Source organism: Nilaparvata lugens, chromosome 5 (genome assembly GCF_014356525.2).
Source record: "Nilaparvata lugens isolate BPH chromosome 5, ASM1435652v1, whole genome shotgun sequence".
Lineage (NCBI taxonomy): Eukaryota > Metazoa > Arthropoda > Insecta > Hemiptera > Delphacidae > Nilaparvata > Nilaparvata lugens.
The window spans coordinates 27,001,301-27,062,248 of record NC_052508.1 but is presented as its reverse complement, the minus strand read 5'-3'; the positions used below and the strand labels follow the sequence as shown (position 1 = coordinate 27,062,248).

The 60,948-nt window shown below is 34.6% G+C and overlaps 1 protein-coding gene across 1 annotated transcript; it reads left to right on the top strand.

Annotated features, from left to right (window-relative positions):
* Positions 1-287: 287 nt before the first annotated feature.
* LOC111057495 (engulfment and cell motility protein 1) lies at positions 288-41,249 on the top strand. Its single transcript, XM_039428059.1, has 8 exons — positions 288-1,247; positions 2,165-2,257; positions 8,855-9,094; positions 14,582-14,827; positions 17,979-18,257; positions 21,193-21,368; positions 33,787-33,917; positions 35,648-41,249. Exons 1-8 carry the CDS (start codon positions 390-392, stop codon positions 35,809-35,811), a joined length of 2,187 nt encoding a protein of 728 aa, XP_039283993.1. The 5' UTR covers positions 288-389; the 3' UTR covers positions 35,812-41,249.
* The last annotated feature ends 19,699 nt before the right edge of the window (positions 41,250-60,948 follow it).

Below are 60,948 nucleotides of genomic sequence, written 5' to 3'. Positions count from 1 at the left end.
GGCGCGACTGAAAATCGGGCAAAATCTAAGTATGCCCAAATATCTACATGTTGTGTCTACAAACTTAATTTATATACAATATTTTTTCCTACAGTTATCTTGAAAAGTGACTATTGATTACAGAGGCACTGATTACAGAGTCAAGACCTTGATTTTGTCTGTTTTTCAGCCGCGCCATGTGACTATTGATGGAACTATCATTAAATACAGAGCGCATGCGTCAATGTGGGTGATTGTGTTTGAATAGTGTTAAGTATGTGGCTAATCCGCTGTCAATTTTCAGTTTCAGTTTAGTTTTTGTTTTGATTTTGTGTAAAATGACCAAGCCCGTTGTGTGAGTGTGGTTAGGATTTTGTGTTGAATATTTAAATTAATTCTTTTTAAATCAGATGACCACAAAAGTGACAAAGATGCCTGCTCTTAAGGACACTAATGTAGTAAAAATAGCGGTGGAAATGGAAGATCAGGTAGCTCAGCTAGTAGAATTTAAGCAACAACAGCCTTTAGCAGCAACTATTCAAGAACTCTGCAATGGATGGGGTTTATCAGACCCTGATCAGTATGCTTTGCAATTTTCTGAAAGTAACAATAGAAATTATATCACAGAAAAGAATAGAAATGAAATTAAAAATGGTTATGTTTTAAGACTAACATACAGTCCTTCAAAAACTGCACATGACATTCTGCAAAAATTGAACTCAAGCAGCAATGATGAAAAAACTGCTGCTGTACAGAAATTATCAAGTTTAAGTATGGATATGACTTTTGCTTTAGAATTTATAAACAAACAAGGGCTGGCTCTCATTATAAATTTGATAGAAAAAGGAAAATGTAAAGGCGAGTTATTGGCACACACCCTTTTATCATTTGTTGAATTAATGGATCATGGAATTGTTTCATGGGACATTCTTGAACTTCCATTCATCAATACTGTTGCAAGCTACGTGAACAATCAATCTTCCCCTCAAGATAGCAAGGTAGTACAAGCATCTCTTTCTATTCTTGAAAGCATAGTGTTAAATAGCACTGGAAAGTACACACAAGTTGAAAAAGAAATTGGATTTCAAAATTTGATTATGCATCTTCAAACTCAGAATCCAGTCATACAGCAGAATGGAATAGCATTGATAAATGCCTTGTTTCAAAAAGCTGATCAGCCTAAACGAAAATCAATTGCTTCAGCTCTCTGTTCAAAACAAGTCCGGAATATCATCACAAGCAACTTGATACAATCACGTTCAGGACAGGTGAGTTTTCAAGATCTTGATAACTAATTATTCCACTAGGTACTGTACTGGAATTTTTCTTTCATAGGCATATCTAGGTATTTCTTAAAAGTACAAAACATATTTAATAGAATCTTGCTAATCGGGCATCATTGGTTACCGTTATCAGTGTATGCTGTCAGACTATAAGGTTATGTTTTGAAACTAACAGGCTTACTCATAGCCTAATGTAACTAATCTAGCCTAAATTTCTGTAATCAGACATTTCTAGTATTCTGTCCATTTTGGTTCTTATCAATAAACTATTATTATTGTTTTATTGATTAAATGATACCTAAGGTACGGTATCTTTATACCTATTGGCCCCAAAGGTATAAAGCTGCCCCTTAAACCTTCGGTGATCGAGTTTTGCTCCGTCACAGAAAGTACTGGATTGCAATGGCCGTGTGTTGCTGGTTACCACGGTGAAGGTGAAAACCGCTAACCAGGGGGAACCTATGGGTGTGCGGTGAGATGAATGCTCCAGACTATGGAAGTTGATCTGGACTCTCCGCCCCGGGGAGTAGCTAGGCACAGGAGTACAGTAAAGCCTCCGACGGAGTTCCGGGGTCTCCCAGTAGGGGTCTAGACTATGGGAATCAAGGGTTCGCTTCCGTCTCTGGACATGGCGTCAAAGTTGACAGTTTTTTCATTGTTCTTGACTTGTTCACTTGTGGCCATACCTATGACCACGCTATGAATAGAGAAGCATTATTATTAGTATTTGTCTCTCTTTCCGAAATGCTCGCGTTACTTTTTGGGTGCCGGCTCGGTGAACGTGCAAGCGACTCCCGTGGAAACTTATACAATTGGGAACTATGAGTATTTTTGTTACAAAGGAACCAAATGATAACATCTTGAGCATATTAATCTTAAATATCATATTTAATTCTTTCCAGGTTGGAACGGAAATGGCTCATCAGCTATATGTTTTACAAACGCTAATTTTTGGCCTTCTGGAACAAAGGATGAATACTAAAATGGATTCGCAGGTAGGCCTGAACACGATAATGAATGGTTCCATTCTATGAGCGAATAGAAAAAAGTTTGTTTTCAATACTTTGAAAGAAATTGATAGCCCAGTCAGTAAAGTTCAACTTCACACTTTTTATTTGAGAAAAATCAATGGAAGAATTAAATTTCACTTCATAGAACACGCCAAAAAAACAAAGTAAAAACCCAGAATTCTTAAAAAAACCTAATTACTGTTGCTTTAAATTTAAAGATTTGAGGTACCTAGTCACCAAAATGGAATAGCCTATGTCGTAAACAGTCATTGTAATGAGTTCATTCAAAAGAGAAATTAATAATTTTTATAATAGAATAAAATTAAAGCTGCCATTTATCAAAGTCTTGGCTGAGGAGAAAACCTTCTAATGTGTCGATATTATTTTTCACAAGTATCCATGTTAGATTATTCTTCAATCCATGGATTATTGAACCATTAGTATTTTGATCATACAAAACTCACTAAAATCTTGTCCATTTCTCCTATAATGACCTTCCATTAGAAGAGCAATAATTTGTGAACAAAGTAAAAAGCAACGGTAATCGGTAGTAGGCCCACTAGTTGGAAACAAATTATACCAAAACCTATCCCCCTTATAACCTCCCCCCTAAACCCCCCCCCCCCTATAACACCGATAGGTTAGTTGAAAGCTGGTCGTTTCAAAGAACGGTAATAATAATTATTGGATAACCTGACAGTGCTTTCAGATGCACCAACATAGCAAAAAAAAAACATCTATAAACTAGTAGACTATTGACACCGTTTGATAATATTTATATTAGAAATTATGATAATTTGAATAATAATTTTAACTTCTTCTGCTTAACATTCGTAATAGAAAAATAGCTCTCTCTACTGTTTTAAAGTGATATAACAATAGCCTAATTATAAATCCCATTTGATTTACATTCATGCCCTTCTTCTCTCATATAGCCATTAAATATGTGTACTGTACGCTATTTGTAGGTGCGTTGTTGGCTAGCGTATAAAGCGTTCGATATTATTCCCCATTATACAACTCTCTCAGCTCTTTCTACGCCTCTATTCTGTTGATGCTCATAAATTAAACCAATTCATCACCCTTCCATTTGTGACCTTTTGAATTAAAACGTAACTAGGTTGGATATTGAGGATTTATTCTTTTCACTGGGCACTGGACTATGTTTTATAATCATAATCGACGACTATCAATTCAGCCAAAACTGATCTAACATTGTACTGACCAGTTATTTATTATAGTCCAGAAGAATAAGAATGATTTTTATTCCTTTAGTGCATACAAACAATGCTATCGGAAACGCCAAATTATACATTGTAAAAACATTCTAATAGAATAAAAGTTTTATTCCTTCAGGGCACAAAAAAAAGCTATTGGAAACCTCTGTTTGAGGTTTCCTCCATATATGTCAATAATATATAACAATAATATCAAGAGTACAATAATACATCATTTACAACACAGTGAATGAGTCCATTCAAGTCCATTCCCAAGTCCTATGGACAGTCCTAAGTCCATTCAATATCGAAATAAAAAGGGGGGTGTGCTTGCAATTTATATTGTAATCTAATTTTTCAATACATTATTTGGATACATGAGAGAAGTCCAAAACCAATTTCTTCATGCAAAATTTCCTTGTGCTAGAGCCAGAGTGGCCAAAAACCAGACAGAAAAATTAGCTCCCGCCTTTTTTTAGATTATTAAATTATGAATAAAATTATATCATTCAGAACTCTCTATCTTCAATGAGTACGAGTTATGAGTTTTCAAAAATGAGTGAAATTCAAAGAAAAAAATAAATTTTGATGAATTTTAATTTTTGATCAACAATATCTTCCGAGTGTTACCATTTAGATGTATAATGCGAAATCCCTCTTGGCGTATTTTTGTGATCTATGGAAGAAAATGAAAAAATGAAAGAACTAAAATAAAGTTATATGTGTAAATTGTGAATAAGTGTAAGTGAAATTTTGATCCTTGAGGTGTCCTTATGCGCGCCTCTCCACTAGGAAATACTGAAATGAAGTGCATCTAACGGGTGATTCTCATAGAACATAATCTCATGAACCTATATCATAGTGCGAAATATCAATGTGAGGACAAAGTAGTTTGTGATGATGGTAGAAGCTGAAAATTAGGTGTTTTTCACAATACAAGGAGCATTGTTGTCAGGTGTAGCTGGAAATTTATAAGAGATAGAGTGCTCTACCTGATCTCAGATTGCAGAGCACAAAAATACACCCAGAGGGATTTCGAATTATACAACTAAATGATAACTATCGGAAGATATTGTTGATCAAAAACTAAAATTCATCAAAATTGTTTTGTTCTTCGAATTTTACTCATTTTTGAAAACTCATAACTCAGTACTCATTGAAGATAGAGAGTTCTGAATGATATTATTTTATTCATAATTTAATAATTTAAAAAAAGGCGGGAGCTAATTTTTCTGTATGATTACTGGTTTTGGCAGAAATAGCTGATAACTGGAAAATGAACCGAAAATACGAGGTTTTTTGGCCACTCTGGCTCTAGCACAAGGAAATTTCGCATGAAGAAATTGGTTCTGGACTTTTCTCGTGTTTCCAAATAATATATTGATAAATCAGAACTATAGTGAGGTCCACGTTATAATGGCAGTGAAGAAAGATAGGAGAAAAACGTTGCCAAGTCTCTCAATTTTGCCACTGAGTATACACAGCTGTTACTCAATTCATCCCATTAAATTTGATCTAATAGTTATTATCATTTCCTTGATTAAATAATCAATTTAATGTCAAATTAATCAAGAAAAATTTTTTCCCACAATTTGATTCGAAAATTTGCTCTCATAACTGAGATTAGATTTTTATTTTATACAAATCTGAAATGGCGGCTAATTTAAAAAGCTGTGATAACAATCTCAATTTCAAAACAACAGAAATTGAGTTATGTGGTAGGTATTCTATTCCAATTTCTTTTAAAAATAATAGAAATCCTATTTAAAATAAGTAATTTCAATGGAAATAGTTCTGAAATAACTTTTCAATATTATTTATACCGGTACGTGTAGGTCTAACCTATACGTGTAGGCTAACTGAAGCATGGATAAAGTCTAGGATGGTTTAGTTATCAACTTTTAAAATGCCATTTCAGGTATTTTAATTTGTGTTTCTCATACGATAATGTCTAAAAATTATTTCATTGTTTCATAAATGAATTTTAAATCAATTATAGGCCTACGACTTGTGCACTCAAGTATTTTGATAGAATGAAGAAAAAAATGGCGACTTATAATCAATTGTTTACTTTTGTACAGTCGCTGTCAAAAGTAAATATAAAATATTCTGGCAAACTGACAATATTGCAAAGCTAGAGAGAGATAGCGCTATCTGTTTTGTTGTATGATAGAAAAGGACAGCAACAGTATTGTCAATCGTACACTGTCATTATAACATGGACCTCACTATACAATATTTTTTTTTTTTTAGATTACGTCCTAAAGACTCCAGTCATGGAGTATAAGACAAGTCATGTTATTACATGACTTAGTGTTAATAATTCTAACACTAAGTAGTTCAACCTAGTTTAGGTTTGAAAGGAATTCTTGTACACTATAAAAAGCTCTATCAACTAAATATTTTTTTCATTTGTTTTTTTGAAAATCTTCAAATCATCATTACTTTTCAAGATTTGAGGTAGCTTGTTATAAAATTTCCTACCAATATAATCTGGTTTTTGTTCAAATAACCTACTATTGTGACCCATTATATGATAATCTGCTCTGTTTCGCGTATTATACTCATGAACATCTGAATTCAGGATCACACTACTCGTTTTCACATGCATTACAACTTCATATACATACAAAGATGGCACAGTTAATAGACCAAGCTTTTTAAATAAAGGCCTACAAGAGTCTAACCTATTCACTTTCTCTATACATCTGAGTGCCTTCTTTTGAATCTTAAACACTCTGTCCATATTTTGTTGAGATGAATTACCCCATACTAAAATAGCATACCTAATATGAGATAGTATAAGTCCATGGTAAGCAGTTAACAGTAGTTTTTTATCATTCAGCCTAGCAAGTTGCCGCAGGACAAATACCCCAGATGATATCTTATTACATATCCTCTCAATGTAAGGATGCCATGTTAATTTCCTGTCCAATAAATTCCCAAGAATGCTACTTTCTCTTCTTGGTCTAATTCATTTTCCTCTACAAACACATTTATTTCTCTATCCTCTACTGAATTATATTTACTTTTGAATTGTAGGAATTGACATTTCTTACTATTTATTGTTAATTGCCTTTGCTTCAAGAATTGGACAATTGACTGTACTCCAGTAAAAGCATTTATTTCTAGACTATCTAATAAATAATTGTTAAAGATAAGCGATGTGTCATCAGCAAACAATAGAGCTCTGTGATCTTTTAACTCTTTTGGTAATTGGTTCACATACAACAGAAACAGTAAGGGACCCAGAATTGAGCCTTGAGGTACTCCAGCCTGGACCTCCAGTTTTTGAGATTTAATTTTTACTATTTCATTCCCTTCCACCTTGGTAAGCTCAACACACTGGTTTCTACCTATAAGATATGATTCAAACCATTTTAGTTCTATACCATTCACATCTACAGTTTTTAGTATTTCCAATAATATTCTATGGTTCACACAATCAAAAGCTTTGGATAAATCAAGAAATATTGCGGCTGCCTTCTCACCTGAATCTATTATATCTATTAGTCTTTCAACAAGGGATACTATTGCAGTCTTAGTAGATTTCCCTTTCTGGAACCCATGCTGTTCATCACATATGAAATTAATCTCTTCCAGGTGCATCAATAACCTATTTAAAACTACTCTTTCAAAAATTTTACTTATTACATTTAGAATACTAATGGGTCTATAATTTTCAACTCTTTCAGAATCACCGCTCTTGAAAATCGGCAAAATTTTTCCTTGTTTCAGATCATCAGGGAAAATACCCTGCTCTAGTGAAGTATTAAGGATAAAATTTTGCTTGAGACCCCATCCAATCCTACTGTTTTTTTGTTATTCAAATTTTTTATTATTCTTGACAACTCATCTCTTGATAATGGATGAAATTTAAATACCTTTTCAATTGGCTCAGCATTTAATGTAGTTGTATTATAAGTATTAGTGTTCAGTGACTTTTGGAGATTATATGCAACCTGTTGATAATATTTATTGAAAAAGTTACAAATGTCTATACTATCATCCATATAATTTCCATGTTCATCGATTATCCTAGGGACATTAGTAACTGTATCTTTTTGAGCTGCTCTCCTATTTCTATTAATTACCTCCCAAACAGCATAGTTAAAATTGGTACTAGTTGTTGATATTTCAGCTGTTTTCTTACACTTAGCTTTCCTCACTTCTTTTGCATAGTTTTTCTTTAGACATTTGTATTTGACTTCACTCGGAACATCCCTCACTAATTTAAATTGCAAGCACCAATGTATACAGAGTGTTCTGAAAAAAGGTGCCCATAAGTCAGGGCGTGACTCCACACATAAAAAGAAGAAAAAAATGTTCTAATTAACTTAGGTCCGAAAATGTTTGGTTACCAATTTATACAGGCTGAAAGATTTCGTCTTTTCGTCTGAATTTCAGTTCCCCTGCTGAAACGAAGCCCTACGGGTATTTGTTGGCTGTTAAATTAAGATGTAAAATTTAGTGTGCTTTATGAAAAATGAACTGAAAAATTGAAAAAAAAGTTCCGAGACCTGTAGCTACAGTAATTTTTAAAATATGTGACGAAATACGTGAAACTTGGTCCCGAAAAACATGTTCCATCAAGGTTTGAAGCATATTAATATTTATCATGTTAAATGTACAATAACCACAAATTTTTTTTTACAGAACTTGTAGAAAATTTAATTTTGAAGAGAAATATGTAGAATAAGTCTATAATATACAAACGCAACCTTAAAAAATCCTTAATTAAATACAAAACGCATGAAAAATAGAGCTTAACAGATACTGTCTATTTTTCATGCCTTTTGTATGTAATTAACGATTATTCTTTTCAAGGTTGCGTTTGTCTATTATAGACTTATTCTATATACACTCTGTATAACTTGGTAACCAAGCGTTTTCGGACCTATGTTTATTAGAACTTTTTCTCTTCTTTTGATTTGATGAATCACGCCCTGACTAATGGGCACCTTTTTCAGAACACTCTGTATAGTGAATGGAATATTTAGAGATTACACTTATTCACAGATAAGTTGTGTTGATTATGTATTGTATAGGTATTAAACGTTGAAGAAGGATATCAATATTTATTCAGCACGAAAAATTATTTTTTTAAATCAGAAATAACATAAAATAGGTAATCTTAGAGTTAAGTAAGTTGATGATGAATTGGCCGAAAATAAAACTTCTAAATTTTTAGAATATAGATTTTTATAAAATATGATTCCAGTACAGTCAGTATTTATTACCCATTTTTGCTCTTACTCTTTAAATTGAGTTTTATTGAATCAAATCTTCTCCATTTGTCAGTAATATCAAACTTGCTTCCTAACATTGCATATTTATTTTGAAAATGGATGTCTATATATTTCAGGATCAAGATGCTCACGATAAGATAAAGGAGCTGCGTAAGATAGCCTTCGATGTGGACATAACAAATGCGACTGACTCGACTGTACGCAGACAAATGGGAGTTTTCGCCAAAGATTATAAGAAATTGGGCTTCAAATATGACATCAACCCAGCCCTGGACTTCACTGAGACCCCTCCCGGCATGCTTGCTTTGGACTGCATGGTTTATTTTGCAAGAAATCATACTGAGAGCTACACTAAGGTAGATCGCATTTTATACATAAACCTGCCGCTTTCTACTTTACATATTATTAATCCGCAATCTCATAATTATATAGTAGACAAAATATTAATCCTACAATATATTCATGTTCTCTATAGTTTACATTGCTAGTTTTCTTCACCCATTATTTATTAGACTTTTTATTGTTTATTATTAGTTATCTCTACTCAAATTTTGTCTGCATATAACTCACTAAAACGCTAAACGTATTGGTTAGACGCTCAAACGGGAGGAATAATAATAGGACTTCCAAACTACTATGTATCATCTCAATAATTATGTGCTCTGGCTGTAATGTTCAAATTATTATATTGACCCGGGTTTGTTGAAATCCTTTCTCTAAAATGTTTTACTGACTGAATAGAAATACAAACACAGCAATTCAGTCACAGCAATCAATGTTCAATGTTGAAATCGAATAAACCGTTTACTTACCGTAGTATAAGGAATTACATCATTGCAAAAATTATTCAAACAAAAATAATCAATATAATATTAGCGATTTTATTGGCTTGATTGTAAATAGCTTTGTTTAATATCAACTAATTTTATTCACCATATTAAATTTAATACCATTTACTGAATAAAATTTAATTTTTACTCACTAATTTTTATTGCATTTGAATGTAATAAATATTACATTTACTCACTATTTGTATTAGCATGTAAATGGAAATGGCTGAAAGTCCGAAAAATTCAAAAAACACTTTTTTAGCGGAATAGGCTGCTAGGGCCATTGCCAATGTTCTGGAAAGAACTGTAAGTGCCAAGGATGTCCAGTTTAGTTACAATAATCTTCGATAGAGATCGTTAATGGTGAATGACTCATCTGGCGTTTACTGGAAAAGGCTGTATATGCCATTACCATGCCTGCTACTAGGTTCCGCCATGACAGTGATGACAGTTTAGTTTACAACCGGCATCGGTAGAATGCGTGTTACGTGGCGAAAGTTTTCATATTATTCTTATACAAGTGGTCAAGTGTATTTTTTCTGTATTTTAAATGTGATTGAGTATTCCTATAGTGTTGTATCATACATGAAATAATCTTCCAACATAATTGATTAATAACTTATCAATAATGGCTTGTCGGAATGAGAATCCAGTCCCTCAACATGCAGCATGCAGATGTAAATACAAAAACTCTCAGAGGATCACAAAAACGTTTTATTCACGGAATTATACAAGATCAAGCCAGAACAGCAAGGGCTAATGAACAAAATGATCTTACAAAAGATTCGACGTAGGTGTGATGGAACCTATGACGAGCCTGAGGAAAGCAGACGCCAAGCTACCATTACTTATCTTGTTCCAAATCATAAAGGAGAAAATATACAGGTATGTTCGAAAACTTTCAAAGACATTTTTGCTATTAAACACAAAAAACTACAAGTTTTGCAAGCAAAGCTAAAGCTAGGTAATTCAATTTACAATGATTTGAGAGGTAAAAATCCAAAATCGAATGAGCATAAGTTTGAATTTTCTGATGATGACTGTAATCTGGTGAAAGCACATAATTATCAATAGTTTTCCCCGACATGAACCTAGCTCCGCAGTGCAGGCTGGTTGCTTGGCTGAATCGGACTAGGCGCTGAGACAGCAAATAATAGCAGCGTTGGTGGGAATACGAGCGGCCGCAGTAACATCTTTCACCCAGCAATGGTCGGCGTAGTTCCGCCTAGCGGATAGACGAAAGATCAATCCAGTTGGTTATTTGATCCCTCCAGCCAGGCTCAGCCAAGCAGCCGAGACAATAGAACAATGGAGTGGCGGTCTTATTCGCGTTCATCAGCAGTTTTCTTTCTCACGATTATTTTGATTTTTGTGTGTCAATAATAACTCCAGTCACCAGTAAAAAGTTCCCAGAAACGTGGTGTACTACCATATTAATGACTTTTCATGATGATTTTTAAATATTTAAAAACATTATTGACATTCTGAGCCTTTAGGCTAAACTTGGGGTCGCTGAGAACGAATCTGCAATCAGAATTTCTCTATCACGAAAAATAACGAAAAAAATCCAGCTGTTGATCTTTCGGCAACCGTTAACAGTCATCCTGCAATGCGGCCGAAACACTTCCAAGCCAGACACCCATCTCGAATGACAACAACGCCAAGCTGTGAGAAACCATCCTGCACTGCGGCGCTAGGTTGAGAGCCAATATTCTCGGAAAAAATCAACTTGTGAATTCCTTTCTCCTGATTTGAACGTGCACAGACTCTCCAAAGCATTCCAAATAAAATATCTCAACAACAAAATCAACTATCGCTACTATTCTAGTCTTCAAAGCCTATTTTCCAAAGCTCAAATTCCATCGGCCAGTATTGATTAATGTAATAAATGTGACAAATTAAAAGCATTGGTTAACACGGCTGAAAATAATGAAGACAAAGCTGAAGCTAAAACAAATTTGGAATCACTCCATCGTTAAGCAGAAATGGCTCGATCGCAGATGTCAGATGACCTTATACAATCTCAACTTCCTGGAGGTTGTTTTACTACTTTTTGCATGGACTTGCAAACTTGTATGGACACTAAAAGTGGGGCAAGTAGTGTTATTGTGTTATACCAAATATTAAAAGACTAAAGCAAATTTTTAGAACAATCTTAATGACTCACCAACTAGCAGTGTTCATCGACAGTCGCGCACTTTCCACTTGAAGGAATTTGATCCAATAAGTAGAACAGAACTCAGAAAGATAATTAAATCATTAAAAAATAAAAAATCCTATGATCACTACAATATTTCAAACTATCTAGTAAAGCAAACAGCCGAACATATAATTGAACCTCTGACTTATATCTTTAATGAATCAATGAAAGCCGGTTGTGTACCGTTAAAGTTGAAATATTCTAAGGTAGTCCCCATTTATAAGAAAGGAAACCACAAGCTTCCTGAAAATCACAGACCGATTGCCAATCCACCTGTATTTCTAAAGATATTCGAATACGTAGTGCTCCACAGATTAAGAAAGTACTTGAACAAGTTAAAATTGCTGTCCCCTAAACAGTTTGGATTCAGGCCCGGCACTTCTACTTCTACAGGTGATGCGCTTTTTTCTTTTGTAAATGAAGTGCTGAATTCTGTGGATGGAGGATCCAGGGTATGTGGCCTGATTGCCGATCTTTCCAAAGCTTTCGATCTTGTAAACATTGAAATTTTATTGAAAAAGTTGAAATTATATGGTTTTGAAGGCAAGGTTCTCAAGTGGTTCGTATCATACTTTGATGAGAGACATCAGCGGGTGGAAATACAGTCTCACTCTTTTGTGTATCAGTCGGAATGGTTACAGGCGAGGAGTGGGGTCCCTCAGGGATCAGTCCTTGGTCCTTTGCTTTTCCTTCTATATATTAACGACTTGCCACCACACCTTGAGCCAGCACACTGTGTTTTATACGCTGATGATGTAAGTATTTTATTGAAAAGTAACAGTCAGCATGATATGTAATCGGAAAGTAGAAGAGCTCTTCAGAAACTAGAAGAATGGCTGGCCTCAAATATGTTGGTACTAAATTACAATAAGACTATGCAGATTCCATTCAGGACGGCTCGGGAAGCAGTATTGGATACGAGAGATGGAAACATAGGTTCAGCAAACGAGGCAAAGGTACTTGGAGTAGTGCTGGACTCTGAACTCTCCTGGCGACCTCATTTAGACCAGCTAAAAAGCAAACTAAACTCAGCAGGATTTGTTCTAAGAACCGTGAAGAAATTGCTGGATGCAGGAACGCTTAGAAGTGTTTATTTTGCTGTGTTCCATTCTCTTCTTTCATACGGTGTTATATTTTGGGGCAATTCAACTCATGCAATACATATATTTAGGATTCAAAAGTGGGCAGTTAGAGTGATGGTGGGTGAATCTATTAGAGCAAGTTGTAGAGATTATTTCAATGAGTTAAAGATTCTCCCACTACCAGGTGTATATATTTTAGAGGCTCTTTGTTTTATTGATAGGAATAAAGATAGGTTCAATACAGGAGAGTTGTTCCACTCATACAATACCAGATATAGACAAAACCTCAGAGACGACATTCATCGAACTGGTATGTATGAGAGGGGGGTAAAGAGTGCAGGAATTCGGCTTAATAATTCATTGCCAACACGCATAAAAGCTCTTACAGGTGAAAAGTTCAGAATTAAGGTGAGGGAGGAGTTGTTGCAGGTTTGTTCTTATTCCAGTGAGGAATTCTTTTTGCATTATAGAATGCAAAGATTGACGACTTAGATTATAATTGACAAATCCTTATACCCCTTTCATAGGTGGTCAGTGGGATGAAAAAATGAAATGAAAATGGAATGAAAAAAAAAATAATTTCTTTGCCAAATTTAAATATGTTGGAAGAATATTTAGTGTTTATAAATGTGTGAAATTTATTTTAAATAAGTCAAATACCAAGTTAATAATGAAAAAAGTGGAGTGAGTAAAAAATTGTATGATAGTGTTTCTACGCCAAGCACTTACAGCCTTCTGCAAGTAATGTTCTGGGACATACACCATTGTTGTCGCCATGCGTAGTCCGTAACCTAGCTCCGCAGTGCAGGCAGGTTGATTGACTGAATCGGATGAGGCGCTGTGACAGCAAATTATAGCAGCGTTGGTGGGAATGCGAGCGGCCGCAGTAACATCTTCCACCCAGCAATGGTCGGCGTAGTTCCACCTAGCGGACAGACGAAAGATCAAACCAGTCGGTTATTTGATCCCTCCAGCCAGGCTCAGCCAAGCAGCCGAGACAATAGAACAATGGAGTGGCGGTCTTATTCGCGTTCATCAGCAGTTTTCTTTCTCACGATTATTTTGATTTTTGTGTGTCAATAATAACTCCAGTCACCAGTAAAAAGTTCCCAGAAACGTGGTGTACTACCATATTAATGACTTTTCATTATGATTTTTAATTATTTAAAAACATTGTTGACATTCTGAGCCTTTAGGCTAAACTTGGGGTCGCTGAGAACGAATCTGCAATCAGAATTTTTCTATCACGAAAAATAACGAAAAAAATCCAGCTGTTGATCTTCCGGCAACCGTTAACAGTCATCCTGCAATGCGGCCGAAACACTTCCAAGCCAGACACCCATCTCGAATGACAACAACGCCAAGCTGTGAAAAACCATCCTGCACTTCGGCGCTAGGTTTACATCCTACTCCAGGCAACGTTGTCAGGCAGTTTCAAATTATTTTTATTTAGATTTAATTATCGTGATCAGCACCTTTATTAGTAATCTTCAATTTTTTACAGAATTTTCAAGCCATTATATGCCGCAGATAAATGTTTTTTGTTAATAATGAAAAATTTGTCTTCCGGTACTTTCAGTCTTTCCCATCTCTTTTATTTAGTGATTTAGTGATTAAAAACAAACTCTAATTTCTTTACATCTCCAATGTGTTTGATAATTTTATCTGGGATTTATGCCACATTGATTTGGTTGCCATCCTTATTATGTTATGTTATTATGTTATCGATAGGTTGTTTTGGAGAACTCATGTAGAGCGGACGAACACGAATGTCCATTTGGTCGAACTAGTGTCGAGTTGGTGAAGCTGCTCTGCGAGGTTCTTAGGATAGGAGAAGCGCCTAGCGAACAAGGGCAAACATATTATCCCATGTTCTTTACACATGATCATCCATTCGAAGAATTTTTCTGTATTTGTATTGTTCTCTTGAACAAAACCTGGAAAGAAATGCGTGCAACTACTGAGGATTTTCTGAAAGTAAGTATTTTGAAAGGCTGTCTTTCAAAAATAGCTGTTTCAATTTCATTATTCATTTTATTCAATGAACTAATCCACTATATTTTACAAGCTGAAATTAAACCTTAGCTGATAACATCATAGAAGGTCAGTAAGCTAACTTGAGTTAGACCCCAACTATAGGCCTACGGGTGGAATAGTTGAGACGGAATGTTGGTCTTTTTCTTTTCTTTCGTTACAGAACGCATTTCCTCTTAGTGTAGAAACACACAGACAGCGTAGCGTATGTTTTGAAACAAACTCATGCACTGATTGGTGGTTGTACACACTGGTAGCGTATAGGAGCGTAGTGCAGCGTATACCGAAGGAACAAACTAGTTTGTAAAATAAAATTTTACCATTTAAACAAACACTTCAGTAACATCTACTTATAGTTTTAAATCTATTAAAAAAAGTCAGATCTGTGAGATCTAATGTAGCCTACTTACTCATTTATTTCATTTTTGATAATTCATCTTTCTTCTATTTATATTTTCCATCTCTCGATGAATCAATAAATTCATAGATATTCATTCCTGCTTGTAAACGCGGAGTATTGAACTCTCGGCAAGTATTATTCATTAATCCTAATTCATGAATTAGTCCTGATAATATAATATATTCGAAGTTTTTGTCAAGAATTATTTTGCCGAATAATTGATTATAATTATTAGGTAGTCTACTCAATATTGTTAAATTATTATTTTCATCTTGTTGAGCTGTGTGATCTAGTTATCTTTTTGCTTATAATTTGTAAATATTGTGAATTGGATTGAATCTAAATTTGAATTTTGCCGCCTTTATCCTACAATGCGCTACGCTACGCTGCGCTTTCTATGTGTTTTCGAATACGCTACGCTACGCTTTTCTGTGTGTTTCTACACTTGAGGGGTGAACTGTACGAACGGAATTGTCATAAGAGTCAATGCATTCTGTTAACTAGTGAAAAAGATCCATCACCTCTATTCCACCCATATAGTTGCGGCCTTTCAGAGCCCTAAATAATTCTCACAATGCATAAAAATAGATCACCATCATATATCATATTGATTCTATCAATGTTGAGTTTGTAATCCAAAGAAGTAGAAAATATAGTAGCACTTTGTTTTATTTCGGATGATGCCCACATGAGCTTTCAGCTTGTGCGTGTGTAATGGAAATAATTGTAAGTGCGTGCGTAATTTGATGAGATGATCAAATGTCCATGCCTACCGGCAGGATTCGAAGCCACGACCAGGTAGCGCTAGCAGACTCAAGGGTGCAATGCCTTAGTCGTCTCGGCTAACCTGGCAATTATTCGTTGCATATCATTATTAATTACAAAACAAAATAGTGCCAGTAAAATGAAAACTCTTAATTAATCAATTCAATTTAGAAACCTTGGTAACATATTTGATATTTTGTTGTAGATTGTATAATATGTTGTGTAGTGTGGTGAAATCTAGTTTTCATCCAACGCTTGTTGTAACTTAATATCATGTCTTGCATTCGCCTTCCAAATTGACTCACAAATCTCCACTTTCCAAATTGACTCTCTAATAAGGCTTGTAGACCTCTCATAAAAATTGCTTGAATAGGCTTGCAAAAATCTTTCAGTGACAAATCTATTAATATTGAATGATATTCAGGAAATATTTGTAAAGTATGAACAACATGCTGAAAAATAGATCATTTCAGGTCTCAATGGGACACAAGATGAGCAGAGCTAGAAGACTGGATAATGGCCTGCCTCAAGGCTCTGTTCTGGCTCCCCTTCTCTTTAACCTATATGTTTCAGACCTTCCCTGTTTTAGGTTCAGAGTCTTTGCTTATGCAGATGACATAGCCCTTGCCACACAAAACAAGGACCTGGAGAGCAGCGAGGAGACCCTAACCAGTGACCTGGATGCTCTAGCAGTTTATTGCTCAAAATGGAGACTGTGCCCGAGCATGGGGAAAACTGAAGTGTCTGCCTTTCACCTGAATAATAAAATGGCAAATGCCAAGCTGAAGGTGATAATGAGCAACACTAAACTGCGCCACAACAGTTTTCCAAAATACCTTGGTGTTACCCTTGATAAGACACTCTCCTTCAATCAACACATTAAAAACATGGTAGCCAAGGTGAAGACAAGGAATAATTTAATACAAAAATTATGTGGCACCACATGGGGCTCATCTTCATCAACTCTGAGGTGCCCAAGCCTTGGTCTGGAGTATTGTGCTTCATCCTGGATGGCCCTGAGAACAACACCAGTTCCCTGGCTACCTGTTCTTAGTGGGATACCACCGCCGAATCTGCGCAGATGTCAGGCCCTCCTGCGACTGCACAACAGGATATGCTCCAGCCAACAGCTCCCAATTCATAAGGATATCCCAGACCTGAACATGAGGAACCTCAAATCCAGAAAGCCAACAATAAAGCTGGCAGAGCGCCTCAAGAGTGAGAACTTTTGTTTGATGGAGAGAGGAGGCACCCCCTATAATTCCAGATGCTCTCAGACAGTGCACCAGGCACCAGGATTTGACCTTCCTAGACACGCATGGGTCGCATTAAACCGAATCCGAACATTGCACGGAGATGCAAAGCATCTCTTTTCAAATGGGGCTTTATAGACTCTCCAGGATGCGATTGTAGAGCTCCATTGCAGACAATGAAACACATTGTCTATGAATGTGACAGACGTGCCTACCTGGGTGACAGTAATGACTTTACTGTGGCAAGCCCTCAGGCGATCCAGTACATTTTAAATTTGGACGTGCACTTACGAATAAGGAAATGCCATACGCTATATATATATATATATATTATATATATATATATATATATATATATATATATTTGTAAAGTTTCATTCTACATTTTAGTTTTTGCCAGATCCAAGAACAACGAAGAGCTGAATCTGAAGAATACTAGTAGTGATAAGTTGATACAGTTTTATTTATTGTGCTGGTTGACCTTTTTCTCTAGTGATAGTACATTGAAATTTGTCAAGTTTATTGAATGGAGTCCAATAAACCAATTTCAATCAAACTATTTCATTTTTATGTTGTCTTGGGAGATTTTGCTTAAAACTTTCTTGGGATGTGGGATTGTTCAATATTTTCTCTTTATTGAATAAATAAGAATACATAATTTAATTGAATTGTGCAGGTATTCAGTGTAGTCAAAGAGCAAATCACCAGAGCTTTGGCTGCTCAACCACTGAACATGGAAAAATTCAAGCAGCTACTTCAAGCTTTGACCTATGCAGAAATCACTCAGCTGTGGCAAAGAGAAAGGCTCTCTCGGGAGGAATGGGAATCTCATGCGCGACCCATTACTGAGTTGAAGGAACAAATTACACCGGAGATAATGGATCTCATCCAAAAACAAAGGCTAGGGTTTCTAGTTGATGGCACCTGCTTTACAAAATACTCACAAAGAGGGCAGGTAAGTGTTTCGAAAATTAGTGTTTGAAAACGTGAAAAATTATTCTTCCATTTTTATAATTTGAAAATTATTAAACTTATAAATACAGTATTTCATTTGGAAGTACTCAGTAATTTATTAATGTATTAATATAAAAATATCTAAGATCTTAAATATCATTCGTCAAGGCAACAAGAATTGTTTTACGTTTTTTTAAACTTTGTATTTAGTTACAAGTAGAAGTAGTACGATTTGATACTAAACTTGTCGTGATGAATCATGGATTCATTAATAGTAACTAAAAACGTCATCCAAAAAAGGGGAAAACTAAAACTAAAAAATTGAACAAAACTGTTATTAAACTGACCAGTAGCGTTTACTATTATTAGAAAAGCAGAAGTGTGTGTGTGTGTGTGTACACGATATCTCATCCCCCAATTAACGGAATGACTTGAAATTTGGAACTTAAGGTTCTTACACTATAAGGATCCGACTCGAACAATTTCGATCAAATGCGATTCAAGATGGCGGCTGAAATGGCGAAAATGTTGTCAAAAACAGGGTTTTTCGCGATTTTCTCGAAAACGGCTCCAACGATTTTGATTGAAGTTATACCTAGAATAGTCATCGATAAGCTCTATCAACTGCCACAAGTCCCATATCTGTAAAAATTTCAGGAGCTCCGCCCCATCTATGCAAAGTTTGATTTTAGATTCTCAATTATCAGGCTTCAGATACAATTTAAACAAAAAATTTCGAGTGGAAAAGATTGAGCATGAGTATCTCTACAATTAATGTTCAGTAACATTTTCACCTAAAATTAGAAATAAGCTCGAAATTTGAGAAAATTTTATTATCCAATTGCAAACTGTTGGCAACTGTTGATTCTATTAAATGATTCACTATGAAGAGATAGCAGAACTCGTGTGTCTCCAGCGTTATTGCCCTGTCACCAGCTGGCCAAATCTTTGTTTATAAGTAAACTTGAAATGCGCGTGGACACTAGCGTCAGGTGATCAATTTTCATAACGGCAAGGAAAGTTGTGTGAGTGCGCCACACCAGATTTTTTTCGAAATTTTATTTAAACGTGACTTTTACTATGACTACGATTATGCCCCGTTTTGAAAAGCCAATTTTCTGACTCCAGCTGTTCAAAGTCTAGAACTTATTCTTAGCTCGGAAACCGGCCCTAAGAATTGCAGTAAACCGAATCCGAACATTGCACGGAGATGCAAGCATCTCTTTTCAAATGGGGCTTTATAGACTCTCAGGATGCGATGTGGAGCTCCATTGCAGACAATGAAACACATTGTCCATGAATGTGACAGACGTGCCTACCTGGGTGACAGTAATGACTTTACTGTGGCAAGCCGTCAGGCGATCCAGTACATTTTAAATTTGGACGTGCACTTGTAATCAGTGCGAAATTACAAGGACTTACGAATAAGGAAATGCCATACTATATATATATATATATATTATATATAATATATATATATATATATATATATTTGTAAAGTTTCATAAGTTTCATTCTACATTTTAGTTTTTGCCAGATCCAAGTACAACGAAGAGCTGAATCTGAAGAATACTAGTAGTGATAAGTTGATACAGTTTTTTATGTGCTGGTTGACCTTTTCTCTAGTGATAGTACATTGAAAATGTCAAGTTTATTGAATGGAGTCCAATAAATCAATTTCAATCAAACTATTTCATTTTTATGTTGTCTTGGGAGATTTTGCTTAAAACGTTCTTGGGATGTGGGATTGTTCAATATTTTCTCTTTATTGAATAAATAAGAATACATAATTGAATTGAATTGTGCAGGTATTCAGTGTAGTCAAAGAGCAAATCACCAGAGCTTTGGCTGCTCAACCACTGAACATGGAAAAATTCAAGCAGCTACTTCAAGCTTTGACCTATGCGGAAATCACTCAGCTGTGGCAAAGAGAAAGGCTCTCTCGGGAGGAATGGGAATCTCATGCGCGACCCATTACTGAGTTGAAGGAACAAATTACACCGGAGATAATGGATCTCATCCAAAAACAAAGGCTAGGGTTTCTAGTTGATGGCACCTGCTTTACAAAATACTCACAAAGAGGGCAGGTAAGTGTTTCGAAAATTAGTGTTTGAAAACGTGAAAAATTATTCTTCCATTTTCATAATTTGAAAATTATTAAACTTATAAATACAGTATTTCATTTGGAAGTACTCAGTAATTTATTAATGTATTAATATAAAAATATCTAAGATCTTAAATATCATTCGTCAAGGCAACAAGAATTGTTTTACGTTTTAAACTTTGTATTTAGTTACATGTAGAAGTAGTACGATTTGATACTTGTCGTGATGAATCATGGATTCATTAATAGTAACTAAAAACGTCATCCAAAAAAGGGGAAAACTAAAACTAAAAAATTGAACAAAACTGTTATTAAACTGACCAGTAGCGTTCACTATTATTAGAAAAGCAGAAAATGAAGATGGAAAATGGAAACTCCTTATCATATTGTTCAATCTAATATATTTCTTAGCCTAGATGCATCTCTGTTAGTCTTAGTTTACACAAGATAATATTAAACTCTTGGAGTCTCAGTAGTGAGAAAATTCATCGTAGTAATCTGATGGTTAGATTAGAGCACCTCACACCAATTCGTCATTGTTCTTTTGTAGAAATTTTTCGAACTTGTATTATCTCAATAATTTGACAAAATGATTTTTGCTTAGCCTAGTGCTTGGTCAATTATAGATTTTTATTCGACAATTTAATATTTTTACTTGATTGAACGATTTTTGTTTGATCTTACTGCTTATTTTTTTAAGGAATACCGTACATGTAATCTTGAATTCGGTTCCAATTGGATTTGAGTTGAAGCAAATAAGCTAAGATAAAAAACCGGCGATTCAGGATTTGTATTTTTGGAAATGATTGATCCTTACCTTAATTATTTTCAGCGAATAAAAGATAAGTTTTGGTACGTGCGACTGTCTTCTAACCACAAAGTGTTCCATTACGGCGACTGCGATGAGAAGAGTGTGCCGTCAATTGAGGAGCTGCCCAACAAGTTGGCCGTCGTCGATGTCAAAGCTCTCGTCACAGGCAAAGAGTGTCCTCACATGAAAGATGCCAGGTATTCATACCCAATTATAATATATCAATTATAATCAACAGAATTAACTGCAGGGTCATTCAACAACAATGACCCTATTTCAAACAATAAATCGTATTTATTTTAAAAAATCTGCTCAAAAACCAATTACACATCAAATTACTCACAGAAGCAAGTTTATGATGGTGTACAGGTGTACTGTAAGTGTTCTATGTATCTTCTTCCTTTTGAGGCTCAGACATCTACAAAACAGTGAAGGTTATGCTCCTACTTTTTGACATTAATCAACAACCCGCTGTTTGATAAGAGTTTTCAGTTCCCCATATACGAACTCTATGTTCATTGACTTCATTGCTTACCTGAAACGTTGCCTCATCACTATGAACGAGATTAGCCTAAAGTGAACGTTTTCGTGCATCCTCATAAACCATGATCTTTGGACCCTACTTTTTTAATGAGTAATTGAGTAATGCTTCTTTGTGTAATTCGAAGTAAAATTGGGTTGTGTGCATCGTTTTTGAAGTAAATGTATTTTTTTTTTAAATTGGGCCTTTCTTTTTGAATCAATTTGGATTTTGAATTACCTAGAATTCTTATTTTATCTAATTTTAGAGAAAATACATTTTCTATTTTGAACCAGAAACTAGGGTTTAGCAGCTGTTGATAACATTTATGCTGCTGTTGATAACATTACATACTTTGTATTTTAATTCAAATTCTATTATTTGCCAACTCTTGATTTTTTGCATAACTTGATGCATATTATGAAGATTATTCCAGGGTTTTTGTTCATATTGTTTTGTCTATGTTCACTTTGCTGTTTTTATATAACTTTTATTAGTTTCTACTTACCTGTTTTTATTGCTCTCATAAATAATCTAGAGATCATTCATACATATGTATCTAGGCACTGTTGTAAACATGGAAATACCTCATATGATTTTTTAAATTTTATTATTCAATCATGGTGAAGGAAGATTCTAAATTAGAATTAAACACATATCATTTCAAAATAAGCTTTTTGTGACTTTAGAAAGGTAGCATTTGATAGTTTCAAATCAAATGATATTTTCCATGGATTAGATTCTTATTCAATTCTTTCAATCTGATATGAGAAAATGTGAATATTGACTTTCAGTAAGTGAATTAAAGAGCTGCCAACAAGTTGGCCGTCGTCGATGTCAAAGCTCTCGTCACAGGCAAAGAGTGTCCTCACATGAAAGATGCCAGGTATTCATACCCAATTATAATATATCAATTATAATCAACAGAATTAACTGCAGGTCATTCAACAACAATGACCCTATTTCAAACAATAAATCGATTTATTTAAAAAAACTGCTCAAAAACCAATTACACATCAAATTACTCACAGAAGCAAGTTTATGATGGTGTACAGGTGTACTGTAGAGGCCATTCCACACAGCACGTGGCGTGCGTGGCTGGACGCACGCTAGCTACTTTTCAAAACATCGCTTCCCAGCTAATCAAATGAAGCAATTCACATAGCAGCCACGGCCACGCGGCAACGCTTGCTATACTAGCCACGCGTGGCTACCGTTCGCTCTCTGAGCGATCTTTTCAAACGTGTCCGGCCACGTTTTGGTCCGAGCATGCGCAGAACGTATACGAGACGTATACTATCGTATAGAACGTATACTATCATTGTCCGCCATAGGTCTTCCTTTTTTTAGTGATTGGTTGTACCCACTGGTCCCATGCTGTCACCGAATACAATAAAACCAGCTCATTATCACTACTACTGCTGCTACTGGAGTCATCAAACCAAGGTAAGCCACAAGAAAATCCAGATTCACACCACAGGACCGTCGGAGTTGACATCTTCCTGCATACTGACGGGAAACGTGGCCGATATAGCATCGCAACAGTCGTGGCAGTGTGAATTGGCATGTGGCTAGCGTGGCCGACGTGGCGTGCGTGGCTGGACGCACGCTAGCTACTTTTCAAAACATCGCTTCCCAGCTAATCAAATGAAGCAATTCACATAGCAGCCACGGCCACGCGGCAACGCTTGCTATACTAGCCACGCGTGGCTACCGTTCGCTCCCTGAGCGATCTTTTCAAACGTGTCCGGCCACGTTTTGGTCCGAGCATGCGCAGAACGTATACTAGACGTATTCTATCGTATAGAACGTATACTATCATTGTCATCCTCAAGGTCGCGCATTAAATGATGGAATTCGCCATAGGTCTTCCTTTTTTTATTGATTGGATGTACCCACTGGTCCCGTGCTGTCACCGAATACAATAAAACCAGCTCATTATCACTACTACTGCTGCTACTTTTTGACATTAATCAACAACCCGCTGTTTGATAAGAGTTTTCAGTTCCCCATATACGAACTCTATGTTCATTGACTTCATTGCTTACCTGAAACGTTGCCTCATCACTATGAACGAGATTAGCCTAAAGTGAACGTTTTCGTGCATCCTCATAAACCATGATCTTTGGACCCTACTTTTTTAATGAGTAATTGAGTAATGCTTCTTTGTGTAATTCGAAGTAAAATTGGGTTGTGTGCATCGTTTTTGAAGTAAATGTATTTTTTTTTTAAATTGGGCCTTTCTTTTTGAATCAATTTGGATTTTGAATTACCTAGAATTCTTATTTTATCTAATTTTAGAGAAAATACATTTTCTATTTTTGAACCAGAAACTAGGGTTTAGCAGCTGTTGATAACATTTATGCTGCTGTTGATAACATTACATACTTTGTATTTTAATTCAAAATTCTATTATTTGCCAACTCTTGATTTTTTGCATAACTTGATGCATATTATGAAGATTATTCCAGGGTTTTTGTTCATATTGTTTTGTCTATGTTCACTTTGCTGTTTTTATATAACTTTTATTAGTTTCTACTTACCTGTTTTTATTGCTCTCATAAATAATCTAGAGATCATTCATACATATGTATCTAGGCACTGTTGTAAACATGGAAATACCTCATATGATTTTTTAAATTTTATTATTCAATCATGGTTGAAGGAAGATTCTAAATTAGAATTAAACACATATCATTTCAAAATAAGCTTTTTGTGACTTTAGAAAGGTAGCATTTGATAGTTTCAAATCAAATGATATTTTCCATGGATTAGATTCTTATTCAATTCTTTCAATCTGATATGAGAAAATGTGAATATTGACTTTCAGTAAGTGAATTAAAGAGCAAATATGTTTTACTAGCCAGTAGGCTCGCTTCGCTCGCCTTATCAGTCTAGCCAGGGGGCTCCGCCCCCAAGACCCCCAGCTGGATCATACGGAAACAGAATCGGAAGGCTCGCTTCGCTCACCTGCATTTTTCATTTGAGCTTTCTTCGTTCCGTCAAATTAGACTTTCAGGCTCGATTCAAGCACCAGTTTTCTTCGAATTATTTGGTGCAGGGTATTTCAGTCTAATAGTTCTTTGAAATTTGAAACAGCAATGATATGGAGAACTCAACAAGCATCTATATCTAATCCTTTCAAGTATGAATTTGCTTGGGAAATATAAAAAAAATCATTAAAAACTCAATGAAAAACTTGAGAAAAGAAACCCTCTAAAAACGCTAGGGAACGCTTGGAAAACGCTGTAAAAGCGCTATAATGGGCGAATCTTTGCGTAATTTTGAAGTTCTCTCAAGACAAAATTTCTTGACCCTAGCTGAAGTTCTGTACCAAATTTGAATATTTTCTCTCAATTGGGCTATTAGTCCAGGCAATGAATGCTCAAAACAGGGTAGTAGTAAAATGACTTTATTGATGATTCAAACATATTACAAAAAATGAAATTCATATGAAGAAATAGCAAAAACTAAATAAAACACCTTTAACATAATAAGAAAAAACAAGACATTATTATGGCATAACCTGTAAGGCTGTCTGCCAGGAGTCGGTTTTAATAGTTGAATTCTTCTATTAAATCTTTTCTAAGTTTAAGAGCCAATTTCAAGAAACTCGTCAATTTTCCCCAATCTTTCCCATTTAGCCACTCAACTACTTCTGCCTCAGTGAGTACATATTTACCTAAGTATACTCTACGAACACCCCCTAACATCGGGCAAGCCCCCATAAAGTGAAGCATATCCTCTATCTCGCCCCTGTTACATAATGAGCATCGCCATTGTGTTTCTTCTCTGCCGTGCGAAAAATTGAGGTGGAAAAGAGACCCCCTAGCCTTAACTAATAAACTTATCTTCCTCCTATCAAAATGACCTTCAAGATAAGATCTACTATCGTTCTGCCGCTCTAACCGTTTATACAATCCGTGAAACTGGGCTTCATTCATCCTTCGTACCCACTCAGCTCTCATTTTCTCTTTCATTTTCTCACACAAATAACTAAATTCATTCCTCCATTCACTCTTTCCATTCAAACATCTTACTAGATTACACCCAAATTCATCATCCCATCTCCTCCCAAAACAGGGTATAGAGGGAAATGTTTGGAGTACAATTTTTGACCCTCAGTTCTGATTAGGGTAGTAAGGAGGTAAACATATCAAAAGTCCCCACCCCTACCCCATGTGTTAATAGGGTGGGGGTGCTTCAAAGTTACCATTTTTTGGTTTCTCGTATATAACTCGAAAACTATGTATCTTACGTTCATAACTGATATATACAAAATTGAAGCTTACATAATTTCCTACAATATTCATCTCACAAATTTTTATATATCTTCTCTAGGTTTCGAGATAACCGCTCTTGAAGAAGTGACATTTTTGAAAAAACACGTTTGCCTCCATTTTTTTCAATTTTCGCTCTTATAACTTTTTAAAAATTGATGGGAAAAATCCATGCTGATTATGAGCTTATAGAGCATCAAATTCTCTTCAATTTAATGTATAATTTCACACTTTTACGAATTTACCTGCACCTGTTGCAGAAGCTTTGGTGTTGATTGTGAAATCTTCAGTTTTGCAACAATAGACCAATTGACAAAGGAATTTAGAGGGAATGTTTTTAACACAATTTTTGACTTTGCAGCTTTGTTGAGACTAGTTAGGAGGAGGACATCGGAAGTTCCCATTTCTAACTCATGTGCTAAGGGGATGAGGGTGGTTTAAAAGTTGCATTTTTCAGTGTCTTTGAAATGATGTATTATTTCACTATTCCAAGTTTTCCTATCATTGTTATAGCAGCTTCAATATAGGGGGTGAAATTTACATTGCTGCAACAATTGATCGTATGACAATGGAATTTGAAGAGGGTGTCTGTGACACAATTTTTGACTTTGCAGCTTAAATCAGATTAGTTAGTAGGTGAACATATCAAAAGTGCGAATATTTATCCCTCTGTTGAAGGTGTAGAACCGCTGAGTTGACACTTGTTGCAAAGTTGAAAATTTCACTCCCTATTATATTGAAGCTGCTATAACAATGAGAGGAAAACTTGGAATAGTGAAATAATACATCATTTCAAAGAGAATTCAATGCTCTACAAACCTACGATGAGCATCAATATTTACGATGTATTGATGGAGAGTTATAAGCCCTGAAAAAGCAAAACATTGGATAAAAACCTGTTATTTTATCAATTACACACTTTCAAGAGCGAATATCTCGGGAACTGTTGGGAATATCACAAAATTCTACTGAACAAAAAGTGTAGAGAATTTATTAAGCTTCATTTTTGTTAGCTATGTCGGTTGAACACATTGTTCTCAAGATATGAGCGTGGGAGCAAAACACTGAAAAATGCAACTTTTAAACCACCCTCATCCTCACATGAGTTAGAAATGGGGACTTTCGATATGTCCTAACTAGTCTCAACAAAGCTGCAAAGTCAAAAATTGTGTTAAAAACATTCCCTCTAAATTCCTTTGTCAATTGGTCTATTGTTGCAAAACTGAAGATTTCACAATCAACACTAAAGCTTCTGCAACAGGTGCAGGTAAATTCGTAAAAGTGTGAAATTATACATCAAATTGAAGAGAATTTGATGCTCTATAAGCTCATAATCAGCATGGATTTTTTCAAAAATGTCACTTCTTCAAGAGCGGTTATCTCGAAAACTAGTGAAGATATTGTGAAGGTTCTCATTTTTATGGGTACATAAATATATGCCCCTCCGTGTGATACTAGAACTGAGAATTTATTTATTTCTGAATTCGGACGAATTTTGTCCAAGGGATTGAGGTTATGTCTGTATGACTCAAGATTACCTGATTCTGATTGTGAATGGATATTATGGAACCCTGAAGAGGATAACCATATAAATATTCAGATAAAATAATGTGTAAGCTGTAATAATTACTGAGGTTACTAAGATAAATTTTGTGCGTGTCACATACAAGGTGACAATTAAAGAGATTTCTTATTTGGTCAGAGTAAACGGCGGTATACTGATAGACACACCTTTATCTCTTATATGGACCGAGAAATTGGTAGGTTATCCCAGATTTGGGATTGGAATATTTCAATTGTAATAAGCTTAAATAAAGCAATCTTATAACTATTACCTGTTTGTTGTTCTGATAAAGAGCCAATGCAACCTGAACAAAGATATAGATCACAAATCCATGTATGATTGTGTCTCTCACCACTATCAGAATTAATAATGAATAATTTATTAAATAAATATAATTTCTGAAGGAGGTTCGAGTACAGAATCTAATCTTATCAGTGTTGAGGTACATTGACCTAAATCCTGCAAAATGCCGCATACACTGCTTAATTTAGTCTGGAAATTATAAGCTAGGCTACCGACAACGACCAATATAAGAGCTAATGTAAGCAAAATTATATTGATTAATTCTGCAGTGATCAACTGATACATTAGCAACCATCTACAACATTCCACTCAATTAATTTCCTGACTTTCTTCACTGACCATATGAGGTCTACCAATGGTAACGTGTCAAAGACGATATTAAGGTTTTTAGAAAGGAAACGAACTGGAAGATATGCTCAGTTATTTCAATATATTATATAAATATCAGATTTGTGACATTACAAGATAAGCAGATAATAATTTATAATTTTCAAGTGAATAGTGGTGATCTGCATGATGTGTTCTGGTTCAACAATACCAGACATGTACAATTGACAATTTAATAATTATTTATAAATCAAAAGAAAATAATATAATCTATATAATAAGAGAGAGTAGTTTTTTTTCTTGTGTTCGTTTGTTCGCATCAAAACATGTCAACTTGTGGATTGCATACCGCAAAAACGGGAATAATTTAGATCTCCAAATTTTGAACATAGATTCAAAAAATATCAATCTCGTGAACCTGGAAGCCCAAATTTCAATTTTCCTTCTAGATTTTTCAGAAATGGTACATACGATTTCATAAAAAATCACCAAATCATATGGTCAAAATTAAAAAATGAACATCTGTTTCTATTATTGCTTTCTACCTGATACCACTTAACCTCAATAATATTGTTTTGATAATCGATAAATATTTTTAATAATATTTTTATTTTATATGAAAATAATAATAGTATTGTTTTGATGATTGATAAATATTTTCATTTTTACAAACTCATATAATAATATAGTGAATGTAAAACAGCTGCTTCAAATTTATCTCAAAAACATTTGTTTAGAAAAAACTTTCCCCCAGTTGCACGTTTACCGGTTAACGTTTAATCGCGATAAAATGCTATACTTCAATAAATTGAGATTAACGCTAACTGAAGCATTTTGGTTGCACAAAAAAGAAATTTCAAGAGATAACGCCGAATCGACGTAAAAAAATTTTAACAGGCCATTCACGGGGAATAAATCTAACTAACGCCGATTAGGTACCTACTGATAGAAGTCTTCCAAAATTAGTTTTTGGTAAAAATGTTACTGAACATTAATTGTAGAGATACTCATGCTCAATCTTTTCCACTAAAATTTTTTTGTTTGAATTGTATCTGAAGCCTGATAATTGAGAATCTAAAATCAAACTTTGCATAGATGGGGCGGAGCTCCTGAAATTTTTACAGATATGGGACTTGTGGCAGTTGATAGAGCTTATCGATGACTATTCTAGGTATAACTTTAATTAAAATCGTTAGAGCCGGTTTCGAGAAAATTGCGAAAAACCCTGTTTTTGACAACATTTTCGCCATTTTAGCTGCCATCTTGAATCGCATTTGATCGAAATTGTTCGTATCGGATCCTTATATTGTAAGGACCTTAAGTTCCAAATTTCAAGTCATTCCGTTGTTTAAAAAAACACTTTTTCGGACTCAGGGGACCTGGAAACGTATAGAAATGTAGAAATTGGGGTACCTTAATTTTTTTCGGAAAGCAATACTTTCCTTACCTATGGTAATAGGGCAAGGAAAGTAAAAATATCAATCTCGTGAACCTGAAAGCCCAAATTTCAATTTTCCTTCTAGATTTTTCAGAAATGGTACATACGATTTCATTAAAAAATCACCAAATCATATGGTCAAAATTAAAAAAGGAACATCTGTTTCTATTATTGCTTTCTACCTGATACCACTTAACCTCAATAATATTGTTATGATTATCGATAAATATTTTTATTTTAAATATGAAAATAATAATAGTATTGTTTTGATGATTGATAAATATTTTCATTTTTACAAACTCATATAATAATATAGTGAATGTGAAACAGCTGCTTCAAATTTATCTCAAAAAAATCTGTTTAGAAAAAACTTTCCCCCAGTTGCACGTTTCCCGGTTAACGTTTAATCGCGATAAAATGCTATACTTCAATTGAGATTAACGCTAACTGAAGCATTTTGGTTGCACAAAAAAGAAATTTCAAGAGATAACGCCGAATCGACGTAAAAAAATTTTAACAGGCCATTCACGGGGAATAAATCTAACTAACGCCGATTAGGTACCTACTGATAGAAGTCTTCCAAAATTAGTTTTTGGTAAAAAACTACAGAATTCAAAGTATGAGCTAAATATATGGATAAATTTCATCTGTTAATAAAATAGAAAAGAGTATTTAGCTGATATTAGCATTCAAAATTAGATTCTAATTTTCGGGGTTAGTCACGATCTTCTTCGACGACACTGGCGACAGACAGAACATTTTTATGGCGCATGCGTAATGAATAGTCACCGCTTCAATAACGTAATCTCACTTTTTTGCCATTTTTTTAGAATAATAATTTTAATAACATCACTGACGGATAAATTACAGTGTTGCCGGATTGTAAAACCGTTAAAATCTTGTTTAGTTAACTGGAAAATTTAATCGGAATTAAAAATTAACCGATCTTTGTGGAACAGAAATGAATCCGTAAAACTAACGCTGATCTGTTAACCGGCGTTAATGTCCATATTTAACAGACGTACATGCAACTGGCCCATAGTTTTGAAACTTCGTTTTCCTGATGCAATGTTTAGGCCTACACGTGGCATGCATTTTTAATTTTTCAGCTAGAACAATTTTTGAGACAAAGTGCTAAATAAACGTCTAGAGTTTCATCAATGCTGTATCGGCAATATGAAAACGCATGCAGTTAATATGTCTTTGAATAAAGGTGTTGATATTTACATAAAGAAATTATTCTCTTCCATTTTTATTTAATTAAAATTTCTAAATTATTCGAGCCCTGATAGAATGACTGACTCACTGTACAGTCAGTCGAAAATTTTAATATTGGAATGAGGGGTATTTTGGCAAGCTGAGCAAAAAAATAAGGTCATGTGCACCTTTCCGTTATTATCTTCAAATGAAAAATGAGTTTTGTGGGTTGTCAAAACTCCCTCTGAAAGGGAAACTATTCAACTTATTCTATCTTCTAGTAAAATAACAATGATCATCCATCCATCTATTATCTTCTATACTATAATAAAGGAAAGAACTGGATTATAGGTATACAGGTGTAAAGTAGTATAGGAAAGTTATGTTTCACGCATCATCACGTCTGAACTGCTGGACTGATTAACTAGACATTTTGCATATAGATTCTTGCTTAACCGAGGATGGTTATAAACCTATTTTAAATTCTTCAATATTTGATTACATCAAGTTTTCAGTTTTTCAAGTTTTCAATTATTTGTCATGCTTTCAGTTGTTGTAAGGAAGCTGCAGAACATTTCTCTTAAAAGGGAAATTAAAAGATAGGTATGATTAATTTTCTCGAGAATTTATGTCGCTTATGAATCGTAGACGGGGCCCCAATTTAGTTACAAGAAGAATAACTCACGCGACTCTGTTTTCCTTTTTCCTTGGTTCGCTAATAATTCTTCTGCCATGTGCTGGATTTTCTGGCCTCCAAGTAGAACGTGTTGCTGGTGTATTACTCGGCGATTCATATGGATTCAGTAGGGTATTTCACGTTAATGATTATTTTTACATACAAAAGGAACTTTACAATTAACATTTAAGAATCAAACACAAATAATTAAAAGACAATTTATGTATAAAATTTTTCAACAAAATGCAAGTTTACTAGGAACGTGTGACTAGGGCAAGGTCAGTGCTAGAGAAGAAGTCCCTTTCCACGAATTGAGCTAACAATTCTTTGAATCTCTCTGTTTCTAATTTGCATAAAACAATTGCTATTGGTTGTTGCTGAGTGACGTAATGCACACGTCATATTTTTATGAAAAATAGTTCCTTTGTTTACATTCAATTCCCTGACTTACAAGACAAATAAATACATTAAAACATAAATATAATTCAATCCAAACAGTGTAGGTAAATTTCTATAATAAATAAATTATAATAATAATGATTTCGACATTTTGTGTTGTATCTCAACAATTCAAATTTTGGTATCCCTTTCTTTGTCCTTTGATTGGTTGTTCATGCAAAGAGGAACAAATCTAGCGAGATCGCTTCCATTTAATATTTATTTGTTAATAAGCTAAACAATAAATTTAATAATACCGTTCTTCAATGAAGACTTACATACAAAGAGTATTTGTAACTTTTTTGTTGTTACTGTACATCAACATAAAATAGGTATACTTTTTATAATTTGTTTTTCAAGAATAAACTCATTTATTGTGCTAATAATTTCGATTAATTTATTATTATAGATACATTTTTCCTTTTTTTTATACATTGAAGAAAAATAATAATTCACAAAGAATGGCATGTGATCACTTTATATTATATAATACGCAGACCTGGTTGATCTCAACTCTATACTAGTATTTTAAGCCTTCAAGCCTTTTAGGTTAGGTTTACCATAACATTTCCTTAACCTATAAATGCGATTTTAATATCATAATTTTATAATTAATAGAATAAATAATGAACACTCAATTTATTGACTGGAAGAGACTGATTCAATCTAATATTGTTATCAGTAACGGTAATGTTGATAATTATTTCATTAAGAGATAGTTTGCTGCTTCTGCCTTGATTTTTCATAATATAATTTGAAGAAACTAGTTCATTAAGTAGCCACTATAAAGGATCGTCACAATATATGAAAAGTTGTGAGATGAATATTGTAGGAAATTATGTAAGCTTTAATTTTGTAGATAACAGTTATGTCCGTAAGATACATAGTTTTCGAGTTATATGCGAGAAACCAAAAAATGGTACCTTCGAACCACCCCCACCCCCTTAGCACAGTGGGTAGTGGTGGGACTTTTGATATGTTAACCTCCTTACTACCCTAAACAGAACTGCGGGGTCAAAAATTGTCTTCCAAACATTTCCCTCTATATCCTTTTTTTGACTGGACTATAATTCTTGAATAATGTGAGGAAACGCAGAAAAAAAACGTCAAGGATCACTGGGTAAACTCAGGAAAACCGTCCTGTCTTGGGCGTATCTTCGGCGTAATTCTGAGTCCTCTTAAGAATACATTTCTAGACCCTTTCTGAACTTCTGCATGAAATTTAAACATGATTTGTCAATTAATTCTTGAGAAGGCCTAGAAAACGCAGGAAAAACGCTCAATAACCGCCGATCTTGGGCGAAACTTAGGCGTGTTAACTTTAGGCGGAACGTAACTACCAATAAAACATTTTTATACCTCAGCTGAGCCTGTGTACCAAGTTTAAACATTTTTTGCCAATTAGTTCTTGAAAAAAGCTGAGAAACGGCAGAAAAACTCAGATTTTGAGCGTATCTTTGGAATTTTTTCAAATCCGTTCTTAGTGCGCCTCTAGATGACCAACTGAACAAACCTACCAAATTTGAACGTATTTGGTCCTGTAGATTTTTAATTCTGTTGATTATGAATGAATGAGTGGGTGAGTAAGTGAATGAATCAGTGCCATTTCGCTTTTATATAAATATAGGTTTATCTTGAATTTATCTTCATCCTTATACCGTTGTTCAATGACAACATTTTTTCAACTGACAATAATTAAGTGATCTTCTTGAAAGCAATCAAACGAATTTATTTCGTTAATTTAAGACTCTTTTCAGATTTGTAGAATTTTTCAATAGTAAAATAAAATTATACTCATTTTTGATATTTTTGTAGAACCTATACAAAGCTTTAGTTTCTATGATAATGGACGAATTAATTTGATTTTTGCAGAGGCCGTAAAACCACTCACCAATTGGCATTCTCCCTAACATTGGATTCCGTTGAAGTCACATCACTAGATTTTGTAGCACCGGATGAGAAGGCCTTCGATTATTGGACGGACGGAATTAACGCATTACTTGGTATATAAGAAACTAATTACTCATTGAATTATATCAAGTGTATTTTGAAGTACTCCTAACCAATCACTGAATGATTTTTTCAATTTTCACAAAAAAATTGTATAGGTAATGTCCGAATATGTGGTGGAAAAATGATTAAATTTTGTTTTAATTTTTGGGGGAAAATTTGGGGAAAAACTAATTGATCCATAAATGAATCATCATGCACTGTGCAAACATGAATATGACATTGAAATTTTTCTTACATTGCACGGTGATTCAATGTTGGATCAGTTTTCAAGGCATGTGACGTTACAGTGACGTTTCTAATCTCACTTTCTACTGGTTTTGCCTGTGGTGGAGATTCACCATAAGTATGATGATGCATAAATGAATCAATAATTATAGAATGTGGTATGATAAATAGTAGAAAGTGAATTGATTTGTTGTAACCATCATAAATATATTGAAGATAAATCTAAATATTTCCAAAGAAAATATGGAAAAATATTGATGTTATTGAGTCTTCAAAACATTGCATTTTTACTTGTCAGTGACTTGAGATTGTGATGACTATGGAAGATTTCCATGGGAATGAGCAGCACGCTATCGGTGAAATGTTGAATTATTTCCAAAATAGAGAACCTGATTCATATATGAAACTCCATGCAGTGGGAGTAACTTATAATTTACAACTACTAACGCACTAAATTGAAACTGATTCATTAATGAATCACTATCCAGTGAAGGGCCAAAGTACTCCTAGTAAAGGGTGTTTTTTTTAGAGGCATAGAACTTTAAATTGCAATAAAACAACAATGGATTATTCGATTGACGTATTATTTATTTTAATCGGAAGATAATCATGTGGTAATTTATTTTGAATATGATTCCTGGCTTATGATCGCCCCGATTGGCTCGGATGTAGTCCAATCTGGACGTCCAATTTTCTATCATCTGTGTCCGTATATCGGCAATAAGACGGCGAGTATTGTCTTCCAAATGGTCAAGCGTTTGTTGCTTATCTGCGTAGACCAATGACTTTACATAGAAAGTGGTCTAGCGGTGATAAACAATATCTTGGAGGCCAATTCACCGGTCCAAAACGTGAAATTAGGCAGTCACCAAGCTTGTCTTTCAATCAATCGATTGTGGCACGAACTGTGTGACATGCTACACCGTCTTGCTGGAATCCCAGCTCCTGGACATCATGGTTGTTCAGTTCAGTAATGAAAAAGTTGGTAATCTTCCATAAAGTGTGCTCGATGTCGGGTACAGACTCATTCGTATCTTCCTCAATGCTACGCTCTACAGTAGCAATAGCTTCTTTTGTACGCACCGTGCGGTGTCTCTAGGGATGCGGGCTATCAATAAGCGTAAACGTGGTGCGAAAACGTTCCATGTGTAATCGAATTAACTGCTCTGATGGACGATTTTGTTGACGATAAAATGGATGTAAGGCACGATGTATTCCGCATAGAACCGTTATTCTCGAAATAAAATTGCACTATTTGCAAGCATTGTTTAGGGGTGAGTTTATTCATGATAAATTGCAAAACAAAATTGAGAATGAATAATATTTTACATTCCCTTATGTAATGTATAGGAAACTTTTCCTCTTAATGAGAGTCAAAGAGCTTTAATGATTCTTTAATGTGCTATATCTTATTCCTGTTCAAGGTTTATCCACTTTTAAGAAATATTGTCAATGCATTGTTAATGATTGAACCAAGTAATTTTTAATTGGACAGGTAATAAGATGGTGAGCAAAGAAACGGAGCATGACCTTGAAACTCTCCTGTCAATGGACATCAAACTGCGCCTGCTGGATACTGAGGGCATTGACATTCCACAGGATCCCCCTCCCATACCAGAGGATCCTCCCAATTATGATTTCTGCTACGATTTCAAGTAATCAAACCATTCACACATATCTCTATTGTAAGCTATTTTGTTAACCATCGCTCATACCAAAATTAGTTCAGAAATTCTACATTACTATGGAGTGTAATATCAAATATCTCTCTCATAACGTATTATTTGTGATGGATTTCATTATTCGTGTAATGGAAAAATATTTACAACTCTTGACAATTTAGTACCTTATAGAACTAAGTTTATTAATTTGAAAAATATCTTGTGGAACACGATTTCAATATAATTCAAAAGCAAGATTTCTAACAGTGATCGATATAAAAATGATTAATATCTAATCGTCTTAGTCACAGAAATATAATGTGCAAAAAAGTTCAAAACCTCTAAATTATTTTGCGCAAACTATGGTATTGGTGATAACTATTGTGAACTTTTATTTCTTTTAAAGATAAGATGAAGGTATTTTTAATCATTTCTATGGTAGCTTTGATTTGTGGCTTTTAGTTAATTTAGGGTACTGATAAACTGCGAAATTATTAATATTTTGAGATTGCAGCCAATAGTTCTATTAACCTATTCGGATTTGTTGTAAAACTATTGTTCTTACAATATTCAGGGATCGCCACCAAATTCATAAGCCAGTGGTTTGTATCGCAAGATATCATTAAAACCCACTAGCAAAATAGTTAATCAAATAATAAGCATTTTGCCGGCTTAGTCGACCAAGTTATAGATTTTTCAATTTAACAAAGTAGAAGCACATCATATCATAAATAATGTAATTTTTCACAACTGTTTATTAGAGAATCTCATCTTAAAACGTTTTCTTCCACACCTAATTTAAAATTTCAACAATTATTTTGATTTTTCAAATATTTTTTTTTATTTTGATCTGAAGCAGTCAGTGCATGCTTTGTCAACTGAACTCAGTTATGTAAATTGCATGTTCGGTATTCTACTATTATATTAAAGAGGTGGAATTATAATTGTATCATGAAATATATATTCGCAATAATTTATTTGTTAGATGTAATTTATGCATAATTTATAGAATGGATTAGGGTCTATATCTATAATTATAAAATCCTTGAAAATCTCCAGAGATTATTCGTTCTCTTTGAGCTAGTGAGGTAGGTAGTATATTAATTTATTTCAACTGATAGCTATGCTCACATTATGTTAGTGATGATGAAAACATAGCTGAACTTTACCAAAGTATGCAACTCAATTTTAAACAAATAATGTTTTTATTTTCAAGTTTCTGTTGTCAGCTAAATAAATTTTAGGAGATGCATTTATTATGATAATAATAATTATATTTAAGTTACACTAGTCATAGTTTTTCTAGTATTATACAAATTATTAATATATTTCAATATTTCTTAAGGCTTTGTTACATTCTCATATAGATTTATTTTTTTTCAAATACTCTGCATAGCAATTTCAATATAATTTTAAGTTATAATTTATTCTGATACTCAGTATATCTTATTACACATATTTCGTCAAGAACTTCTATCTCCTCCTATCTTCTATCTAAAACTTTTAAAAATCTCTCTCCATACAATGGGTTGTTTCTACTTCAATTTTCTTTTTCTTCCCGTAGTATGTATTTGATCCTATCTGTTTTTTGTTCTATGTATCTCAGGACGATATAGAATGTCGTTCAAAATGGTTTCACGGAATGTAATAATCTTGCAATTTTCCATTTAATTGAAATTGTTGAACGTTTAATCGTTTAACGTTTCAATTGAAAAGTTGACCAATTTGGATCTCTAATCAATATCACGTTGGACTGGGGATTGATTAAAATTTGATAGACATTTTTCGTGCAACACGCTTGAAGCCTTTCGTTCTCTAGAAAGCATTACAATCTTCCATTCGCATCCATCTGAAAAACTTGGAATTATTTTTTCCTACAGTTACCTTGAAAAGTGACCATTCCTGCACTGATTACAGAACGCAAAGAATCACTTTTCCGCTCTAGTGCGCAAAGTATTACTTTGCATATTATCTTGCAGCCATCCCAATCAGCTGTTGACATTGTTGGCGTGTATTTTGAATTCGAACTTGTTCTATCTATATTTTTCGCCAAACTGCACAGAAAGCAGCTGTTTTCAAGTCCCTACATATATCTGAAAGGCATTGTTTGCAGACGACTCTCGTCTGACGTCAGGTTTCTTTCCGGCCTAGGCCAGAAAGAGTACCCTTTCCAGCCGCTAACATGGAACTAAGAAAGGTGATCGAAAAACTTTTCATTATTTGTGTTCATTATTCAATAATTAAAACATTTATAATAATATCATCTTATTGTCATTTGAAATAATAAAAAAGTATAAACTCAACCTCCCACATAATTGAACATCATCTTTTAGGTTATTTAGACAAATCAGAATAAAAAATGAAAATACTTGGACAATTTCCTGATATTCAGATTACCTCAGATTTGCTAGAGCTATCACCTTCCACTTCTGCTTTCGGAAGTGCCTAGTAAACAACTATTCTCATCCATATATATATTGTTTATTTTTCTGTGTGACGAAAAATAGCGTTCGCATCACGGGCAAAAATGTTTTTCCGGCTCTCAACCTTTTCTAGTCCTCGGCCTACGGCCTCGGACTTGAAAACCAATTTCGAGCCGGAAAAATCTTATTTTCTGCTCTAAAATATTTTCTGCAAAATATACTATTTCGCCACACTGCACAGAAAGCAGCTGTTTTCCAGTCCCTACGTAGATCTGAAAGACTTTGTTTGCAGACGACTCTCGTCTATGTCAGAACAGGTTTCTTTCCGACCTAGGCTGGAAAGAGTACCCTTTCCAGCCGCTAACATGGAACTAAGAAAAGTGATCAAAAAACAGCTGATCAAAAAACTTTTCATTATTTGTGTTCAGTAGTTTTAATTTTTCTGCTCAAAATTTTCAAGTTTATTTCAATATTATTGAAACTTTCGGATTGTTTAGTGTTATTTCCGGCTCTTATCAACCCTTCGAAATTCAAAATTCATCCGTCATATCTCGAATACGTATTCTCTGAGTGTTAATCTTTGGTGAAAACAGAAATTTTAAACTTAACCTCACTTTGGACTATTTATGTGCCAAAATCAAGGAATTGAAGAAGTTTTGGGCAATTGCCTGTTTCTCTTTCCAAATATCGTGTTTGTGACTGTTCTAATAAATAAATAAATATCATCTCATTGTCATTTGAAATAATAAAAAAGTATAAACTCAACCTCCCACATAATTGAACATCATCTTTTAGGTTATTTAGACAAATCAGAATAAAAAATGAAAATACTTGGACAATTTCCTGATATTCAGATTACCTCAGATTTGCTAGAGCTATCACCTTCCGCTTCTGCTTTCGGAAGTGCTTAGTAAACACTATTCTCATATATATATATTGTTTATTTTTGTGTGTGGCGAAAAATAGCATTCACACCACGGGCAAAAATGTTTTTCCGGCTCTCAATCTGAAAACCGATTTCGAGCCGGAAAAATCTCATTTTCTGCTCTAGGTGCGAAATATACTATTTTCTGATTTTCAAATAAATAAAAATGAGAACTCATTAAATTATACATTTTGAATATTATTAATTATTCATTGTTACAAATAATATTTTTTCTCATTCATAAATTGATTGGTTGAAAAATTATTTAGAAATTAAGATTTACTCAAAATTATTCAAATTTTCAAATTAATTGGATTAATTTAAATTTTAATTTGAATAAATTATCAATTATTAATTTTCAATTGGATTATCAAGTTTAAAATAAATTAAAGTTGTTATTAATAACAAAATTATACAGACAAACATCTGATGGATTTCAGCCATCATTTTACCCATAATCAACCACTTCTCATATTCAATGGTCACTGTAGGAAAAATTTAATGTGAAATACGTGCGCAAAGTTCCTCTGCTGCACTCAAGAAACAATTCCGCCCTCGCCCACGGCTCGTGCGTAAACGTTTCTTTCGGTGCAGCAAACTGTCACTTTGCGCACTAGTTGCACAAATAACTATTTTCTACGTGATAACGATAGAATTCAGTTTCCAATAATGAGAAGTTTAAAAAAGAAAAATGTTCATCAATTTTTCCTCATTGCTAATTTCCTAGCCTATTTACATTAGTTTATTAGTGGGAAGTTTTTTTTAATGTCTGTTTAAAGTTTCAGTTTTGTTTGAATCTGTAAGGTGTCATGTTATTGATTTAAGTACATGGTACATCACTTTCATTCCAACTATCATTTCTATACAATTGTTCTAATATTATATTATTCTATATTTTTATTATTTTTTGAATCCATCAATGTTTTTTATTAGTTTCTATATCGGCTGTATTTTATAAGTTATTCTTAGTAATTAGAATTATATATAAATGATATTCTTTATACAGTGTATTGATAACCAGAAGATATTATATTGTGATTAAAAATAGATTTATCTGACTTTTTCTGTGAACTTTCTATTACTCTTAGGTTATATGCTATCATAGCAATGTATTCGCTGTCATATTTAAATATTCTAGAATAAAGTTATGTGAACACTATTGCGATTAGCATTACGGCGACTGCGAAGATTTCAACCTTCTGTATGAATTTTATTATTTATAAATTGGATTATGTAGGTATTCAACCGGAGGTTAAAATTTAAATTCTGTCGTTCCCGCCATGCGAATCGTAGTAGTGCGATTTTAAGAATTTGAGATATCAGGGAGCGATGACCTTTAAGCTTTCTTCCAATAACATATTTTTCTCTCAGTCAAATTCCTTCTCTTTGCAAAACCAAACTATTATAGATTTTCTTTGTTGACATTCTGTTCGATGAAAAATTGGACTGAAGTGAATTCGCTTTCACCGTTATCACCTTTAATAATATATGGCCATGCTCTGCAGGTCAACTTTTTTTATCGAAATATTGTTTGATTTTGAGATCAGCATTTCTAAAAAATGTAGATCAATAGATCAATAATAACAACAAAAGCTTTTATATGCTTGCCCAATAAACATAAACATTTTATGTCATTCACCTCTCAATAAACATAGTGTTAAATATAATCTAAGCTCTAATCACTTGTTCTAGAAATTCTCAGAATTCTCGTCCTCAGAATAGATGGAGACTCTGTTTTCCGAATTGGATGCAAAAGCTTGTTTTCGATATGAATAAGGAAGAAATTTGAAATTTTCACCCTGAAAGAAATCACAAATTTACATGAATCTATGGTTAATGAGAAATTAAAAATAAAATATATTATACACTACATGGCTTATTCCAACTGAATTTATGAATGTAAAGTTGTGTGGAATTTGACTGGTATTGCTAAACATTGATGAACGTACTTGATTACTAATATTGTGACATGTATTATCGGACAATACTGGAAGTGAAGTACTGCCTGTTTTCAACTTTAGTCGGAATAATTGACAGACCAAATTAATATGCCTATGGTTGGACCCCAATAAAACGAATCTCCTGTTATAATGTATTTATTGTGGTGTCCTTTCAATGTGGTGTCCTTCAGCCAAAATAAGAATCAATGTGACTGATAAAACATGGCTACCCCGATTCATAGGAATTTCTTGGTATATTGATTTAGGTTATATTAAGGTTTTAGTGTAGTACAGAGAATGAGAAGAATTTCATAAAAAAATTGCAGACAATACAGAGCAGATTGAGTGCTGATGACTTGTCGCATTATGGCCAGTAGCTGTTACAAGTGAACAACTATTCAAGGGTTTCAGGGCTACAACGGATTACGTTTACTGCAATTGCATTCTTTTAATACAGTATTGAGCTAAAATAATTCCAAGTGCATTGAATTCATAATATTTTTCATTTATAATTTTTTTAATAATAAAATCACAATTTAACGATAAAATCATAATATTTATAATCACAATTTTTCGACTTAGTAGATCGTGTTGAAAACTCAATCACGACCTAGTATCATATGAATGAATAAATGATTTAAAACAAGAAGTGGGTGTGAGTTTTTAAACGATTATAATAAATTTATGTTTGGAACATTCTCGAAAACGCGACTTTCAACAAGAAATAGAGTATTATCTAATCCTGTGACCAAGGCAGATTGATTGTATAATTTCATATTCCTTGATCGGCCTATTTATTTGAGCAGTTATAGTAAGGATGTTATTTGAAAACTTGAAGATCGTATCAGATCCATCGAAGAAAGTCTATGCATCTGGGGGTCCTCCCTCGACTTTGAAAGAAACATCATGTCATTCCTGGTGCTTTCTCCATTCCAAGAAAATTACCATTTATCAGTAGGTCTACTGCGGCAAGCTCGACTCTGCCAACTTGGCAGAACAGTTTTGTTGAAGACTGGTGGAAGTGTGTGTGTTGTGTGAGTGTGTGTGTGTGTGTGTGTGTGTGTGTGTGTGTGTGTGTGTATTTGTGTGTGAGTTTAGCATAGCTTTGGAAAGCTGAGCATGTATCACATGCTAAGAAAGGGACAACAGCGCGGAAGCCTAGAGCGTATTCTGCACAGCCTCTGCAACTATAAATCTTTCTCTCAAAATGGCGGCCAGCTTAGAATACAGTGGAATACACAACGAGAAGACTGCGATAGATAGAAATCCCCCTCCTTCACCTCCCACACCGGTTAAAGAGAGAGGTTGTCAAGGGCGGGGGGGGGGTTGAGTTTGGAAGTGAGAAATTCGTATCACCCCTGAGAGTCGTAATGCTTGGGGGGAAGCGGGGGTGACAAGTGCGACTCCCCCGCAGTCGCAAGCAATCTACAAAGCGTTTCTACGTCTGCGTTTCTCATTGGTCTGCTTCCCTTAACCCCCATACCCCCTTTCCGTGACCCGATTCCTCTCTTCCCTTCACCGCCATACCAGAAGAGACAAAGAGAATACCTCCTTGAAAACGAACCAAGAAATCCCCCTGGTTCCCCCTTCACCATTTCGGGGATGCTTTCTTGGTCCCTGTGCAAATCGTAAATCTGCTGCTAGTGCTTCTATCGCACTGGCGGCCATTTTCTTTTCCTTAATGATACATTTGAATCATCCTGTTCCATCCAAACCGCTCTTATCTCATTCTTCCTCTGTTCCATTCTAGATTTACCATTTATACAAAAAGTATCATCTTGTACTTTTCAAGGTATATCAAATTAAATCAAATCATTTTTTAATAAAAAAAATAAATAAAATTTAAAAAAGATCCAAGTACCAAGTTGTGAGTAAAATATCATCAGTATTGCTATACATTTTGAATAAACTCAGTGTGGCCATGAGCCCTCTTCATATTTTGTTAATGCTTTCTTGATCAAATAGTTTGTATAAGCTCACAATTATTGCAATTTGATGAAGTATCAATATTCGACTATTAACAGAGATCTAAACGTAACAAACTGTTCAGTGTTCACTTGCATTTACTGGCAACTAATGCCAATAATTAATATTAGACAGGAATCTCTCAATAATACATAGAATGTAAAACTACAATGACCTGAACCATAAGCTTGAAGTTAAAACGAAGATTTGAAAAATTAGATGGGATGCGTGATGAAAGGATATGCCTGTTACTTTATTTAATATTGTTCAATATTTACAATATTATTTAATATTGTTCAATATTTACAATATTATTTAATATTAGTTCACATTTATTTCTACTCAATGTTTTAAGCATCTACTGCTCAGATCATCCCTTCAGACCAAGTTGGTAGAAGCCTCGCTTGGTAGCCTGAAGAAGGCTGAATGTGTTGACAAGATTTCACAGTTCTAGAATGATTCGATGGGCAAAGGGAGAATGCCACATTAGTTGTATACTCTTGGACAAAAGTGCGCTCACCGCGTAGCCGAAACTCACTGCAACTGAAATCGATACCTAGTGAATGTTTACTATCAGCTTACAATGAATCCTATCCCTACTGTTGTGAATTTCTTTTTCATCTTTATAAAACCATGAATTCCTTTTGACATAAAACGTATGGAGGGTAATAAAAGTATTAAAATTATTCTATGATAGTATTCGAAAAGTTAACACTGGCTTTCTAAAAGATTCTTTTCTTCAAGAATGTCTATCCAAGAGGTAGATCGACATCCTCTATGCATTTTTATTTTTCAAATATTATATATACAATAGTATAATTTTTCCCCTTTTCTACACATGCTCTCCATGAGCGCAAGTCCTAGACTCAAGATGCTTCCATTTGTATCTTATCTGTCAACATAGTTGGCAATGTAATTTCATTTTTACTCTCATCACATTTCTGAGGAAAATGGTTTTTGGATGTGTGAATTAGTTATATTTTGATAATTTCACTGTAAAGCTGTGTATCTGTAACACCGTAGAGCACTAGTAGTCCAGTCACTATATACATTGGTGCATGCAATTTATATTGTAGTTCTGATTTTTTAATATATTATTTTGGTACATAAGAGAAGTCCAGAACCAATTTCTTCATGCAAAATTTCCTTGTGCTAGATACAGGCTGTCCCAAAAACCTCGTATTTTCGGCTCATTTTCCAGTTTTCAGCTATTTCTGCCAAATCTCGTTATCGGACAGAAAAATTTGCTCTTGCCTTTTTTTAAGATTATGAAATTTTGAATAAAATGAGATCATTCTGAACTCTCTATCTCCAATGAGTACTGAGTTATGATTTTTCAATAATGAGTGAAATTTGAAGGAAAAATTAATTTTGATGAATTTTAGTTTTCGATCAATGATATCTTCCGATTGTTACCATTTAGATATATAATTCAAAATCCCTCTGGGTGTATCTTTGTGCTCCACAATTTGAGACAAGGTAGAGCGCTCTTTCTCATATAGATTTCCAGGTACACCTGACAACAATGCTCCTTGTATTGTGAAAAACACCTAATTTTCAACTTCAACCATCATCACCAACTAAATTGTACTCACATTAATATTTTGCACAATGCCATAAGTTCATGAGATTATGATCTATGAGAATCACCCCTTAGATGCACTTCATTTCAGTATTTCCTAGAGGAGAGTCGCGCTTAAGGACACCTCAAGGATTAAAATTTCAAACACTTACCGTATAACTTTTGACACAATGCTCAGATTTCATCGTACTACACTTCATTCTTCTCGGTTCGTCAAGGCGGTTCAAATCATGCATCATAAGTCAAATTCGGTTGAAGAATGGAAAATTTATTGCTGAGTGTACTTAAGCCCATATTCCAATACACAAAAAATGGCCAATTTCTATATTCAAAGCTGTATGTCTTGTGAAATACTTCTGATAAAATTTCCAAATTTAGTGAGGATATGAAAATTGTCCCCCTCTTTCCACTCCTATAAATAATACTTTCGATTCCAATACAGTTCGAAAGTTACAGAAGGCCACTCTGTATCTAGCACAAGAAAATTTTGCATGAAGAAATTGGTTCTGGACTTCTCTTATGTACCAAAATAATATAATAAAAAATCAGAACCACAATATAAATTGCAAGCACACCCCCTTTTTTATGTTTTATATTGACTGGACTATAGTATGTATTGTGGATGATTTGAATTTTCCAAACTAATATTTGATTCAAACTAATATTGTAACGAATGGTGGAAAGAAAAAGAAAAACTATAGCTTTCAGTTTTTATTTAACATCAAAAATTATTTAATACGAATACTCCAATATGAAACGGTGCGAAACAGAAAACAATTGCAATTGAGATAAAGGAAAGATTACAACTATAATCAACAATCAAAATTTCTGATTATAATAATCAGATTAATGATAATTTAATAATAATAATAATAATCAGATAATAATCATTCAAGGGCTACTCGCTTAGCTGATCTGTGGTCGTTCAGTTTTTTTTTTTTTTGATAATAAAAACAAAATTACTATTTATAATTTTGGGTCTGAAAAATAAAAAATGTACAATTAACTATTATCTTACTTTACCTTGAAAAATTGTCCCTTGGCCTGATATCCGGTTAAAACACTCCCGATTTTAAATTTAAAAAATATTAAAAAACTCTGCCAGTTGATTGAATCAAAAACACCAGCTTTCCCTACAAGATTCAAATCCTGAAAACACAATTATGTAGGTTTAAACTGCCCGAACTGTGACAGCCTATAATAATTGAATTCTCAAGACAGAATCCTTCAGGTAACCAATGCCTTAACTCAACAACCAACTCCAAAAATATATTTATGTGAAAACACATGCAGCCTTGATTCACAGACCAAAAGTCGACTCACTCTTGTTTGTATAGCATGGAGCTAAAAATCATAATATTGCCTTCACGAAACGTGATAAAACACACGTTTCATCTTTGTACATTGGAGATCTTCTCGCTTTATCAATTACATTTAATAATTAAATCCGCGACCAGATTTCCAATTCACAAAATAATATTTCAATAAAATTGAATGAGTTTTGATGTCACGTATGACAGACAATATGCTATGATACTTTCCCCTTTTTCTCATTCATACTTACGAAAAGTGTAAATTCTGTAATTATTTTATCTGTATAGCAAATATAATGTTCCACCTGGAATTTACTTTGAGTCTGATGAGATATCGTTCATATAAAACTTGGTCAAATGTTTGAGGAAGAGAATAAAGTAAGTTATAGTTTCATAACTGGTTACTGAAATCGAACTTTGCAAGATGAATAACCGCCAGTGAGATGAAAGATCTTGAGTAGAAGTTGGGCGAGTATTATTCGATGTTGGAAGTCGATATTTCGGCGTAAACTTTTGGGATGCGAAGAGGGATAGAATGGAGGATTGACGTGGGATCAACGGAAGTGAATGGGGAATGGGATGCGAGGAATAGCGAATAGGTGCAAAGAGGACTGCAAGAAAGACATGTCGAAATGTGGATGTGCGCAGGAATGTTTTGGCGTTGGGGGAGGCGGGTGAGGGGTTGGTGGTATAGTAGTGAGAGTTCGAGTTCTTGTTTGGGAGTCGCAAGTGCTTGTGTGTATGTGTGAGTGAGTGTATTGTGAAGTAAGAGAGGAATTACAGTAAGAAAAAAGTGGGAGAGAATTACCGTTGTGGGTCTGCATGTGAGGGGGGGAGGGGTGCTCAGTTGTGTAATGCAAGATGGCGTTGCAGATAGAGGAAGCAGAGCACGAGAGAGTTGGAGTTTAAGGTGCGTAGGGGGCCGGGGGTCGGGGGTCGGGATTGGGGTACAGAGGGAACGAGGTAAGAAAGAGGCGACAGAAGTAGAAGCAGAATAGCGAGTTGGAGGCAGCAGAGTTGGAGCTGGCGAAATCAATGGTGAGGACAGAAGGCCCCATCCCCCCTGCCCCCACCCACTCTGCCCCCGGCTTTGGCCAGGACGATCGATGCAGGGAACTGGCAAGCCCCGGGAACTGCCCCCCCCGGTACCCTAACTGTGGGGGTTCCAAGACTTCTCTTCAACCGCGTTCTGCAAGATTCTATTACATACGCGTTCTCAACCCCACCCCCTAACCACCCTCCATCCCTCCACTTCACACACAAACAGAAACTCACGAGTCTCGAAATCGTTTCACCGCGCCACTTTTATCAACCAAGCAAGAATAAAAGGGAAGTGGAGTAAAGTAAAACTTATAACTTTTTTCTTTGCTCGGTATTCTCCCGTCCCTTCTGAAACTAAACGAAAGTTGATAGTGGAAATTGCGACATTGTTACTATGTTGTACTACGTATACGTCAACCTCAAACTAATTGTGCGATAGGTCCAGCCAGCATCACTGAATCGTTATTACTAAGTCTTCACATTTTTGCAACTGCACAACATTTTCAAGGTGAAGTTTACGGCCAACAATTTTTCACGAAGATTGAATACAGTTTCATTGTCATAGATTGAAAATGATGTTTTACATAATTTGCATAAAGTTATTCGAATACATAATTATATTATCTGAGATTATCAAATTCCACAAATACATGGGAAAAGGCACGCACATGGAAAAAGAACGCTGAATTCTAGTTCAATTTGGTGTCTCCCCGGCCCCGAACAATGTTCTCTCCTCTGCTAGGTGCTGAAACGATTATAATTATGTTGCCATCAGCCTACTCACAGCACTAACGTGCAATGAGTTGTAATGGCTCGAGAGAGTGTATAAGTACGAGGCTACAAGGAATACCAATAAATCAATTCTTGTATGATATTGTGTTCTACGGATCATTCATGAACTACTAATAGACAAAAGACAAAAGACATGATCATGGTTGAAATTATATAAGAGTTTCCTCATGAACAGGACAATGTGCGCAGTATTCCACCATAGACTAAAATAAACAATAATTGAATCTGTGATTCACGTTCATTACGTATTCGAGTGGTCAATTCTTTTTATCGAGAATACTTTACAACGAAAATACAATTAAATAATTATTAGGCCTATATATAGTTTTTAATGTTTCGTATTATCATTAGCCTATTCATTTGAAGAGTGATGATGATAATACGATGTATGAGATTGGGAAAGCAGTGAAGTTTGTCTCACTCATTCCAAAACTAATACTAATTTTGAAATATTTTTTTTAATTATCAGTATCACAGCTAGGCTACCACTGATACTCATGATGTAACTGTTATAGGTTGAGATTCTATCTTTAACAAAACAAAAAATATTGTTCCAAAATTATATCAACAGCAACACTATGAAGACGCTGCTCGTTTATTTATTTCATATATAAACATTTGAGATTATATTGTTCGTTTGTTTGTTTTTAATATCTTAACAGAGTATGAGAATTGTAAAAAAAATGCTTGAAAACATTACTTTCAATAAGAAAATATACACATGCTATATATTCATATACAAACTGGATAAGTTAGTGATTATTATATTGAAAACACAAAAATGTTGTCCAATATCATGAATTTATTTTGAGAAAATCTACAGTCGACACCTATAGTGAGGTCCACATTATAATGGCAGTCGAGAAGGATAGGAGAACAGCGTTGCCGATTCTCTGCCTTGCCACTGCCTCTTATAGAAGATACCGGTATCTGATATAATATCAATTGTACATTCTTGTTAAAAATTATCACTGATATTCCATTCGTCAATAAAATATATTTTGTAGTGATTTAATAATAAATTTTTATAATTGGGAATAGATATTTTATTAGTTATATTATATCAACATTTTTGAAAAATATATGGCAACGTTGCGGAGCTACAAAAATATAGCGCTATCTGCATTGTCGAATGATCGAATGATAGACAAGGATAGCAACACCAATGTTAATCAAATACTTCCATTATAACGTGGACCTCACTATAAAATGTCATCTTCAGTGTGAAAGATCTGAAACTTGAAAATTGTAGGTTAATTGATATTGTAATAATTTTAAAGAGATTTGTGAATTAATTAGTAATCTTGAGCTTGGGCCTATACAACTATTATTATTGAAACTATTGGGTGGTGAATGAACTCCTTATAGTCGACTTGCTCTTCACTTCGAATACATTATCAATTGGAACATGTAGTTCAGTGAGATACATTGTTAGTAGCTACAAAAAGTTGATTGCCAGCAATCCGCAAGTTTCGAAAATTGAATCAAGTTACCTACTGTTACTGATGCTACTAGTCTTGATTTTCCTCACCTGCAATGATAGTATTTTGATAGCTTAGCGCTTTTATAGCTGATAGAAAGTTGGTTGTTGTGCTTTAATGTCGGTGGAATAAATCCATCAACTTACAATTGAGATTAACTTGTTAACGAACAAGCTTAAAACTTCCTTAAACTCATATTATTTCGTCATAAACTTTTCCCTCTGAGAAGACGATCTGAGAAAGTTTGTAATCTCCCAGTCAGCTGATTGCAATCGATAATCTTGAATATTAAATTATTTTTCATTTTTGGCACAGTATTATAGGCCTATTTATTATTAAACAATCGTAATTCGAGCGTATCTTAAGAGGGATATGATTATCACAATAACTATGAATCGAAAATGAAAGTTAGTATCAGACCGATATTTATTTATCATTTAATTATGAATATTGATTGAAGTGCATTTACATAGAAATATATGTCATTCAAAATCTATTTTCAAAGTGGGAAAGTGTTGAATATTAAATAAATAACGACTAAAATAAACAAGAATAACATCAAACGTGATCATGTTAGAATTGCAAGTACAGTAAGTACTACTATAATATTACAGCCTTTAAGCAACCGTTCATCAGACTAATCATGTCTAATTTTGAATCAGTTTCTAAGCCAATAGCGGAAATCCACTACCTCATTAATATAAGACAAGTTCAATTATAAGTATTATATATCTACTCATAAATCAATAATTTGTGATAGATGCTACTGTTTTGAATTCAGAAAACCATGGAACAAAGATGGAAGAAAGCAATTCCTCTTCTTAACGAGAAGCAAATAAATCTTTGTCAACCTTTAGTATGAGCACTACAAATTCACAACCAGTACTCTCTTCTCACATATGCATCTTCAGACAAGATTTTCTTTTTAATGGATCGTAGGCCTATTGTTGTTACAGTTCTCATAGTAATAAGTTACCTAAAATCTATCTTGTATGTAACCTGTAAGTTACCTAAAATTGAAATTTCGAATCGTCTGTGATATCAGAAACAAAATTCGTTGCTAATTTTCACTGCGTATATTATCATTTATGATTATTGAAATTCGAGCATGAATATGGTGAGATAAAAATTTGATACGATGAAAAATACATTAATTTATTCTTGCTCAGGACCTGATCAATAATCAAATTTACCATAACTCCCATGCCTGTTCGTGTCAAATGAACTCATAAGTGATGTTGAACAATCTCATCACGCTCTGGTGTTGGGAGTTGAAATTTGTTATACGTGATTCCAAACATGATCATACAAATAGGAATAAAGTGTTATGGGGTAATGCGGTATTTCATTGTCGAAATAACGTTCCATCCGAAATCATCGGTTGTAGCAAAAGGCCAAAAGAGAAAACAATACACCTGAGTCAACTGCTAATGCAAAAAACTCATTTTTCTGCAGCTCTTTCAATGCCATCAAAGTAGGGCTGACTTTGTGAAGTGGAAGGCCGCAATGTAGCACTCTCAAACCACGGCCAAACACGTTTGCCTTTTGGAAAAAATGCAATGCCGCATTGAAGATCGTTAACATCAAAGCTATAAAAATAATGCGGTGAAAAAATAAAAGGAGTCGTTTCCCGAAGCCATCAAGCTTGACTGCTTGAATGCATTCACTTTCTGAACAGATCCTCTCTGTTGATCACATTTCCTTTCGGTCGAGAGGAATCGATGATTTTCTAAGTAAGTTGGTCGATGAAAAACCAATCCACGATAATTATTTGGTTCTATTGAGAAATAAGAGAATAATAATGTATAGTAAATTAACTATCTCTGTTGATGATAGTTGATGTTCCATGATAAATTATTGAAGTTTGTATAACTTAGTCTGCTCTTTTAATTAGTTTTATCTTTTTCTTGTTTATCAATTTTTTACACTATAACCAAAGCAGACGAAATCTGTATCAACATCTAACATGAACGTTGCAGTGTGCTTGATTTTGCTAGCACTGTGGATAATTTGAATAAAATAAACAGTGACCGTCACACAAACACCTGAGCTATCTGAAAATGCCTTTTCAGTGAGCTGAAGTTCAAGCTGAATTCAAGGAGAGTCGAAAAAGTTAATTTAAAATTGAAAGATAAGACAGAGTGAAACCATGGCAACAAGAACGCGAAAGGTATGATTAGAGACTCGTGGACACAATGTTATTCAACAAAACAGAATACAGAAGTCAGCTGTCTCGTGATATTGATTAGCGCTACTCACCCTCTCCCTTCTCCTCTTTCCTCTCCTTCTTCTATCTTTCCCCCGAATATTCCTCCTCATAATATCTCCTCTGACATATGAGGCGCACCGTACGTGCAATTTCATTTATTATTTAGCTTCAAAGCTAATTTTTTAATCATGCTGGCATAAAAATTTGTCTCTCAAATTCACTCTCTTCACGTCTACTTTCTCCTGGTCACATTGGCTTAAAATTTCATGAAACAGGATTCAAATTATTTTTTGTCTTTCATTAAATTGGTACCCCATATCAATTAATCTACTTCCCAATAGGTAATTCTCAGTTTATGAATAATACTAGCAGGTAACCCGTGCTTCGCAAGGGTCTTTCTTAAAACTTGACGTAATGAAATCTAGAAGAATTTAAAATAGGCCTATAAGAATCCTCGGTTGATTAAGAATTTATATGCTGCATTTCAAGTAAATATCAGTATGACCAACTTTCAATTGAAAAAAGAAGTTGGATTCAAAATGGCGGAAAAAATTTGGGTGTGACGGAAAACCTGTTTTTATCATTCGAAACGGATCCCCAATCATACCTATCTTCTAATTTCCCTTTTAAGAGAAATCTTCTGCTGCTTCCATACAAACTGGAAGCATGACAAATAATTAAAAACTTGACAAACTGAAAACTTGATGTAATCAAATCTTGAAGAATTTAAAATTGGTCTATAACCACCCTCGGTTAAGCAAGAATCTATATGAAAAATTTCAAGTTAATCAGTCCAGTAGTTCTGACGTGATAATGCGTCAAACATAATTTCCCTATACTTTACATCTGTATAGGCTACGTTTATAATCCAGTTCTTTCCTTTATTACAGTATAGGAGATGATACATGGGTGGATGATCATTGTTATTTTACTAAAAGATAGAATAAGTTGAATACTTTCCCTTTCAGAGGGAGTTTTGACAACCCACAAAACTCATTTTTCATTTGAAAATATAACGAAAAGGTGCATATGACCTTATTTTTTTGCTCAGCTTGCCAAAATACCCCTCATTCCAATATTAAAATTTTCGACTGACTGTACAGTGAGTCAGTCATTCTATCAGGGCTCGAATAATTTTGAAATTTTAATTAAATAAAAATGGAAGAATATAATTTCTTTATGTAAATAACAACACCTTCATTCAAAGACATATTAAATGCATGCGTTTTCATATTGCCGATATATTGATGAAACTGTAGACGTTTATTTAGCTCTTTGTCTCAAAAATTGTTCTAGCTGAAAAATTAATAATCCATGCCACGTGTAGGCCTCAACATTGCATCAGGAAAACGAAGTTTCAAAACTATGTTTTTCAGGTAGAAAGCAATATAGAAACAGATGTTCCTTTTTGAATTTCGACCATATGATTTGGTGATTTTTTAATGAATTCGAATGTACCATTAATGAATTTTAAACATTAATTCTGAAAAATCTAGAAGGAAAATTAAAATTTTGGCTTCCAGGTGCACGAGATTGATATTTTTAGAATCTATGTTCAAAATTTGAAGATCTAAATCATTCCCGTTTTTCCGGTATGCAATCCACAAGTTGACATGTTTTGATGCGAACACACGAACAAACACAACCCTACTCTCTCAACGAATAGAGAAGAAGATCTTGCAAACCTTATAAGTAATCTTTCAACTGGAAATAATTATAACAAAATTTCTTTCAAATAAACAGAACGATAATGATGATCATCATCTCAACGAAGTTTCTTGATTGTTGTGTCGAATGTGCTCTGAATGAACGAGAATAATGCATTTGTTTCTCTTTCCACAATAAAATATACCTTTTGTTAAGTTATGAGCCTACTAAAATAATATTTAATGTCTATAAGGTATAGTCTGTAAAATGATAAGACACTCTATTGTCATGTGAAACACTATCAGTAGTATTAAATAGTACTCTTGAATCCTGACTGCATCACAGTTGGTCAATTCGTAAACTAAACTATAAGCTTCCAAAGCTGTGATCAGAGCTCCCTTAAATCACACAATACATATCAAATCAATACAAAAGTGTTACAAGTAGTCAAATCAATAATTAAAAGACAACCGAAGCGAGTAGTCTTTCACTGCTGTTGTAAGGGGTGGAATTTCAGTAGCGGATCGCGGCATTGAGCTAATGGCCGGCACAGGCAGTCAGGCGGAACTAGAAACAGTTAGAGACGAAAAGGGGCATGAAAACGGAATGGATAAGAAACAGAGACACAGATGAAAAGAATGTGAATTTGGGCGGTACCCTGGCTGTATTCGAACAGATCTCGCGGCCCCTTCGTCGGCGATATTTGTGCGCCAATAGAATCAGTCGTATAGCTGCGTCGACTCGTTACAATTCCATTGCATGACGTTTCCATTCCGTTTCGGATCCCCACCATTCGCCAGCATCCCCCCCGTACCCCCGCAACTCGACACCCGGCCGGACACCCCTGCACAGCACCCCTTTCCCCCTACAACCACTTCTCCCCGAATACATCCCCGAATTTATTTCCACCGACCGAGCTCTCTCTCCTACTCCTACCCGGGCTGCGAATCTCCCTGCAAATGCCACCCCTCGCCCCTCACCCATCACCCTTCACCACCCTCAGTTCAACTCAAATCGCAATCCTATTCTTTCCTGTATTCTGCAGCTTCTTTCAAACCTAATGCAAGGACATTTTCTGGTAGAAAATCCAATCCAAATAATATAATTCATCCATTGATTTCATGGATATTTGATTTTTTCTGATGGTATTTCATACTTTCGAAGCCTGACAACGTTCCAGATACTTACGAAACATTAGATTGAGTTATAATACAGATTTTGAAACCAGATAATTACACTGAACCTTCAATTCTCAATAAATATTATTTCAAATAAAATCCTCAAACTTTGATCGTACATAATGTCGAATGATTGATTGAATTTCGAGTGTTCGATTTCGAATCCGATTCAGCTCGGAGCTTGCACCTTGAGTATTCAAAAATAGTGTTTTAAAATCTAAGTAGCCTACACAGAAAATTAATGGAACCTTTTTCCTATGGATGTTTTTGGGTAGAAGAAATCGAGAAATTTTAGAAATTATAAAATCATAGGTATCAGATTTTCATGATTTCATATTATCATATTTTTAGTTACCAGTAGGTGATGGACATGAATTAATAAGGGAAATAAATTAATGATTTTATGAAAAAACAGTAATGAATAGATAACAGTTATCTATTCATTACTGTGTTTTTTATATCAGTCACTGTTACTGTTACAATAATAGTTTCTGTTATTGAGTGTATAAATTAATCAATAAAGTAGGCTAATAGTTAGGTATCATTGATTGAGGTCAATAATTGAATGTAGCGAATTTTATTTTGACTAAAATTTTATGCTTCTTTAAAAATCAATAGTGGATTCTCTTGTTGTAATTCAGTTATCTAGTTTGGATTTCTCAGCGAAAAAAATTAGATGTATCAGGTAACAATGAATCGTAACAAATATTTAGAATACATTATTTCTCTAGACTTCATTATCGTCAACAGGGTATCATTATAGTCATTAACAGACTTCACTATCGATAATTAGAGGGAAATTGTCTTTATACCCTGGTGAGAATTGTGATTAGATTATGTGTTTGTTGGATTGCTGAGGCTGGTCGACCAATAGCAATGAGAGACGTGGATGTGCAGTTGCGGAACATGTGAGCTGAGCTCGCTCCACCCCATTTCGATGGAATTGCTGCGTCGGTCTGTTAGTTGTATTGCGTTCCATTTCGTTTGCCGAATCCCCCTCTCACCCTTTTCCCGCACCAAACAGCCCCCAATTCCGGCAACGTAGACAAATGTACATTTCCCCCGTTTCCCATCCCTTCACTGGATGTTTCCACCAATCGTATTTACTTCTAGCTCTCCAACTGCCAGACGCACATCCACTCACTCTGTCTCTCTCTCTCTCTCTCTCTCTCTCTCTCTCTCTCTCTCTTTGTATCCCCACTTTTCCTATTCTCTTTTTTATTCCATTTCGCTTCTCCTCGCATCATTCTCCCCTGCCCCTCCCCACCCCAAAACAAGAAGGAAAAGTGAACGCGTTTTTCCTGGAAATAAAAAAAGTATTTCCATCCAATCGATAATACAGCTCTGTTAACTTCAAGCCTACGCCTCAGATGAAGTTGAAAAATGGATTCTTTTCTCTTTACTCTTGTCATGCGCAGGTATTCAGAGACAGAATTCTGTATTCTTTGGTGAGGCCCTATTTCCAATTCAGATTGATTATCTATAAAGAATTGCCATACTCAGACAGTTGAATTCTGTAATGGATAAGACCAAGATATTGTGTAAGCTATGTACTGTACAAGTATAACCAACAGCCGTAGAACTATTATGTTGGATTTTGTAACTGATGTTGATAAGATATCATTCCTTCGAATACGGTTTTGACTCTCCTTTCATTTCCACTCTATTTAAGTAGTCCTTATCTTATTATTCATGCACAAGGTATAACATATAATGTACATTTGTGAACATCATTGGAAATGAAAAAGTATTGAAAAAATATGCCAGTTATGATTAGAGTCTCCATTAGTCAGATGATGAAAGTAGAAATTTAAGTGCTCTAAACTAAGATCAGATATTGTTACGAGTTATTAAAATAGATCGAGAGAGGATTTTAGTGTTGGATTTTGTTGGGCTCAGTCGGCTCACGAGGAAAATACGGACGACTGGAGATGAATATGAGGGCTGATATTACTCGCGCGCTTCTAGCTGGGTGAATTTAGGGGAAAGGAGGAAATGCCAGGTAGCGTTGGGAGGGGGGGGGGGAGAGCATTGCCTCATCGGTCCCCGCTGTGTTTGTACAGTACAACAGTTCGACTACAATTTCAGAGAGCTTCGCCGGCAAGATGTCAGCACTGAGAGAGGGGGACACAGCCGAATATAACGGAGGCAGAGAGCCGAGAGCAGAGCTTTCTCCCTCTGGTATTGATCTTCTGTGACACTTTGGGTTGGTCTCCCCACCAGTCGGTTACACAGAAGAGCCCCCTGTTAGACCCCTGTACCCCCCCTCTTCATAGTCCAGCCACGTTTCTACTTTTGACGACATCGACGCTGATGAAAACGTCGAAAATTCCTGATTTTCCTTCGCTTTTCCGTCTTCGATTCCCTCGAGTCGTCGCTTTTATTCTTCCCCTCTTTTTTCCTGGCTTTCTTTCCTCCTATTCCCCTTCCTCTCTTGTACTCTCCTCTAGCTTCCCCGAACCTTTTTCGACTTTTCCACCGCAGAATCCTTTAAAATTATAATCCTCGGGTGAGGGGGGGGGTTTGGCCACCGCCGCGTTTCAAAGCAAACATTAAACGTCGTCGTCCTCTTCCCCTACCTCCTCCCCTGGAGTGCTTCCTTCAAGCTATGCTGCTGTGTGCTGTGCTCTGCCTACAAATTTCCACCGTCTTTGAAGTTGCATCTATCCTACAAAAATTTCAAAGGATTGCATTATTTCGCACACTCTCATTGCTTTCAGTATCGAGTACCACATCACATAATGAAACGATGAACCGAATCCATCAGTCTTTTCAGATCAGTTGCATTGTTAAACTATCAATGATTATTATTACGTCCTTAATAGTAATAATTGCTTGTTCGACTTATGAAATAAATAACTTTTTGAATTGAATTGATGGAAAACATTTTTAATAGCGTAGGTATACCCTTTTCTTATTGATTTTCACCTTCCTACGATTTTCAAGATAAATGCTCTTTCAATGTTCCAAAAATATACTTCATAATACATATACTTTAAAAATCTTGGCCAACTTGTGATAATAGGAGTGAGAGACCATTTTTAGAGGAAATTTTCCAACCATCATTAGGGTTTCTTGTATCTACATAGAAATAACTATCATTCCAAAAACACTACAATTACTACTTTTTCAAATTTACATCAGAATTTCATGAAGTTATTCAAAATATAAATGTGGTAGTGATCTATCTAGTTAGTCCTGGTATGTTTAGGGGTGGAATGTGAATCAAATCTCCATTTAGAAGCTGAAATTTTCAAGAGCATATACATCATGGAAACATTGGAGGGAAAAGTGAGGGTTGATAAAGCAATTTGAAATAATCTCGAAGTGGAGTTAATCCTAAAAAGGAGAGAAGAAGAGAATATGAGAGAGAGAGAGAGAGAGTAGTCAGCTGTATACCGGATGCTGTATTTGTGGCCTGTGCATAGAATTCGTATTGGATAGAGAGAAGTTGAATGAAGAAGCGCGTGTGCCTTTCTCCATAATACTTTAACGTCAGTTTAATTGGCTGCTCGTTATTTCTCCCGTTGAAGCTTACAGTAATCGAGTTTTGCCGCGCGTAATTTGAAATCGATATCGCGGGGTCGATACCTCCTCGCCCCTCCCCCGAGCACTCCACACGAGGCGCCTACCACAACTGTCTTATGCCTCCCTTTCCTTCCTCAACCCCCTCCAGAAATCGCTGTTCACGTCTCTTAAACACGCAACGCAACTCGAAATTGAAATATTGAGGACGTAGCTAATTTATATCATCTCGTTTTTGCCTGATGATAACATTATAAAGGGAATATGAAATCCTTGATGAGACCTCGAACCAGGGGTGGATCAACTGAATCCACCTCCGATTGCTTTCTCAAGATTGACTCTTAAATCTTGGCTATAGAGTATTAGCTCATGTATATCAATCTCTAATAATTGCATGTTATTACTGAATTTTATATGGAATTTTGTGTAAGCTGTAGTTTTACATTAAGTCTATTCTAACTGATATGTTCTTTTTAGATTGATGTCCTCATATAGAATTGTTGAATTTTATTCCATTTGATAGAAATACGGAAATAATAATTTCTGTCAGATCAATCAGTCAACATGGCTCTAACTGAACTTTAATAAATAATAACTTGTAATAGATAGTAACTTGTGCATGAAAGTGAGAAATAACAATTTAAATATGGTATTTCTAACATTAATTCATGTTTTGTATGGTTAAAGTCCCAATTCTATGGTATATTCTACAATAATATCAGAATTATCTAAGAATAAGAAAGGAAACTTGGCTTGAGAGCTAGTAATTTATATATTGCCTTCATTTATTATCAAATTCAATTTCTTTTATAATCCTTCATCCCAATGAATCTTGGAATAGTTTTGAAAAAATTTCTCCATTGCAATAAAATACTTTACAGGGAGGTCACGAGATTCATTATGTGTGCGAAATTAGAAAAGTGATTTAAAAGTATTAATTCAGATTGATTGACACTCCTGATATCAAGATATTTGCTTAGACAATTCTCATGAGTAATCGTGGGGTGTATTATCTGTTATTTGTTGATAAGTAACAGTATACTATACCGTATCATATCGAGCGGAAGGCTCATGGTAATAAGTTTGGGGAGAGGCGAAGCGCCTTGTTTGCACTGGATAGACTACCCGCACAGCAGAGAAACCTATTGTTCCTACATTGAAGCCGACTTCTCCATACGTCAGTTTTCCTATAGAATTGATTCGAGGAGTCGGTCAGACTCCAGCTACAGGTAGCAATGTAGCAGCACCCTTACCCGGATACAATCTTATCGAAATGAAAACAAAGCTTATAAGTGAGTATCTTAATTTTAACTTCCAGGAAAAAATAATCAAACTACAATCAAGATTGTTCGAAACAAACATGACAATTTAGTTTTGAATTTTAACATTGAAAAATAGAAATAGGATATTTTTCGACTCTAGGCTAAAATGAGATTAAATAAGAAAACATAAAGTTACTCGAACGATTCCATGAAGAAATGTGTGCAAATAAAAAAAATCTTGTGCATTTATATGAGGTTGTGTACTGACTATAGGTGAGGGAAGAGGTCACCCTATCCTATTCTGACATGTCTATAGCAGTTACCGTCCTTAACATTGATTGCGTTTTGTTCAATCAATATGGTAATATTTCTCGGCTTTGAGTGGATTCCCTCTTGTTCCATTCTGCTCTTTAATGCCACGTCTTAACTTGAAGCTGAAAATTCCATTTCACATTTGAACAAAGTAGGTGAAAGTCTTAGTAACTTAGTAGATTATTCATTCTTGCTTGACAACAGACCATACAATATTATCACTATCGCTCATTATATCATATTTTACATGTTGTATTTGCGTAGGTTCACGCAGAATAGTAATCAGTGAAGTACTTATAATTTAATTGACCGAGCGAAGTGAGGTCTAAGATTCAAGTCGACGGTTTGGCATTTCTCTTAGGGCCGGTTTCCGAGCTCGGGATTTACCTAGACTTTAACTGGCTTTAAACTCTGGAATCAGAAAATTGGATTTCCGAGTCAGAGCGTTAACGTAGTTGAGGACTTGAATAGACTCTGGAGTTTAGAGATCATGTTAGAACCTGGAGTTTATAATTTCGCATTCTGAGTGAAGGTCTTATAAGTCCAGGACTTAAATTAGATTCTCGCCTCTTTCCGAGTCAAGGATTTATCAAAAATCGTTAAGTCCAGGACTTGAAACAGCGTGATTTTAAACCCTCGACTGGGGTAGGGTTTAAATTCAAGTTCTAGACTTAACTGAGCAAACACAATTCAGTTATTGTTTTGGAGTAGATAAAAAGCCAAATAGATATCATGGAATACCTAAATTATTTGGATTGGTCCATCTCAATTCATAATTTATAGTTTGCAAGTTCATTTTGGAATAAAATTGTATCAGAAATATGCGTAAAAAACTAACCTCATTTTACGACTGTGACAACCTAAAAATGTTCAAGTAAAATAATACAAGGATTGCCTTGGAATTTGTATTCCAATCTGAATGTTATTATTCAATGTCATATTCAACATATTAATAATAATAACAATAATAAATTATTACTCCAGTTTTTTTTCAAAACAAATACGTTTCTAAACTCAATAGCCTAATTAAATTTTTATTCCAAAATCAATGGTTAGGATCAATGATCAATAATAGTATAACGTAAAATGGAATGTTTAGGCTATTCATTGACCTTTCAAAGGTTTTGCTTTGAATAGACCTACAAAGAAATCGAAACGTATTTTTACAATATAGTTTGGAGAGCATGCTCATGTAATCAGCTGTTTCCGTTTTGCTATAATGCCAACAATACAACAGCAAAATATTGTGAATTTCCCTCACGTTTACTGCGTTGAAGTCCTGGACTCAAAAAAGTCGAGAACTTTATAGACTCCGGAGTTTAGAAGATAAAATCGTGACTCAGAAAGTCAATTTAGACCCGAGAGCTTATTTTAGTCCTGGACTCTGTAAATCCAGAACTTATAGATCCCGAGCTCGGAAACCGACCCTAAATGTTTAAATGTTTATATGTTGCGCATTTACGGCGAAACGCGGTAATAGATTTTCATGAAATTTGACAGGTATGTTCCTTTTTTAATTGCGCGTTGACGTATATACAAG

Bases quoted from the DNA above. Each gene is read 5' to 3' on its own strand.
- LOC111057495 (XM_039428059.1), top strand. From the start codon at position 390: ATGACCACAAAAGTGACAAAGATGCCTGCTCTTAAGGACACTAATGTA. The intron at 9,095-14,581 runs GTAGATCGCATT...TGTTATCGATAG, and splicing joins ATACTGAGAGCTACACTAAG to GTTGTTTTGGAGAACTCATG. The intron at 14,828-17,978 runs GTAAGTATTTTG...TGAATTGTGCAG, and splicing joins CTACTGAGGATTTTCTGAAA to GTATTCAGTGTAGTCAAAGA.